Source organism: Physcomitrium patens, chromosome 6, assembly GCF_059467195.1.
Source record: "Physcomitrium patens ecotype Gransden chromosome 6, ASM5946719v1, whole genome shotgun sequence".
NCBI classification, from domain to species: Eukaryota; Viridiplantae; Streptophyta; class Bryopsida; order Funariales; family Funariaceae; genus Physcomitrium; species Physcomitrium patens.
The window spans coordinates 17,858,846-17,915,000 of NC_143415.1; the positions used below are offsets into that span (position 1 = coordinate 17,858,846).

At 33.8% G+C, this 56,155-nt stretch overlaps 2 protein-coding genes and 1 pseudogene across 13 annotated transcripts; 2 read left to right on the top strand and 1 right to left on the bottom strand.

Annotated features, from left to right (window-relative positions):
- The first annotated feature begins 22,000 nt into the window (after positions 1-22,000).
- On the top strand, positions 22,001-27,654 carry LOC112283895 (uncharacterized). 11 transcript variants are annotated; one of them, XM_073534613.2, is made up of 13 exons: positions 22,001-22,302; positions 22,727-22,801; positions 23,531-23,837; positions 24,079-24,629; positions 24,862-25,041; positions 25,137-25,217; positions 25,350-25,652; positions 25,815-25,991; positions 26,207-26,248; positions 26,394-26,474; positions 26,766-26,885; positions 27,160-27,255; positions 27,376-27,654. In XM_073534613.2, exons 1-13 carry the CDS (start codon positions 22,030-22,032, stop codon positions 27,466-27,468), a joined length of 2,379 nt encoding a protein of 792 aa, XP_073390714.1. In that variant the 5' UTR covers positions 22,001-22,029; the 3' UTR covers positions 27,469-27,654. The 11 variants fall into 11 exon arrangements, with proteins under 11 accessions (XP_073390714.1, XP_024378986.1, XP_073390715.1 ...); XM_024523218.3 differs by having other exon boundaries at positions 22,002-22,302; positions 24,862-25,023; XM_090251453.1 differs by having other exon boundaries at positions 22,032-22,302; positions 22,773-22,931; positions 24,862-25,023.
- Positions 27,486-28,542, bottom strand: LOC141045501 (uncharacterized). Its single transcript, XM_073534618.2, has 2 exons — positions 28,108-28,542; positions 27,486-27,988 (listed from the first exon to the last, which is right to left on the bottom strand). The coding sequence occupies exons 1-2, from the start codon at positions 28,403-28,405 to the stop codon at positions 27,702-27,704; spliced, it is 585 nt and encodes a 194-aa protein (XP_073390719.1). The 5' UTR covers positions 28,406-28,542; the 3' UTR covers positions 27,486-27,701.
- A 1,279-nt stretch (positions 28,543-29,821) lies between these two features.
- Positions 29,822-36,490, top strand: LOC112283853 (coatomer subunit gamma-2-like; annotated as a pseudogene). The gene is made up of 16 exons (XR_016503490.1): positions 29,822-29,987; positions 30,153-30,250; positions 30,448-30,498; positions 30,747-30,860; positions 31,260-31,460; positions 31,777-31,878; positions 32,120-32,227; positions 32,406-32,656; positions 33,155-33,350; positions 33,881-34,015; positions 34,252-34,470; positions 34,717-34,848; positions 35,067-35,240; positions 35,352-35,420; positions 35,688-35,858; positions 35,978-36,490. The product of XR_016503490.1 is annotated as a coatomer subunit gamma-2-like (transcript).
- Positions 36,491-56,155: the final 19,665 nt, after the last annotated feature.

The window sequence follows — 56,155 nt, forward strand, 5'->3', positions numbered from 1 at the left end:
GATAAAAACAAATATAAGAAGTTGAAGTCAGCATTTGCAATCTAAAAGCAATAAGTGATCCAATTTACTAATAGTTATAATTTGAACTATATCTTGAGCAATTTGACAAGGTTTTAGCTAAGAATTTCCAAGAATGTGTATTATTATATTACTAAATTTTATATCCAAATTTTGTGGCATATGAAGTTTGGATTTTTGAGTTATAAAAAAATAGTATTTGGATGCTTATAAATTAGGATTTAGAGCACCTACTATGGTTTTTTAGATGCTAAATAATTAAGAGTAGATTTATTGTTTATTTTTTTGTGGTAAAACTTAAAGATAAAGTCTATATTATCTAAAAAAATTTAAAAAATTGAATGGTATCATATTATAATTACTATAGTATATAAAAATTAATTAAAAATATAATATATTTATAAATTTTGATGTATATTAGAATGATTATTAGATTAATTTAAAGAAATTTGATGTAAGAAAGTAAATTTATTTTAAGATTTACTTATTTTGATTATAGTGTTTAAATTATATAAGATTTAGATATTTAGTATAAAATTTAAAGAAATGATTGGGATTCAAAGATGAAGATCCAAACCTCTAAGAAACTTATTTGGAAGAATGAAAGTAAGGTGTGGATGGATGAAAGTAAGGAATGAAGATCTTCATTTCTATTAATCAAAAGCCATGTTCAAGAGGTTGTCTGCAACCATAATAAAGATTTTGGCAACTTCAAAAGAGACATTTAAAAATTAAAGCCAAAGATTGTAAGATTTAGGATTTGAGTTACAATTTTTGTCAAAAATTTAAAGGATTTGGAGTTAGGGTGATAAAGTTATAGTCATTTGAAGTTAAGATGTCTTTTTAAGATATATTGTTGATCTTTTGAGGATTTAAGGAGTTTTACAATTGCTTTTGGAGATCAAGAGGTGCAACCGCAAGGACAATTTTAAGATCTACATCTTTTGTGGAAGAATTTTTATATTCAAATTTTGTATAAAGGAGTTATAGAGGGTTGAAGATAGTACATGTAATTCAATGATAGTAAATAAATTATTTTGTTGGTAGTAATGATTTGAGCCATATCATGAGTTTTTGAATGAATTTTTAACTTAATTTTTTTAAAAGTGTATATTATTAGGTTAAGAATTATACATCAAAATTCAATGGTATTTGAATACTTAATTTGTGAGATATAAAGAAAATTACACATGGATATATGTGAGAAAGGATTTGAAGCTATTGTTAGGATTTTGGCAATATCTTGAGATCTATAATGAATTTGTAATTAAAATTTGTTGTAATAGTTTTTAAAAGTATATCAATACTTTATATAATATTTTGGTTTGTTTGAATAGTTTGATTATGAGATATGAGCTATTGAAGTTTTAAAGAAATTCACCTTAAGGATAGTAGGGATTGTATATAAAATAAGGATTCAAATCAAAAAACGAAACTAGATCAACATTAGAAAAATAAGTGGATATAAGACAAGAAGATCTTCGCTAGACGACAAGAAGTAAGTTGTTAAGATTGAGGATCCCCTCAGCCTCAACTCCTACATATATTAGGTCCTAGGAAGCTTCTTGAGAAGTTTTCATGAGGCTTAGAAACCAATCAAGCCTAAGATCCTTCTTTGGCAACTTCTTAAATCATCTAAAGCCTCTTAGTGTCATGGCCATAATCATGTAAGCTAATAATTACATATAGAAATAGGTAGAAGTAAGTAAAATTAGATAAAAATAAGTTAATTCTATAATATTTAATATGGAAGCTTCTTAGAAACTTCCTAGATGCTACTTTGACTTCATAGATGTCTTTAATGACTTTTTGGATTAAAAACGTGGTCAACAAGTTGGCCATGTACCACACATGTTGTTAGCTTGAAGATCAAGCTAACTATGTGGCTCACACGTAGAAAAAACTTGCCTTGTAAGTCAAGGCATGTGTCCTACAAAGTCAACACATATTGGAGGTCCTATAGAACGTCGCCACGTAGCCCATAGTTAGATAGTATATATAGAGACAAGAGTGAAGGCTTCTTCACTCTTGTCAACTTCTTTCTTGCTTCTAGTCTAGTTTCAAGGATCTCTAGTTTTCTTGTTTTTTGGCAATAGCCATTCCAGTTTCTCTTTCAATACATATACTTGTTTATATATATTTTGTTACCTCTCTTTGAGTGAAGGCTCACTTGTCTGAATTGTTTTTTCATCAAGTTCTTATCCTTGACATATTGACAAGAGTACACCTACAATATCAGAGCTTTGTCTAATCTTGATTAAGAGTGGATTATCCCTTTTTCTTGATAAGATAAAAGCATATTAGAAGTTGCAGATTACCCTCTTCTAAACTGATATTGTCTTTAGTATTTTCTTTATCCGCAAGTCCTCTCTTCTATTTATCTTGAGCGATATTAGACATCTTCCCTCTTCTAAGTGTTATCATGGCAGAACTTCTTGAAATGAAGAGTGCAATGGCACAAATGCAAGAGCAATTGAGGGAGTTAATGCTTGCAATGCATCAACTCAGTTTACCACCACGAGGAGCAACAAGATTGGCAGGAAGTGAAGATATAGAAATGGTTGGAACTGCTTCAACATCTGTACAAAACCATGTCTTTTTTCCTATGGTGGAACACCCTTCAAATGTTAGAAAACCAAGAATTTCCCTACCCGAGAATTTTGATGGCACCAGATCCAAGTTTCGAGGATTTATCAATCAAGTGCAACTTGTGATTGAACTTCAACCACAAAGCTATCCAATGTCAGGGACAAGAACTCGATGAAAGCTAAAGAGTAAGTGAGACTTTTCTCAAAAAGAAATAGGACAAAATAGAAATATGTATATTAAGAAAGAAACTGGAATGGCTATTGCCAAAATACAAGAAAACTAGAGACCCTTGAAACTAGACTAGAAGCAAGAAAGGAGTTGACAAGAGTGAAGAGGGCTTCACTCTTGCCTCTATATATACTATCTAACTAGAAGCCACGTGGCGATGTTCTATAAGACCTCCAATATATGTTGACTTTCTAGGCCACATGCCTTTGCTTGCAAGGCAAGTTTTCTATGGATGGACCACGTAGTTAGCTTGTTCTTTAAGCTTCCAACATGCGTGGCACATGGCTAACTTGTTGACCAAGTTTCTAACCTAAAAGTCAACTATAGACTCCTATAAAGTCAAAGCAACGTCTATGAAGCTTCTAAGAAGCTATTCTAGAAGATATTACACAATTAACCTACTTTTACATACTTTTATCTATTCATATAGGTAATTATATGTATGTCCGTGACATTACCCCCCCTTCTAGGGACGAGTTCCATGAGGAGCGGTGATTATATATTGAGAAAATCTAATATGCGGCGAATTGTATTTGCTACATACTCTGATCTTTGTTCTCTTCGAAGATAGTTGATGGGTCCTCTTAGCCATCGATAGTGTCCCATTCCAGGGCAAGAAGACCACCCTGTTATTTGATCACTGTTGAGGCCTTCATAACTTCCTTCAAATAATACATTTGAAACACCATCAGGAGTCGTTCCTATCTTCAATAATATCACCAAACATCGAGAATCTCTTCCAAGGTCGTGATACCAAACGCGTTGTATCTCACCATCTATTCGAGGAAGAACATGTCGTTCTTGAGGATCTTCATTTCGGTTGCGTCGTCTTGAAGGTTGTGACAATCGCAATGTCTCATCCGGTAAGTCAGCAAACGAAGGTTCTTGAGTTGAATCCGCTGGTTGTTGGCTCTCCATCTAATTAGCGTCACAAAATGCAAAGAAGTTACAAACAAGGATAGGAAATTGAATGTTATCTTGCCTCAATCTTGTCTCTTTTATAAGAGAGGTTTTCATCTTGGTTTTGATGGATGTCGTTGATGAAAAACTTTGACTTTAGCTGATGCATTTGCTAGATTCCTGGATGGCTCCCATGTGCGCTCACTAATATCATATCCGCACCAATGAACAAGATATTCCAGCTTATTTCGGCGCCGCCTTGAGTCTAATATCTCTTCCACCTCAAATTCTTCATTATTATCTACTTCTATAGGAGGCGGTGGCATTTGTCTTCTTCTTTGTATATCCACTGTCTTATATGGTTCAAGAAGAGACACGTGGAATACAGGATGGATCTTCATTGACTCCGGTAGATGTAACCGATATGCAACTGGGTTGATCTGTTCAGAAACAGAAAAGGGGCCAAGCCTACAATAGTCCAATTTGTCACAAGGTCGAGTGGTCTTGATATTGCGACGAAGTAGCCATACCTTATCACCCACGTTGAGTTGTGGTTGCTCTTTACGATATACATCTGCATTTATCTTTTGTCGTTCTTGAGCTTTCTTCAACTGCGCCTTCATTATTGCATGTAACTCTGACAACCGATTTGCCATATCTTCTGCTGCAGGATTATCAACTTTTGAAAAATCAAAAGTATCAAGTCGTGGATGATAGCCATAATTGGCAAAGAAAGGTGTTTGTTGCGTGGAGGAATGTACCATATTATTATAAGCAAACTCTGCCAATGGCAGAAGGTTTGTCCAATCATCTTGTTGGTAGTTGATGGTACACCTTAAATACTGTTCCAAGACTTGGTTTACGCGCTCTGTTTGTCCATCAGTTTGAGGATGGAAAGCTGAAGATAGTTTTATGTCCACTTTTAAAATCTTGAAAAGAGTCCTCCAGAATCTCGACACAAATTGAGTTCCCCTATCCGATATGATATCTTTAGGTAATCCATGATAGCGATAGATATTATCAATGAAAAGCTTAGCTGTTTCTTCACCTGTAATAGATTTTGTACATGGCATAAAATGTGCCATCTTGGTGAAACGATCTACTATCACAAATATAGAATCATAAGATCTTGAGTTTGGAAGATCTGTGATGAAATCCATAGAAACAGAAGACCATGGTTGTTCTGGTATAGGCAATGGCTGAAGAAGTCCGTAAGGTCGATGTCGAGGAATTTTTGATCTTGAACAAATATCACATGATTGTACAAAGTCTTTGACTGACTTCCACATTTGTGGCCACCAAAAATCTCTTGATATGAGTTCCAGAGTCTTATTATATCCAAAGTGCCCTGCTGCTGGAAAGTCATGACGTGCTTGAAGAACACGCAAACGTGCTTTTCCTTCTGGAACATATAGGCGTCCTTCAAAATATAATAGATTATTCTTGAACTCGAACTTAGAAGAATCATGAGACTTATAAGAATTATTCTCGATATCATGAACAAGAGGGTCTGAGGACATACTGGACTGGATTTGCTTGAGAAAAGTTGAATCAACAGTCAATGTTGATTTCATTGCTTGGAGATGAAATTGCTCCGGTTTCAAGAGGACCGTTCTTTGTTGCTCAAAAGCTGCATCTCCTTCTTTTGGTGCAAAATAAGAACGTCTAGACAGGGCATCGGACAAACCTTGTTATTTTCCTGGCCGATAAGTGATAATGAAGTCGAATCTTGACAAAGACATACTCCAACGAGCTTGACGACGATTCAACACGCGTGCTGACATGAAATACTCGAGGTTCTTGTGATCTGTATACACAGTGACTGGACTAGAAGCACCTTCTAGATAATGACGCCATTCTTGAAAGGAATCCACGATTGCAAGAAGTTCTTTATCGTGGATCTCATAATTGATCTCGGCTGCTGAGAATTTTCTTGAATGAAAAGCTATCGGATGAAGTTTGTCATCTGTTCCCATTTGTGATAAAACTGCACCCAAGGCAAAATCCGATGCGTCTGTTTCCATAAAAAATGCCTTGGAAAAATCAACACGATATAAGACTGGTGCAGAGACAAACGATGTCTTCAAGGCTTCAAATGCTGCTTCCGCTTCTTGATTCCATTGGAATTTATCTTTACTAGTCAAGCGTGTAAGTGGAGCTGCAACTCGTGAGAAGTCTTTGATGAAGATCCGATAGTAATTGGCAAATCCCAAGAAACATTGGACATCTCTCACAGTCTTTGGAATCTTCCAATCCATGATTGTTTGGACTTTCTTAGAATCCATCATAAGACCATCATTTGAAATGATGTATCCTAAAAAGTCAACTTGAGTAGTGTGAAATACACACTTTTCCATCTTGGCGTACAATCCTGCATCTCTGAGTTTTTGTAATACTTGACGAACATGTATTTCATGTTCTTCAACATTCTTAGAATAAATCAGGATATCGTCTAGGTAGCAGACGACAAAATTGTCTAAGAATTCACGAAATACATCATTCATGAGATGTTGAAAAGCAGCTGGTGCATTCGTGAGTCCAAAAGGCATGACATTATATTCAAAATGCCCGTACCTGGTTCGAAACGCAGTCTTCCATTCATCTCCTTCTTTGATCCGTACTAGATTATATGCTCCTCTTAGATCTATTTTTGTATAGATCTTAGCTTGATTTAACTGGTCAAGGAGTCCTGATATCAAAGGTAATGGATACCTGTTCTTGATTGTGATCTTGTTGAGTCCTCGATAGTCAACACACATTCGTAAAGATCCATCTTTTTTCTTTACGAATAAAATTGGAGCTCCTGCTGGAGATTTTGAATGGCGTATGAAATTCTTCGCTAAATTCTCGTCAATATATGTCTTGAGTTCAGCCAACTCATCTTGCGATAAACTGTAAATTGGTCCAAATGGTGGCTGAGTTCCTTCCTTGAGATCGATTGAACAATCGTATGGGCGATGCTCAGGAAGAATATCTGCATTCTTTTTCTCAAAAACGTCTTGATAATCCTGATATTGACTTGGAATGCCACTTGAAGTCTTTACGCTTTCAGAAATAGGTGCAGCATAAATAGCAAAAGTTGATCCTTCTTTTGCTGCGTGTATAAATGCTTTTGCACCTATAGGTGTGAGTTTTACTATACTAGACTCATGGTTTTTTACTTGGTTAATAGAACTGTTACTAATGCTCTGAGGAAAATCAAGTTTATGAGAAATCCAATCTATTCGGGGATTATACTTTTCTAACCATGATAAGCCTAAAATTACTGGATTAGAGGGAGATCTAATTATATTAAAAATTACGCAACTACTATGACCATTTATTACTACATCTACAGGAAGTGTTTCGTGAGTTACATCTCCAGAAGACAACGGACGACCATCTATGACTTCTACGTGTACAGGTTTAGTTTTTTGTATTAATGATATTCTATGACATCTAGCAAATTCTTCATCTAAAAAACAAGATGAGGCTCCTGAATCTACCAAGGCAGAGGCTTTGTAATTATTAGGTCCTAAACGCACATCTATTATAAAACAAGGAGATGGTTTTGAGGAGAGGATAGGACCTTTATTAGAAGTTGTACAAGATTCCAGCCGCACGGTCCCTATTGTAGCTGGACGTACTCGTTTTCCGACATACTGTCTTCTTTGACAGCCGTACTCCTCATTTTGTAGTTACGTCGCTTCTTTGGACAATGTTGAGCAGTGTGCTTAGGTTCTCCACAATATAAGCACAATCCTTCTTGTCGACGACGAGACTTTTCTTGCTCAGTAAGAGGTTTGAAACGTACCGCATCAATTTGCATATCCTCTACTTCCGAAGGTATGTGTTGAGGAGACGTCGGTGTTGCCATTGAATTGTAGCAACGTTGAGGCCCACTTGTGCGACTCTCGGATCGAAATTCAAAAAGTCGATTGTCGCACTTCACAGCAAAGTCAATTGCTTGACTCAATGTTTGAGGATCAGGTAAATTAAGCATCAATTTCTTTACCTCATATTGTAATCCGTAGAGAAATTGACTCACAAGTGCGGCATCATCCCACTTGATATCAGTTGCAAGTTGTCGAAATTGCGAAGCATATAATGTTACTGATCGATTGCCTTGTCGCAAAATACGGATCTTATTGGTTGCAACACGAATTACATCATGTTCTCCAAACATGGATCGAAACTCCGCCAAAAAAGCCTCCAGATTATCCAATATTGGATCTCGTCGTTCAAGAAAAGATGAAAACCATGACAATGCTGAACCTGAAAGAAGTGTACCAATGAATCTTACTTGTGACCCTGGAGTTGGATAGCTCTAGGGTTGAAGTTCAATCACTAGTTGGACCTGATTGATGAATCCTCGAAACTTGGATCTGGTACCATCAAACTTCTCGGGCAAGGCAACTCTCGGTTCTCTAACACTCGAAGGGTGTTCCATTCTGGGAGAAGGGACATGGTTTGGTGCAGATGTTGAAGCAGCCCCAATCATCTCTATATCTTCACTTCCTACCATTCTTGCTGCTCCTTGCGGCGGTAAATTGAGTTGATGCATCGCAAGCATTAACTCCCTCAATTGTTCTTGCATCTGTGCCATTGCACTCTTCATTTCAACAAGCTCTGCCATAGTAGCACTTAGAAAAGAGAAGATGTCTAACAACGCTCAAAACAAATAGAAGAGAGGAATTGATAACAAAGAAAATACTAAGAACAATATGAGTTTAAAAGAGGGTAATCCGCAACTTCTAATGCGCTTATGTCTTATCAAGAAAAAGGGGTAATCCACTCTTAATCAAGAAAAGACAAAGCTCTGATATTGTAAGTGTACTCTTGTCAATCTGTCAGGGACAAGAACTCGATGAAAGCTAAAGAGTAAGTGAGACTTTTCTCAAAAAGAAATAGGACAAAATAGAAATATGTATATTAAGAAAGAAACTGGAATGGCTATTGCCAAAATACAAGAAAACTAGAGACCCTTGAAACTAGACTAGAAGCAAGAAAGGAGTTGACAAGAGTGAAGAGGGCTTCACTCTTGCCTCTATATATACTATCTAACTAGAAGCCACGTGGCGATGTTCTATAAGACCTCCAATATATGTTGACTTTCTAGGCCACATGCCTTTGCTTGCAAGGCAAGTTTTCTATGGATGGACCACGTAGTTAGCTTGTTCTTTAAGCTTCCAACATGCGTGGCACATGGCTAACTTGTTGACCAAGTTTCTAACCTAAAAGTCAACTATAGACTCCTATAAAGTCAAAGCAGTGTCTATGAAGCTTCTAAGAAGCTATTCTAGAAGATATTACACAATTAACCTACTTTTACATACTTTTATCTATTCATATAGATAATTATATGTATGTCCGTGACATCCAACTCCAGGATCACAAGTTAGATTCATTGGTACGCTTCTTTTAGGTTCAGCACTATCGTGGTTTTCATCTTTTTTTGAATGACGAGATCCAATATTGGATAATCTAGAGGCTTTTTGGGTTGAGTTTCGATCCATGTATGGAGAACATGATGCAATTCGTGTTGCAACCAATAAGATCCGTATTTTACAACAAGGCAATCGATCAGTAACGTTATATGCTTCATAATTTTGACAACTTGCAACTGATATCAAGTGGGATGATGCTGCACTTATTAGCCAATTTCTCTACGGATTACAATATGAGGTAAAAAAAGTAATGCTCAACTTACCTGATCCTCAAACATTGAGTCAAGCAATTGACTTTGCTGTGAAGTGCGACAATCGCCTTTTTGAATTTTGATCTGAGAACCGTACAAGTGGACCTCAACGTTACTATAATTCAATGGCAACACCAACACCTCTTCAACACATACATTCGGAAGTAGAGGATATGTAAATTGATGCAGTACGTTTCAAACCTCTTACTGAGCAAGAAAAGACTCGTCGTCGTCAAGAAGGATTATGTTTATATTGTGGAGAACCAAAGCACACTACTCAATATTGTCCAAAGAAACGACGTAATCACAAAATGAGGAGTATGGCTGTGAAAGAAGATAATATGTCGGAAAACGAGTTTGTCCAGCTACAATAGGGACCGTGTGGCTGGAACCTTGTACAACTTCTAGTAAAGGTCCTATTCTCTCCTCAGAGCCCTCTCCTTGTTTTACATTAAATGTTATTTTAGGACCAAAATATTACAAAGTCTCTGCCTTGTTAGATTCAGGAGCCTTGGAGTGTTTTTTAGATTAAGAATTTACTAAAAGACATATCATATCTTTAGTAAAGAAAACTAAACATGTTCATGTAGAAGTCATAGATGGTCGTCCATTGTCTTCTGGAGATATTACTCAAGAAACCCTTCCTATAGAAGTAATAATCAATGGTCATAATAGTTTTGTAGTATTTAATATCATTAGATCTCCCTCTAATCCAGTCATTTTAGGTTTATCGTGGTTAGAAAAATACAACCCTCAAATAGACTGGATTTTCTGAACTATCACTTTCTCTAAAAGTATAACTAACAGTGTAGTTAAGCAAGTAGAGAGTCATCAGTCCAGTTCAATTAAACCCGTATTTATAGGTGCAAAAGCTTTCTTGCATGCTGATATGAAAGAATCACCATATATTATTTATACCACACTTGTTTCTACTGGTGAAAAGACTTCAAGTGGCATTCCAAGCCAATATCAAGAATTTCAAGATGTATTTGAAAAAAAGAATGCGGATACACTCTCGGAACATCATCCCTATGATTGCTCAATTGACCTTCAAGAAGGAGCACAACTGCCATTCGGACCAATCTATAGTTTATCACAAAATAAGTTGGCTGAACTCAAGGAGTATATTGAAGAAAATCTAGTCAAGAATTTCATACGCCATTCTAAATCTCCAGCAGGAGCTCCAATTCTATTTGTGAAGAAAAAAGATGGATCATTGCGGATGTGTGTTGATTATCGAGGACTCAACAAGATTACCATCAAAAACAGGTATCCACTACTTTTAATATCCGGACTTCTTGATCAGTTGAATCAAGCTAAGATCTATACAAAAATAGATCTTCGGGGAGCATATAATCTAGTACGCATCAAAGAAGGAGATGAATGGAAGACTGCGTTTCGAACTAGGTATGGACATTTTGAATACAACGTCATGCCTTTTGGACTTACAAATGCACCAGCAGCTTTTCAACATCTAATGAATGATGTTTTTTGAGAGTTTTTGGACGATTTTGTGGTATGTTATCTAAACGACATCTTGATCTATTCTAAGAATCCAAAAGAACATGAACTTCATGTTCGTCGTGTATTACAAAAATTAAGAGATGTAGGACTCTATGCCAAAATAGAAAAGTGTGTATTCCATACTACTTAAGTCGATTTCTTAGGTTACATCATTTCAAATGATGGACTTGTGATGGATCCTAAGAAAGTTCAAACTATTATAGATTGGAAGATCTCAAAAACGGTAAGAGATGTCCAATGTTTTTTGGGATTTGCCAACTACTATCGGATCTTCATCAAAGACTTCTTTCGAGTTGCAGCTCCACTTACACGTTTGACTTGTAAAGACAAACTCCAATGGAATCAAGAAGCGGAAGTTCCTTTTGAATCTTTGAAGACAGCGTTTGTTTCTCCACCAATCTTGTATCGTGTTGATTTTTCCAAAGCATTCTTTATGGAAACATATGCATCGGACTTTGCTCTGGGTGCGATTTTATCACAAATGGGAACAGATGACAAACTTCATCCAATAGCCTTTCATTCAAGAAAATTCTCAGCAGCAGAAATCAATTATGAGATGCATGACAAAGAACTTCTTGCAATTGTGGATTCTTTTCAAGAATGGTGTCATTATCTAGAAGGTGCTTGTAGTCCAGTCACCGTATATACTTATCACAAGAACCTCGAATATTTTATATCAGCACTCGTATTAAATCGTCGCCAAGCTCGTTGGAGCATGTCTTTATTAAGATTCGACTTCATCATCACTTATCGGCCAGAAAAACAACAAGGTTTATCCGATGCCTTGTTTAGACGTTCTTATCTTGCACCAAAAGAAAGAAATGCAGCTTTTGAGCAACAAAGAATGGTTCTCTTGAAGCCGGAACAATTTCATCTTCGAGCAATAAAATCAACATTGACTGTTGATTTAACTTTCTTTAAGCAAGTCCAGTTAAATATGTCTTCAGATCCTTTTGTTCATGATATCAAGAACAATTCTTCTAAATCTCATGATCCATCTAAATTTGAATTCAAGAACAACCTACTCTATTTCGAAGGACGCCTATATGTTCCAGAAGGAAAAGCACGTTTACGTGTTCTTCAAGCTCGTCATGACTTCCCAGCAGCAGGACATTTTGGATATAATAAGACTTTAGAGCTGATATCTAGGGATTTTTGGTGGCCTCAAATGTGAAAGGCAGTTAAAGATTTTGTACAATCATGTGATGTTTGCTCAAGATCGAAAACTCCTCGTCATCGACCTTTTGGACTTCTTCAGCCATTACCTATTCCAAAACAACTATGGTCTTCTGTTTCTATGGACTTCATCACGGATCTTCCAACCTCAGGTTCTTATGACTCTATATTCGTGATAGTAGATCGTTTTACCAAGATGGCACATTTTGTACCATATACAAAATCTATCACAGGTGAAGAAACAGCTAAGCTCTTTCTTGATAATATCTATCGCTATCATAGATTACCCAAGGATATTATATCAGATAGGGGAACTCAATTTGTATCAAGATTTTGGCGAACTCTTTTCAAGATTCTTAAAATAGATATAAAACTATCTTCGGCATTCCATCCTCAAACTGATGGACAAACGGAGCGTGTTAATCAAGTTTTGGAGGAATATTTAAGATGTACCATTAATTACCAACAAGATGATTGGACAACTCTTTTGCCATTGGCAGAGTTTGCTTACAATAACACGGTACACTCTTCTACAAAACAAACACCTTTCTTTGCTAATTATGGTTATCATCCACGACTTGATACTTTTGATTTTTCAAAAGTTGATAATCTTGCTGCGAAAGATTTGGCAATTCATTTATCAGAGCTACATGCAACGATGAATGCACAGTTAAAAGAGGCTCAAGAACAACAAAAGGCCAATGCGGATGTCTATCGAAAGGAACAACCATCATTCGTCTTGGGTGATAAGGTATAGCTACTTCGTCACAATATCAAGACCACTCGTCCTTGTGACAAGTTGAACTATCGTAGGCTGGGACCATTTTCTATTTCTGCACAAATCAATCCAGTTACATATCGTTTACATCTATCAGAGTCAATGAGAATCCATCCAGTATTCCACATATCTCTTCTTGAACCATACAAGACAGTGGACATACCAAGAAGACGACAAACTCCACCTCTTGCTATAGAAGTGGATAATAATGAAGAGTTTGAAGTAGAAGAAGTCTTAGATTCAAGGCGACGCCAAAATAAATTAGAATATCTTGTCCATTGGCGTGGATATGATATTAGTAAACGCACATGGGAGCCAATAAAGAATCTTGCAAATGTAGCAAAGGCGGTGGAGGCTTTTCATTGATAACATCCATCAAAATGAAGATGAAAACCTTCTTTATAAAAGAAACAATATCTAGGTAAGATAACATTCTACTCTCAATTCTTGTTCATAGCTTCGTTATAGTAGTGGCACTCAGGAGATGGAGAACCAACAACCAGCGGATTCAACTCAAGAGCCTTTATTTGCTGACTTGCTGGATGAAACATTACGATTGTGACAACCTTCAAGACGACGCAATCGAAATGAAGATCTTCAAGAACGACATGTTCTTCCTCGAATAGATGGTGAGATACAACGCGTTTGGTATCACGATTTGGGAAGAGAGACTCCAGATGTTTGGTGATTGTGCTAGAGGTAGGAACAACTCCTGATGGTGTTCCAAATATTCTATTCGAAAGAAGTTACGAAGGCCTCAACAATGATCAAATAATTGGGTGGTCTTCCCGCCCTGGTATGGGACACTACCGATGGTTGAGAGGCCCTATCAATCATCTTCGAAGAGAACAAAGATCAGAGTATGTGGCAAATACAATTCATCGCATCATAGATTTCTTCAACATATGATGACCGCTCCTCGTCGAATTCGTCCCTAGAAGGGGGGGTAATGTCACGGCCATAATCATGTAAGCTAATAATTACATATAGAAATAGGTAGAAGTAAGTAAAAGTAGATAAAAGTAAGTTAATTCTATAATATTTAATATAGAAGCTTCTTAGAAACTTTTTAGATGCTGCTTTGACTTCATAGGTGTCTTTAATTGATTTTTTGGATTAGAAACGTGGTCAACAAGTTGGCCATGTGCCACACATGTTGTTAGCTTGAAGATCAAGCTAACTATGTGATTCACACGTAGAAAAAACTTGCCTTGTAAGTCAAGGCATGTGTCCTACAAAGTCAACACATATTGGAGGTCCTATAGAACGTTGCCACGTAGCCCCTAGTTAGATAGTATATATAGAGACAAGAGTGAAGGCTTCTTCACTCTTGTCAACTTCTTTCTTGATTCTAGTCTAGTTTCAAGGGTCTCTAGTTTTCTTGTTTTTTGGCAATAGCCATTCCAGTTTCTCTTTCAATATATATACTTATTTATATATATTTTGTTACTTCTCTTTGAGTGAAGGCTCACTTGTCTGAATTATTTTTTTATCGAGTTCTTGTCCTTGACACTTAGTACCTTCCAAGACCTCGTATGACTTTCTAAAACTTTCTTAGAATCTATTGAAATCTTTTAGAACCTTCTTAGAATCTATTAGAACCTTCTAAGATCTATAAGAATCTTCTTAAAATCTTCTAAAACCTTCTCCACTTGTATGTCTATGACATCACCTCTTCTTCTAGCTTCAAGGTCTTTAAGAAGCAATGTCATTGCAAGTCAGTGTATGCACAAGAAGTTGAAGATCTATCGCATTGTATCTGCTATATATTCAAATTTTTTTTCACAAGATAAATAATTTGTAGGCTCCTATAGTCATTGATAGTGCCCCAAACCTTCTACTTATGACCAAACATGAATTTTGGTATCTTCGTTATGTAATTTTCCTGCAAATATTTCTTCTGGATATCCTTCATAAATAGGTTTTATCTCAAATACAATTACCAGCAATGTATTACTAAATATCTTTTGATGTCTTTGTAATTTAGGCAACTCTTCATTTTGAGGTTGTCTCTATGAGCTACTTGGTTGAGATGATATGATCGGCAGGGTGTCTATCTCTTGAGTATCCATATCATATAAAATAAACAAGACCAAAAGAATATAAACAAGCTATGGTCGTGAACTCAAACTATTGATTTATATTATTTTAAACATTTGAAAAAACTACCTCTTTAGAGGTTGTCTCCTCCTCTTCTTTATGAAGCCAAGAACTAAGAATCTTCATGACGAAGTCATCTTATAAAGCTATTGTTCCTCATTTTATCACTTTTAATCTAGATAGATGTTGTTGATGGAACTTTTGAACCTTCATTTGTGTATTTATAAGGTTGCCACTTGATTTCCACATGCAATCATTGATATCATATCTGCGCAAATAGACCAGATATTCAAGTTTTCTATGTCTTATTCTTGAATCTAATACCTCTTCTATCTAAAATTCATCATGATTATTGATTTCAACTATAGGAGGTGGTGGTTGTCTTTGATTTGATATATTCGATTCTTTATATCTTTTTAAAAGTGAAACATAAAAGATTTGATGAATCTTCATGGATGAAGGTAATTCCAAGCAATAAATTATGTTATTGATTTGTTTCTAAATTACAAATGGTCCCAACCTTTGATAGTTTAACTTATTATATAGCCTGTTGGTTTTTATATTGTACTAAAGAAGCCATACTTTGTTACCAACTTGGAATGGAAGATGTTCCTTCCTCAATTCATTTGCCACTAGCTTATAATATTGTTGAATCCTTTCTAGGTGAGTTTTCATGGTCGCTTGAGATTTAGCCATCTTTGTAGCAAACTCTAATGCTACTAGATTTGTTGACTTTGAAGGCTCTATCATATCCAACTTTAGATAATGATTATATTTTGAGTAGAATGGGGTTTGTTACATAGATGTATGGATTGTGTTGTTATATGTAAACTCTATCAACGACAAGTAGGAAGTTCAGTCGTATTCTTGATAGTTGATAGTATACTTCAAATATTACTTAAGAATTTGGTTGACCCACTCCGTTTAGCCATCAATTTGTCTGTGGAAGATAGAAGAAAGGTTGATATCAACTTTAAGAATCTTGAAGGGTGCCTTCCAAAATCTTGATACAAATTATGGCCTACGATTTGACACAATATTATTTGGCAATCCATAATAATGATAGACATTGTCAATAAATAGTCTTGCGATCTCTTTATCAATAATTGACTTCTTGCAAGGTATAAAATATGCCATCTTGGTCAATCGATCAGCAATTATGAAGATAGTATCAAATGAGCTTGATGGTAGAAGATCTGAAGTAAAATCTATGGAGATAGATGACCATGGTTGTTTTAGAATAGGAAGGGATTGAAGAAGTTCATATGAGTAGTATCGAGGGTTCTTTGACTTTAAACAAGTATTACATGATAATATGAATTCTTTAATGTCCTTCGACATTTTAGACTAATAAAAGTCTCTAGATAGAAGTTCCAAGGTCTTATTGAATCCAAAATATTTGACTGCAAGGAAATCATAGCATGTTTGAAGAATGCACTAGTAATTTGGTTATTTAAGAATGAACAAACATTCTTCAAAGAATAAGAGGTTGTCTTCAATCTTGAATTTATAAGACTCTTCAAGAAGATTGTTAGTAAGACTCTTGATATTAAGAACAAGAAGGTCCATAGTTGATGCTTTACAAACCTAATCAAGAAATGGTAAATCCACAGGCATTAATACATTTATTGCTTGAAGATGAAATTGCTTAGGTTTTAACAAGATTGTCTATTCTTGATCATATGCTGTCTCTCTTTCTTTTGGTTCAAGATAGGAATGTCTTGATAATACATTTGATAATCTTTGTTAACTCCTAGATCGATACGTGATAAAAAAATCAAATCATGATAAAGATATATTTCAATGCACTTGGCGACGGGTTCAAGACTAGGGCTAATATGAAGTATTTAAGATTCTTGTGATCTATATATACAATCACTTAATAAGAAGAGCCTTCAAGAAAGTGGTGCCATTCTTTGAAAAAATCCACAATATCAAATAGCTCTTTATTATGGATTACGTAGTTGATTTTTGTCGCTAAGAATTTTCTAGAATGGAATGCAATTGGATGAATTTTTTCATCTTTTCTATATTATAATAAGACTACTCTCAATACAAAGTCTAAGGCATCGATCTCCATGAAATAAAGCTTGTTGAAATCTAAATGTATCAAAATTGGAGACATTGTGAAAGCATCTTCTAAGCTTTGAAAAGCTTTCTCTACTTTGGAACTCAAATCAAGCTTATTTTTGCATGTCAACCATATAAGTGGAGTAGTGATTTTAGAATAATTTCGAACAAAAATCCTATAGAAGTTTACAAATCCAAGAAAGTATTAGATTTTTTATACAATTTTTGGCTATCTTCCATTCATCTCCTTTCTTAATACATACAAAGTTATAAGCACCTCATAGATCAATCTTTGTAAAGATCTTTGCTTGGCTAAGTTGATCGAGAAGTCTTGATATCAATAGAAATGGATATTGATTCTTTACCATGATTTTATTAAGACCACAATAATTGACATACATCTATAAAGATCCATCATTCTTCTTCACAAATAATATCAAAGGACTACTTGGCAACTTGGAATGTCAAATATAAATCTTAGCAAGATTTTCATCATTATACTCCTTTAAAGTCGCAAGCTCATTCTGAAATAAATTGTAAATGGGTCCAAATGGTGGTTGAGCATCTTCTTGAAGGTCAATTGCACAATTGTAAGGACAATACTTCAGCAAGATGTCTGCATTTTTTTTTTTTTTTTTTTTTTTCAAATATATCTGCAAAATCCTTATATGCTTCTAGAATTGTTAGCTATTAGAAGCTTTTTCATAGATCTGTAATTTTTATGTTCTACTAAAAAAAATTTTAACTTTCAGGATATCTAATCAATATGTGGATTGTATTTTTCAAGCCATGAGAGTTCTAAAATAGTTGGACTTGATGGTGATCTAATGATGTTGAATACTACTTGATTGCTATATTTGTCAAATATTATTTCTAATGGAATCATCTCATAATTGATATCTCCAAAGGATAAAGGTCGACCATCTATTACTTCTACATGTACGGCTTTGGATTTTTTGATTGCACAAATTTTGTATGATCTAAAAAATTCTTTGTCAATAAAACATATAGAAGCTTTTGAATCAAATAATGCATGAAATTCTAGTTTTATGACTTCTAATTGTATAGGTATAATAAAACAATAGAAAGGGCTGACAAAGAATATATGACCTTTTTTAATTTGTCATAATGAAGAATCCAATCCCACGATATCTATTGTAGTTGAACACCTTTGTTTTCTTGCAAAGCTTTTGATGATGTGGCCGCACTCTTCATTCGATATGTACACTAATATTTCTTTGAACAATTATTAACCTTATAGTTAAGTTTTTTACAATATAAGCATAGGCCAAGTTTCCTTTAATATTTCTTTTTTGCTTAGAAAGAGGATTATAAAAAATTGCATCAATCTATATATCTTTTGCTTCTAAATACTCATTAAAATTAGATGGTGAAGAAGCTGTAGAATAATTGGTATATACATATGGCATAATTGAAGAATGTTTATCTTATTGTCATTGAAATAAATGGTTATCGCACTTCATACCTTGACTAATGGCTACATTGAGTCTTTGAGGATGTGACAAAAAAAAAAATAAGTCCTTGACATCATTTCTTAATCTCTAATGAAATTGGCTCATCAAAGCATCTTCTTTTCAATTTATATCATATATTAATTGTCAAAAATCTGAGGCATATATTGATGTAAAACATGTTCTTTGTCAAAGGCTTTGAATTTTAATTATTGAAGAATAAACCTTATCATGTTCACCAAATACTTCTGCAAATGCTACCAAGAATACTTCAAAATTGTGCAATATAGGAAAATTCTTTTCAAATAATAGAGTGAACCAAGATAAAGCTTGACTTGAAAGCAAGGTTCCTACCAAACCAATACAAGATGCTTCAATAGAATATCATTGAGGTTGAAGTAAGGCAATTAGTCATACTTGGTTTACAAAGCTACAAAATTTTGAGCATGTGCCATCAAACTTTTTTGGAAGGCTGATGCTTGGTTCTTTTACTGTTATTGTTGTCAGATTATTACCTTAAATGAATGCACCTCCCATGTTTGTTGAAATAGATATAGTCATTTGAGAATTTGGAATCTCAATTGCCATTTGATGTGGTGGTTGAGGCACTTTGGCTCCTTGACCATTATGTATGGTCATATATCGTTGTAGAATAAATAAATAAACTTTGTGGTAAGTTACTAGTTGATTATTGATAACCTTGAGAATTAGATTGATGGTTAGATAGTTTAATTGGTAACAGTAGGTTGTTAGTGGAATAAATGGTTAAGAATTCAAAGCGTTATAACCTTTGGAATCTGTTGGCTGACGGATCATCTTTTTGATAGGATAAAGAAGTTGAGGAAAGTAAGCCAAGGGCCAGACTTTGAGACTCATAAGCCGGGACAAGCTTGGTGCTACCTCTTTTTGTTTCTTTGTTGTTGAGGAGTAATGGATAGTTTTTGAATATTGAGAAGTTAGTCTCGAGAGCCAAACTGTGAAAGTCGTAAGCCGAGATATTAAATTCTGTGTGATGAATTGAAAAATTGAATACAATAGGTAAACTAGAGATCAATAATTGAATATCTATAAACTACAAAGAGAGTAAGTGGGAGATGAACGGATAAGAATATGAAAGTATTGTTGAATTGATAGTCATAGAATGGATTATGGATTGAATTAAGATGGAAGTAATAAGCCTTGGTGTTTTATAGTTTGATAATTGATTTCACATAGCTAGAGTATAGTCAATTGTAACACTAATAGATCCAGTTTATATGACCAATCTTTCCCTATATTCGAACCCACCTCTATTAGTTCAATTGCTTTGGTATATTGGAAGATATTATTTCTTAATGCTTGTCTTTTAGCTTTATAAATTCAATAATTAGAAAAAAGACCTAATGATATTGAAGCAGCAATGGAGAAGTTGAAAGAAGCAAGAAAAAAGAATAAAGAAAGATTTGATAAAAAAACATTGACTACGACCTAAGGCAATTAAAGATGGTAATTAGGTATTAATTTGTGATAGTAGCTTAGATAATCAACATAATACAAAATAGAAGTTTACAAAGAGATGGTTTGGGCCTTATGTTGTCAAACAAGTATATGATAATGGAATACACTTATTATGAGAACTTGATGATGCAAAATTGAAGATACCTATAGCAGGTAAGCGAATCAAGTTATTTAAACAAAGAGGTGAAGAAATTTGTTTTAATAAAAAATAAAATATATTATAAGACATTGAAATGGAGGTAGAAGAGTAAATTTAGGATCAAAAATTAGGCCAAGCTGAAAAAAATTGAATATCAATGTAATGAAGAAAACTTTGCACATGTTAGAAGATGCACAGATTCAAAGGAGGTAGATGTTGTGATATAAGATGGCTAATAAATAAAAGAAAGAAGAAAATATTATATTTTAGAAGATCTTATTTTAAAGTATTATAACAAATTATCTTAGAAAATAAATAATAGTCAAAAAGATAGTAAAACTAAAAAGTAATATTATTGTGTTTTTACAAAATAGGCTTCTATTTACTTTGTAGGGCCATAAATTAGGCAAAATAAAATAGATTAAAAAATAAAATAATATAGGCATATATAAGAGGAAGTTAAAAGTAGATTTTAGTAAAATTTATTTCAAAAAGCCAAGAATTGATACCTAAAGAGGACCAATTGTCAACATAGATAGAAATCAGATCTTGAGGCACTAAACCACACACCTACGGTGACTTTGAGGATCTTTTGTAGATTAAAGAAAAAGATTTAGAAGAAAACTTGCAAAAAGATTTTTGGACATTGGTTTTATATCAATTGAGTTAATATTTAATTTTGGAAGGATTTTCAAAGTTAGTGATGTTCTTAATTGATTTAGATTTTGAGAAATAAAACTATGTTTATACATTTGAAGCTTTCTTGAGTTTTATGGTATATATATAGGTAAAATTTGGATAGAGTATTGGTATATTAGTTATAAATGTGTATGCAAATTTTAGGTCAATCGAACGATTAGATTGAAGTGTGTAAAGGTTTTTGTGGTTTGAGGTCTCAATAATTGGAGTTTGAGAGTTAGTGAGTATTTTTAAGATCTTTAACAATTTTTTTATTGGATTGAAGTGAATTTTTTTATATGGAGACTAGATTTGATTTTCAACAATTTAAGTAAATTTTGGAAGAAATTTATTAGTTCAAAAAAGAGATATTGGCATTGGAAGTTCAACATTTAGTTTGGAATATGAGGTTGGCCAACATCTAAGTAGATTTTAGGATTTTTCTTCTATTTAGTACATATGATTATCTTCAAATTTTTTGTACTTGTTTTTAACCAAGAGGTTGAAAGGTATATAAATTTTTAAGCAAGATCAATAATTTAAAATTCTTAAATTGAGTTTCATTTCTTCAAACAAATCTTTTCTATCTAATGAAATCTCGACCTCATCTATGCATAATCACCAATCAAGATTTTTCTACTAGAAAAAACCAAAACTATATCAATTATGACAATTACAATTACAATAGTGATGTTGTATTTTGACATATTTATTATAAAAGAAGTATAATGAGAGATAGAAAAAATAATAATAATAATAATAATAATACACAAAAGATATAAGAAAAATCAAACTCAAATTTTTAAAGAATTAGAATAGTTATTTAAAGTGGTGATTGTTGTTATATATGTAAATTGTGTAACCAATTCAACAACTTATGCCAAGGCATTGTTGTAGAATCCCAACTTACTTCAAATTGATTTGGACTCTACCAAAACCTCTCAAAACCTAAACCAACCCTCTAATTTATGTGTGAGTTCTTTTTTCTTTTTTCCTTTTTTTTTTTTTTTTTTTTTTTTTTCTCTCTCTCAAAATATTCAATTGGAACCAAACATACCATTTAGACTCATTGTGGATGATATTCATCCCACACGACGGACAGAAGCGCGGAGGTAGGGGCTGCTTCCTCTCTCTCTCTCCTTGCTTTTGTGTGTGCTTTTGCTGGTGTTAGTTTGTGTGAGCGATGCGAGCGAGAGCGATGCGAGCGAGAGCGATGGCGGGCCCCGGCTTTGCGATGCTTGCTTGCGAGATCGCGAGGAGAGGGGCGTCGGAAACCAAGCAGCGCCTGCTCCAATCCCGGCGCTCTCCATCTCTGTGGCCACCCACGCTCGAAATCGACTACCTAGCAATGCTCCTCATTGTCCCGACTTCTCCAATGACGATTTTTCTCGCTCTCATGCTCTCGTGGCCTTCGACGTGGAACTATAGATTTTGGTGCAGTCTCCAGTCAGTGCAGGTGAGAATAAGCTCCACCCTCTGTCTATCACCACAGGTGTAATTGATCCCTGGTTCAAGGTCGGGTGTCCATTGATGCCGACACTGAATTTAGAAGCACCTTCGCGTTGTTGAATTTGTTTGCTGAATTTGGAAGTGGGTGGTTATCATAGAGCCATTCAGGGAGGAAGGTTGTTTTGCATTGAGGGGAATTGTCACAGTTTTGAGGTTTGTGTTCAGTGGAATGAAAACCTTTGCTCCTTCTCTCTGTCTCTGTCTCTCCCTCTGTTATCCGTGTTCTTTGTAAGAATTGAATTCTGCAGCGGGTGTTAGATTTCTGATTTTTGTAGTTTGGAATTGGTCACCTCACATCAAGATTTCCGGTTTAGAGTGCTTATTACAAATCCATTTACTCGTTTTTCAATATTTGGTGATGCCATCTACAGGATACTGATCGCCGAGTTTTTTTCTTTCTCTTTTTCTTTCCCTCAGCTGCTGCAGTGTTCTTCTCAGCTGGATGGGTAAGGTTGAGGCTCTGCCGTCGGTCATCTGCCCTCGCTGCTAGCAAATTGTTGTTTGTCAAGTCCAATTTTTGGCGGAGGGAATTTGGAGAAAATCATCATGATGTGCGCAAGGATGTTTGTGCGTGCTGTAAGCATCTCTTGTATTCTTCAGCGTGATTATTGTGTGTGTGAGAGAGAGAGAGAGAGAGAGAGAGAGAGAGAGAGAGATGAATGAATTAGTGAATGAATGAGGGAGACGGAGAGGGAGATTGCATTGAGAACACTACATAGCTTTAACCGAATGGTGCTGCTACGAGATCGTACAAATTTTGTGATTACTAATTTTTATTTAATTTTTGGTTTTTATAAGTCTAGCACCCATGACTCTCTGCCACAAAAATAATGTTACCCAACCAAGGTTATTCTCATTGTGGGTTCGGCATCTCAATTAGTCCAAATTAACTCCTTCGAATTATTTCTGGGGGCGACGGACATTTTGGAGACACAGATACTAATTCTGTATTTGAATTCGCGATATGTGGCTTGAATCCTTGGTCTAAGTAAAACCCAAATCTATTGTGTTACCTCGCAGGCAAATCTAATGTGTCACCTGTAACGATTACTTAATGAGCTTTAGAGTGGCGTTTTTATTTGCTTCAATTCTATATTGATTCGATGGAATTATTCCAATTTACCATGTAATTGAGAGAAAGAGCTGATGTTTTTCTTGTGCGTTGATTATTTCAGAGCGACATTCCCGGTTCCACAGGAGTTCAACAGATATGTTACAATTCTTTGTCCTCTTTGAGATCTTTTCATGGGATATCTACGCATAGGTTTTCTCGGTTAATTGAAACTGGAAACATAACCAGCTCGATATCAGTAAAGCACACAGCTGGGAGCAACCAAGCACCTCTGCTCGCCAAAGTTGTAGGGTCTGCCGGGACAGAAAGCTTAGTTGGAAATGGAGTTGATGTGGAAGACTTTGATGTTGATTCCTTGTCCCTTAACCAAGTATCCAGCCAGAAAAATGGGTCCACATCTGCTCAAAATGGTATGTGAACTCATCTCATGCAAGTGTTTGAATTATAGACTAGGATGTTGGCTGAAATCAACTGAGGTTTAGTAATTCGTCCCCTAGCTAACTCATACAGAGTAACTCACACGAAAATGGACAGAATGTGTTATTTCGCATGACTGTTGAAGTCTATGATTTGGCAATAATTGATTATATTGAATGACTTCTCTAGGTACACAAGTTCTTAAGAATTGCTTTTGAAATGGATATTTTGTAGGAGATTTGATACTGGCAGCCGTGGACATGGGAACCAACTCCTTTCACATGGTGGTTGTTCGAGCCGACAAGCAAGGCCGGTTCCAGCTTATGGACACAGAAAAAGAAGACGTCCGACTTGGTAGTGGCAGTTCTGATTTAAGTGTTATTACTCCAGATGCTGAGATCCGCGCCTTGGCTGCATTAAAGCGCTTCAAAACCCTCGCACAAATCCGGAAAGCCGAAATGCGAGTTGTTGCCACCTCCGCGGTTCGAGAAGCCAGGAATCGCCGTACGTTTGTGCAAAGAGTCCGTGATGCTGTGGGACTAGATGTTGAGGTTCTTTCAGGCACAGAGGAGGCATGCTTAATTTACCAAGGAGTCCTGCAGGCTCTTCCCGTTTTCGAAAAGACAGTGTTAGTGGTGGATATTGGAGGCGGTTCAACCGAGTTTGTCCTTGGAAATCGAGGAAAGCCTACCTACGCAACCTCGCTCAAGCTCGGCCATATTCGGCTCTCGCAGCAATTCCTTTCAGATGGTCCGAATAAAAAGGAGGAGCTGAAGAAGGAGCAGGTTTGTGTTTGCTTCCCTGGTGGATAGCATTCACAATTTTAAAGTGCTAGCTTTGCTGTTGCCTTTGCCACATCCAGAGAAATACCTGTGAGCTTAATCTGGCTCTGTGTCGTGCTTTCAAGTTCTTTATTTTCATTTTGAACGTGATCGTGGTATTATTTCTTAACCTAGCATAGCTGTGGTAATGTTTTTCACCCCTGGTCATATTTTCTTGACATGCGTTGCGTTGTAGGTCGAGGAGCTAAGACGGCATATTCGAGTGATCTTGGCTGATTCTGGTGTGATCGACCAAGTTCAAGCTAACGAGTTTGAAGTGGCCATTGGGAGCTCTGGTACTATTGAAAGCATTGAACAGATGATTCACTACACTGTCACAACAACAAGTGCTCCACAGGTGCGTGTTGGTTATCAGGTGCGGGAAGGTTCTCATGGAACTGTTACTTCTAGTATTTCCTATTGAAGCTTGGGTTCCCATCTCATTGATCATAGTCAGGTTTGTATCACCAGGTTGTGGACGGCCAACAAAACAAGGGTTCACTACGTGATCGAGAGTTTACTGCAGACGAACTCAATCAGGCAGTTAAGAAGGTACTACAGCCTTAGATCCCATTTCACTTCCTATACACGTTAGAGTAAAAGAAGGTCCTTTCTCTGGGCAAATTGATGGTTTTGGCAACCTAATACCGATTTACAAGTCAATCAACCTGGCTTCCTGATCAGATATGTAAAGTGAAGACTGTGGAGCAGCGGGCTAAGATACCAGGACTACCTGAGAAGCGTGCTGATGTCATCGTTGCGGGCGCTGTGCTCTTGGAAGAAATTTTTCTGGCCTTGGGGATAACGAAGATGAAGGTGTCACCATATGCACTTCGAGAGGGAGTTGTTGTGGATACTTTAGCTGAAACCTTGGCGAATTATAAACCTGGAGTTAACATCCGGAAAACCTCCATTCTTAATCTTGCATTGAAGTTCAAGACAGATCAACGCATGGAATCGGCTCAACACTCAGCTGGTCTAGCCAAGGTTAGTCGTTTGTGATACTAAATGTGCCAAGTTTAGTCTGACGATATCAAAAAAAAAATTGTTTTCCTTGCTTACATCCGTCACTGATATCTTGGTTAGTTCTTCCAAGGGTGTCCAATGATAATTGATCTATATAAACAAACAGCTAATTGTCTTGTGCAGGAAATTCTTTCTGGACTGCAGACATGCCGCACTGGCACCAATGAATGTGTCTCAGACGTGGCTCTGTTATTGAATGATGGCGATGCTGACCTGCTGGAGGCTGCAACTAGTTTGCACTATGTGGGGATGTTCATCAATCACAAGTCATATCACAAACATTCTTACTACTTAATAAAGGTAGACCTGACGAAGTTATGTAACGCATTCGATGATGTTGCCCATCTGTGTGATGTGTGCCCATCTGTGTGATGTGTGCCCATCTGTGTGTTCGTTTCCAATTTTAGGCGAACGTTTTGATGAGGATAACTTACAGGCAAATTGTCACATGTATATTTTATATCAGTATAAAATTGAGAAGGGAATAGACTGATTGTGCAATGTTTTGGACCCAGAATAACGAGCATCTTCTCGGTTATAGTCCTTTGGAGATTGAGGTATTCTATTCCTTTTGTATCTTTCCTTTTCTTTGCTTTACGAATTCAACTTGTTGCTCTTCATTCGATCCCCTGTGGTAAATTAGTTAATGCCGAAAGAAATCTGAAGTTGGGAATTATGTCGGATCACTATTTGATGTTACAGATACTTGCACTTCTAGCGCGATATCATCGAAAGAAGGTTCCTAGCCAAAAGGATGAAGACTTTGCTAAACTGCCTGAAGAAGTGAGTTTACGCACTTCTGAACTTCGGAGACCCTGTTATGTTCATGTTTTGTCGAATACAAGAAAATTTAAGAGTGAAGAATTCTAACCTGTCTTTCTTGGGAGTGATGATATTTCTGTTAAGGATCGATATTTCCAACTCTTGGGCTATGGTGTGGATGTACAGCGCATTTTAATGGTGCTTCAGAAATCATTTGTGGACTGTATGTCGCCACCGCCATTAGGTCGTCAGGGTTTTATTAGTGGACCTCTGCCGAATATTGTATGTTGAGAGAATGTCACTGTGGTCCAGGTACAAAAGAAAGTGCGGGCAATGTGTGCAGTCATGCGTGTGGCAGTTGCTTTAGACCGGTGTGACTCGAGTGCCATTGACGATGTACATGTCTTCCAGCAAACGGAAAGCATCCTTCTTGTAAGCACAAAATCCGCAATCAATATATATGGAGTTCAAAAAAGAATCTTGTGTGCTTGTGCTTTTCTACCCAAAGGTGAATGCGATACTGACCAATGGAGTACCTGATGATAGAATTCGTCCTGTGACTAGACGTGTGCGTCTGGAAGACGTTAAATATTGGCTGAAGCTATAGATTGGTGACTCTAGAGATACAGGGGTAAAGTAGTAGTTCTTGCCGCGTGTTACACATTTAACGGCCGCACTCATATTTTTCCCCCTTTGTGCAATGAAGGCTGTAGTGCCTGCCATCGATCCAACGACAGGCAAAGCTCGTGATGTATCCCTCGAAGTCTGGGCGGCCCAACACGAGCTACCCTATTTTGAGAAAGTAAGATCTTTGGACCCAGTTCATCTCCATTTCTGAATTCAGCAACCATGAACCTGGGTACGTGAGCAGGACTCTGGTCACCAACATGCTCATACAAGCACACTTTGGTATTTGATGCAGATATTCAAGCGACGATCATCGATCATAGTCGCTGATGAGCACGACTTGGAGGCATTGGACACGGATGCCCCGTCTGTCAGTCTCAGTTCCTAGAGGTGTTAACGCCATACTGATCAACTATCAAGAGGGCGTTGAATTACTTTTTTTTGAGACCCACAGTTAATGCATAGCTACTAAGTGTGATATTGTATAGTAATTCATCCAAACACAGTGTGCATTGAAAGAATGTCAACTTGAATCCTATTGCGATCGAAATGTTTTCACCATATTTACCACTAAGATCCAGTACATACCACTTCATCTTTACACGCCTTTCATGACCTAAGTCATAGCCTCGCCCTCGCTGGCGGAGGAGGCTGTGCTATCCCGAAAGAAAAGTCGTGGAACTTGTATTTCGTGTAGAGTCTACTGGGACGGAGGAACACTACAAGAGGAGGTGCGCCGGTCAGCCACCGCAGAAAGGTGACCTCGGCATAGACAGCCCTCTGGGGTCTGGTCAATGGATCGACCACTCGGATCGTAGCTGACGTCGGAAGCAACCGAGTAGCCGAATAGAACTGGAAATCGTCAACGACACTATTTTTGGGGGGAGGCGGTGGATCTTTGTTCCAACCTACCACACAATTTTCGAAGCAACGGCCTCAGCTATTTTAGCCAGTTACTCAAAAAAAGCAGAAAATCCTATGCATTAGAATCTGTGCCGCACGAGCTGTGTAAGATACCGAGGATTACCGTATTTCTTCTTAAGAGGTGGAGCTTTCTGGACAGGAGGTGCGTCGTCTCCTGCCTTCGATTCTGGAGCATTTTCGGCGAGTTCGCCCCCTGGTTTGCGGGGTTTGTCCTCCTCCTCCTTCAAAGGCGGAGGCTCTAGACTACACCAAGCAGCATGTTGATCTACCTCCGAAATACAGATACAATACCTGAATTGGTGCCACTTGCAATCAAGATATACCCCTAACGTGAAATTTATATGCCCAAACCAGGCGTTCGCACGAGGCACGTCTTCAATCAGCCCTTCATACATCGCCATACCATCAAGGTGACACCCGGCTTAGGGTTTCGGAGCTCTCGATCGTGGCCCCCCCGAACTCAAACGAAAATCGTGGTTCCCGACGGAGAATCGACGCTTCAGTGCGCGCTCCCTTCGATCCTCCGGTGCACAGTCCTCCTAGCGATTGGACCATTTCTAGGGTTTCGTCCAGGAGCGTGCTGCTGTTGTGCCATGTGCTACGAGATCCCCGTGGTCCTTTCTTGGGCGTGTATGAACAGTCACGCCCTTTAGAGTTTCGAAACCCTAATGTATTACAATAATATGTTTGTAACATAAGCAAGTATTACATATTAAAAAAACGTATGAACCTATTGGTTGTTCTTTTTCATCTCAAACTTATAATTCTCAACTTACATGCAAAAATTATTAAATGATATATATAATTCTTTTTAAATGTCACAAACAATTTGTCTTATATAATATCAATACATGATTTTTGAGATAATCAATTAGTCTTTTTGGTTGAAAAATAAAAGTAAAAGAAACAAAGTTAAATAAAAAATTGTAAAAATATATAAAATTACTATAACTCGTACATTCACATACAATTATATGTTTGTACTTATTTTTTTCATTTTCACATTCTATTTTATTATAGCATGTAATTCATTAACTGTGATTGCTAAACAATATTTTTATACTTATGAGAATTGTTGTTACACAGGGAAATAATTATTTTGGTACACAATGATGATTTTAATTTACTCAGTTGGCACAATTGCCTATTTCACTTTCTTTTTCTTTTTCTTTTTCAACATGATAAATTATTCGCACAAGCTCAATATTTCTACCTCATATCTGCATAACGTATTCAAAAAAATTACCAGAATAATCTAACAAATTCATGATTTTTTTTCCGATTCGGTAGAAGCGAATTAAATCAGCATCACGATTGAAAAAATAAAAAAATAAAAACCTGTTTGTATATATATATATATATATATATATATTTATATATGTGTGTGTGTGTTCAACATTTAAAATAGAACAGGACAAATTAATAAAATTCTAAGTTGGGCATCAAGATGGTAATTTTTTTATTTGAATTGTAATTTTTTTTTTGGTACTTGTAATGAATTATACAACCCTTCACAATTGTACATTCATCTACACATAAGACAAAAATTATTAACTCAATTCATAAAAAATCCTATCAATCGAGGCCGTCCATCTTCTCTTACGAACTAACCAGGCAAGTTACAAGATTCGGTCATGTGTTTTCGTTATGACACGTTTTCTCAATTCTCACATGGCCAGAAATCCATGCGCAATACTCATCTGTTCAGCTGAGGTGGCGCTCCGACAGGGTGGAGATGAAAAATGTACGAGGGTGACAGATTCATCCAAACATATAGTCATCCACCCAGATTGCGCACGCATGGGTGACCTACAAAAAACCAAGAGCCTCGTCCCATGAAAGCATGACCCTGTACTCTTTGCTCGTTTGCTTGTTTTCAGCCTGGCATTTGCTTTGCCATAGAATTCCAAGTTCAAACCTCTGAAATTGGCATGACGCTCGTCCAGCCACCTCTTAAGAAGGACGACGACGTTGAGGACGACTGTGAGTTTCGATCGCCTTTTGTATGTGCTAGATCTGTTGCAAAATATGCAAGATCTGGGGAAGTAGAGCTCAGGGGAGCAATCTAGTGATGAGAATTGCGGGGTTCGTTGGAGCGATTTTCTAATTTTATTTTTTCTTTTCTGTTTCTTTGTGCGGATCTTACAGCTGAGTATTCGCCGTTTTATGGAATTGAGAGGAGCGCCGTGCTGCAGGAAGCACGCGTGTTCAATGATCGGGAGCTAGATGCTCGCCGATGTACGCAGGTAAGGGGTTGAATAGGGGTTAGGAACTGCGTGGTTGCGATTTTGTTGTACGGTTTTTAGTGAATTGAAATGCACTAGCTAAGTTTTAGTGAGATGATGGCCAAGGAGCTCGTTGGATCATGTTTTGATGTGAAGTTATCATGCTTATGAATTTTGAATGTGCGCAAACTTTGCGTTTGCATTTGGATCTTGATCAGGTTATCACAAAGGTTCTGTATTTTATTAACCAGGGCGTGAGTTTTACACAGGTACGAGCGATGCGTGACTGTTAATTTTTTAGGTTTTTCCAGTGGTTACATCGTAATTAATCGGGGCAACTTAGTGTAATTCTGTTGAAATGTAGCTCAATTGGGTTAATTCTTTGTTAATGATTATTGGATTGTTGTGCTGAAAGTTTGCATGGTATTGTTCCAGAGTATTGCAGGGTGTGAATCGATCTTGTGTTAAAGTATACTTCCAGTATTTTTTGGTTGACCCGGATGTTGCTTGGAACCAGAAAGAAGTGACAGACGTTTTCTTCGCAACTACTAAACTGTTCCAGTCAAACGATATCGGTTTGCGACGCATGGTCTACCTCATAATTAAAGAAATTTCTCCATCCAATGATGAAGTAGTCCGCTCTCCCTACTTCATGTTTTGTTTTATGTTGGTAACCTGCTTTATTAGCTGTTCAAATTGAAGAGAGTGGAGATGGTGCTGCAGGCGTCCTTGACGTCTTCTTTACACATCATGAGAACAGAGGACGTGTACTTCTTTGTTGACCTTGGCTCAAAAGCCCATAATGTTCCAGTTTTTGTATGAAATATACACATTCCATACTTACTATTTAACTTTCGAGCATAGTTTCTCTGATGAAGATCTGTAATCGGCACATCACAGCAATTCTTCTCGTGTTCACAATCTTTGACCACGGCACGCTTTGTTCATGTCATTCCGATATGTCAATAACAGTTTTCTGTTCGTTTAGTTAGGATTCAGTACTTTATTGAAGGGCACAACTCTGATGTAGGTAATAATCGTAACAAGCTCCTTAATGAAGGATATGAACAGCAAGACAAACCTTTATCGTGCAAACGCCATACGGGTGCTCTGCAGAATCACAGACGGTGGTTTATTAGGCCAGATCGAACTGCATCTCAAGCAAGCTGTTGTGGACAAGAGTCCTGTTGTTTCGAGTGCTGCACTTGTCAGCGGTATCCATTTACTTCAGGTAATTTGTGTACGATATGTTCCCTTTTTCAGAAACTTACCAACTGATTTCATTCCTAGAGCCCCTTACTAGGTTTCTAAGTTCACCTCTCTCTCCCTCTCTCTCCCTCGGTCTTACACACCCTCATCCTCTGAGGCTTGATTCCATTCTAACTTCCATTAACAGCTCTCTCCATTTGCTCATACTAGGATTAAATATTAATTCTGAGCATTGTTTCATTAAGACATTCGTTTTTGGCGTTCACGATTCAAGCAATGACTGTTCAAGGACCTGATTATGTCCTTTGCACTACCACTTTTACTATGTGTTAATTTAGAGCTATCCCGAAATCGTAAAGGGTTGGAGCAATGAAGTTTATGAAGCTGTCCATTCTAAGGCATCACTCGTTCAGTTTCACCGTTTGTCATTGCTTCATCAGGTCAGACTTCTTCCATGCACATCCCTCTCGATGGATCATTCTTTGATTTCCTTTTGGATTGATGCATTTTGGATGAAGATAGTCTGGTGGGCTTTTGAGGTATGAATTAGGAAGTTTCTTGAATGTGCATGTGCAAATGTGCAGGGAAAATATATATTTTTTTCATTTGTGGAATAGTCGTTCACATGGAGGTATGCTCATTTCCGTATTAACTTATTTACGATTTTTTGTCTGCTCGCAGATCCGTCGAAACGATCGACTGGCTCTGAGCAAATTGGTGAGTGGCCTAACCAAGGGAGGTGTACAGTCCCCTTTGGCTAAATGCCTGCTCATCCGCTACACAACCCAGGTACACTAGTGCTATCTCTTTGAGAATGAACATTAACAATGATTGAAAAGTGTGGATTTATGCATTTACAATCTTTTGATATAGTATTCACTTGAATATTCGTTATGAAGGAATATCTCACAACTTTTCTGTCAATTCCTTCCAAAAAGCTTGTGGTATCTTGGGGTTGTCTTTGCAGATTGCACAATTCCATCCACTAGCAGTCGCCAGCTGCAACGTTGACTTAGAAAGTTTTATTTCCGATCAAAACCGCAGTGCTGCTACTCTTGCTATCACCACCTTACTGAAGACTGGCAATGAATCAAGTGTTGAGCGGCTAATGAGGCAGATCACGAATTTTGTATCGGACATAGGTGATGAGTTCAAGATTATGGTGGTGGATGCCATCCGCTCTTTGTGCCTCAAGTTCCCTCAAAAGTGTCGTTCATTGTAAGTTCGACGTCTCTTTTATTGTGCACTAACTTCTACACCGTGTCGGTTCTGAAAACACTTGGAGTGGTTGATGACACCAGTTCTTGCGTTGTAGCATGAAGACCGTGCGTGCTCTTTTTGCAGGATGAACTTCCTGAGCAGTATCTAGAGGGAGGAAGGCGGATTTGATTACAAAAAAGCAGTTGTTGATTCCATCCTCATCCTTATTCGTGAGATTCCTGACGCTAAGGAAATTGGGCTGTCTCATCTCTGCGAGTTTGTAGAAGACTGCGAATTCTCCTACCTATCTATTCAGGTTAGTAGTGATTGAATATTGCGATATCTTGTGCATATCATGGAAAAGTTTACAGTTAATTGAGATTTCGAGAATTTGCTTTATTTTAAACTCAGTTATTAATTCCACGAACATATACTTTCTTTTCTTTTCTTTTTTGCATCACTGATTGATTTCTTGTTAGCGTTTGACTTGACTAAACTCCTGTGATTCTGCACCTCTTGGGGAAACGAAGGACCCAAAACAGCAGATTCTACCAAGTATATCCGCTAAGTATACAACCGTGTTATATTGGAGAACGCAACAGTGCGTGCAAGTGCTGTCAGTGTTTTGGCAAAATTTGGAATATTAATGAAGGATTTAAAGCCACGAATTCTCGTCTTGTTACGGAGATGTTCGTACGATAATGATGACGAGGTACCTACATTACTCTGTGTTGCGGCATGGAGTCTAAAAATAACTATCGAAACTTGTTAAAGATAATGGCAGTTTCCCACATGCTACTGCAAAGATGCGAAGCATTTGGAGCTAACACATGCATTGTCATTAGTATTCATACTAGAGGTGTACTAAAAGTTAATTAGACGATGAGCAGTCGCCATACTTCAAGTATTTGTGGATGCATTTTCAGCTAGATCTTTCCTTACTACTCAGATATCATGTTGTGTACTGTACGGATGTGTTTATTAGACCACGGAAAGTTGACAATTTGGTGATGCAGAGAATGGGGATATTGTGAATGGAATGTACTAGTTGTGTTCACCGTAAAGTGATCATTGCGACTTCGGGTACATTTACCTGACGATATTTTACTAAAACCTCGCTCGAAGCACAATTTAGGTTGGAATTATATCATAATGAATTTATTCAATTCTACACCGATCCCAAGTCAACATCAGTGCATATGAAGGTTAGTAATCTCAGGAGTGCAATCGAATTTGTGGCAGGTTCGAGATAGAGCAACTCTTTACTTGAGCCTACTCACAGATGGATTGCAAAATGATCAAGAAGATGCCCAGTCAATTTTGCTTCAGAGTTTGGACATGCCTCTGGAGAACTTAGAAGCAGGTTTACGGTCATATGTCAGTGATCCCATCATACACAATCATCTAATTTCACCAGCGATTTCTTAATAGAATTTAGTCCAGCTCATATGCTTGGATCTAGCTATTTGTTTTTCCAGATACTTGTCGGTGACCTCTGAATATTTCTTCACTTTAGTGATTGTCAGATTTGACGCATGTTTCTCCAGTAGTGTTATCACAGTTGGAAACGAATATGAGTACCTTTACTTGCAAGCTTGTGAGGGGTTTTACAGAAGCCAAGTGAAGGGTCTTTTCTCTTAGCAGCAGTTCCGATGAATGTGAAACCAAATAAACTGGTGGAGAAGAAGGCCTCTACAAGAAATCTGAGGAAAGCTGCAAAAGATGCAAGCCAAAAGGCAACAGCCAATGGTGAAACTTCAAAATTATTTCCGGCTTACGAGAAACTACTAAATTCATTTCCACAGTTTGCTGGCTTTGGGAAACTCTTTAAGGTATCATACCTGCGCATTTTGTGGTTTCAGTGTGTTAGATGGCAACACTCTCCTTACATATGAATTTCAGTTCGAATTTCAGGACACAATTTGTTAAAATCATGTATTTAGCCATAACGGGTCTTTCAAAACAACTCGTTACGTTGTATTAAAAGGTGTGTAGGATTTTTGTTTAATAGCAGGAATTTATTCTGTTCCGTCACCATGAATGTCTTGAAGCTGACTCCATCTTTAAATCTTGTATAGTCTTGTGCTCCTGTAGAGTTAACGGAGGCAGAAACGGAATATGCTGTGAATGTGGTGAAGCACATTTACCCTAGTTATATTGTCTTCAAATTCAACTGTTCCAACACCATCTCAGAGCAGCTTCTTGAAAATGTAAGTTGGTACTGGAAAGCTTGACGTCAAGTATCTTTTCAAGGTGAAAAAGTTGAAGAAACAGATTCGGGTCTTGATGTGCTGTACTTGTGAAACTACAAAACTTCCAATTTGTATTTGGTTTGAAAGTTACAACGACAGCGTTGCACAGAATCATGTGTTTTTAAAGATAGAGTCTCGGGTTGTTGACAAGAACTAATTTGTCTTTTTTCATCCAGGTCATTGCGGTCATGGAGGGCATAGAGGGGGAGGACTTCAAGCATGTGGCAACGACGACTTTAGCATCTTTGCCATGCGGGATACCTGGTCAAACTTTTGTCGCTTTTGAGAAACCAGTGGGAGCTTGCACATTCGGGAAGTTTTCCAATACATTACGATTTTTTGTTAAGGAGGTATGTTTTTTGCCGGTAGCAATTTCTTGATGTGTGATGATTCAAGTAGGTTTTTGTGCTTCAGATCTACAGGATGTAACCTAGTGTTAGCGGTAAATGTGTGCATTTCAGGTGGAACTCAGCACTGGTGACGCAGATGAAGACAGATATGAGGATGAATATCAATTGGAAGCTTTGAAGGTGGGGTTCAGCTTAATATTTTTTTCTTTCCCTTCTCTCTCTGGCTCTCTCTTATATGTATGGTAGTTTTTTTCTTTTTAGGTAACTCATTATTGTTGCCATACATTGTACATTTCAGATTAGGCCATTTATCCAAGCACTGATTACTTTTGACATTCATTATGGCTATTGGACTTAATTTGACTCGTCACAGAACATAGAAGCAGTGATTTTTAGTTTAAGCAATTGGTTTACCATGTTTCATCCTTATTCAATATTTTTGTTCAGGTAACAGCAGCCGATTATATGTTGAAGATGGGAGTTTCAAACTTCAGAAATGCTTGAGAATCTTTGAACTCGGAGTTAGAGCGCGTAGATGAGTACAGTCTTGACGTGAGAGAGAATTTGGCAGATGCCTTACAGGCTGCGACTACAATCCTTGGGATGCAAACCTGTGAGGTAAATGTACTGAATTGAACCAAGGTGCACTGCTAGGGTTGTGAAGATTATTTTACACATTGCTAACCTACAGTTATTATACAAATGGTGATTGATATTACAAATTACTTGATATGCAGGGAACGGATGTTGTACCAAGCAATGCAAGGTCCCATACGTGCTTGTTGGCTGGTATATTTCTAGGTGACATACAAGTATTGGTTTGTCTATCAGTCGGCATAGACTCTCAAAAGCAGGTTGCAATGAAACTTGAAGTTCGCTCTGAAGATCCAGCAGTCAGCGATATTATTCATGAGATTATCAATTCTTAGATAAGCAATAGTTTTTTTCATTCATTTCTCCCTATTAATGTCAAACCAAGTGTCGATATCCAACTGCACACAGGTTCTGACAAGACTGCGTCCTCTTTGTGTACCACCGTGTACAGATTATGATTACCAAGTTGACATGTATTGAGGATTCCTCTAGATGTAGATCGGGTCTTTTAGTAATCACCATCCTTAACATCTACTTTGAGGATGAGAAACGCAATTCCTTACGTCTAAATTCTTGCAAAAGGCTGGAAAAGCAGATCTCATGTGCAATTTCAATGCTCTGCATGTCTGAATTGTATTTGAGCTCATGAACCATTACTCTACGGTGTAAGTTCCAAGCTTCCATTTACAAAATTTTACATTATCTGAAGTCTACCATGGCTGTCATGGAGAAAACTTGTGATGGTGAGGTTTGAGATGTTCTGACCCTTGCATGTACAATTCGTGCTTTGATGTGGGCAGCTTCAGATGGTGTAAAAGTCTGTGCGGTTGTTTTAAGTGAAGCACACCCAACAACCCATATAAGCGAATTCTCCTCTGCTAATGAAGAAATTAACACAGAGTTCCTCAGTTTAGGATGCTCAATGAAGGTCCGCACTCTGAACAAACTTGGACATTAGCGAAGGTCTGATTTTTTTAGACTCCTTAAATGACACTCCTCTAGCTCGCATTAGCAATTTTTTAACAGAATGATTTGTCAAGGGAGGGAGCTGAATGTGCTTGAATAGCATTGCTGCTGAGTCCCACACAGAGGTTGTATCCATACTGGCGGCCACCTTATTTAGAACTCACTAACCTCAACATATGTGGATCATGGAATGCTAATTAATCGGCAAAATATAAATTAGTCGCAACAGAATTTAGAAGATGGCTCTCATTATTAGAGATAAATTCCCATGTGCTAATCAAGCAGTTTAATGACTCAAAAGTTTCTTAACGATGTAGAAATCGATTATATCGTAATTAAGGGTTAACTGAAACAGCTATGTGTTTACTATGCTACTCAGTCATTAGTGGTTAGTTATTGTTGTTATAATGATTATGCATTCCTAATCAAAGATCATAATCATGAAGAATATTTTAGAGTTTCTGCGAAAGTTAAAATTAACCCTAAAGAAGATCCACACACGTTCATTAATCATGCAATTGCTTCTCATTCAAACTTGGTTTTGTTGACAATGGCTTCTTTCATTTGAATCTGCAAGCAAATACCATAGCCTCTCATGTATCAATGTGGTAAGTATGCATTGGTTTTTTCCCTTCAGAACATCATTTAACAGATTTTCACGCAGAAAATAAATCGATGAACATTGAAAAGAATCAGGTACGACTTTGCTTTGTCATTGTTGCATTGAAATTCCAAAAATGCCTATTAGATTTGAGGCTTATATCAATGCAGATATTTGGGCATTCTTTAGTGTTTAATTGAATAGCTACATTAGCAAATACTTTTAATTTAGCTAACAGCTTATGATTCTACACGCAAAAGTCATATTGTATGAACAACCTCTGAATTGCAATATCTAATACATAATTTATTTGATAACATACATTACAATCATTTGTTAATATACTTTACAATCATTTGTTGGAAAAGTTCAAGAAACTATTATAATATATTGAAAAACTTCAACACTATTGAAAAGTTTATTTCTTAACTGTGGAAAACCTTCAATGAAATCGACAGGAAGATCTTTTTTTATTATGAATGATTGACTTTTGGATTTGCAAAAAGTCAAGGGCTATGACCTCATTGAGGTTGTTGGGTAGTGTGTATAGTACCCATCTTCTAACACTAGGATAAAAAATAATCATGTCATGTATTTTTTTTTTTTTATCCTCACCAAAGTTAAAAGAATCATATATTAAATATTCAAATCCTCGTTGGTCTTACATGCAAATAAAAATAAAAAAGTAATATAAAATAAATTCTTTGGTCTTACATACAAATAAAAATAAAATAAGTAATAAAAAATAAATTGATGGTTGAGCTTGCTAATTGTGCTTAAAGATGTTAATTATTTCTATGGCCAAAGTAGACCATGAAATGATTCAAGCTATAAGATCATAGTCGAAAATGATTGCATTTATATATATAAGTTAAATTCAAATTTTCCTTTTATATAATAAGATATGTACTACAAGTTTAGAACCTTAACTAAATGTGCATGTTTATATATAGAGAGAGAAAAAAAAAAGAAGCAAGGAGAGATGACTCAAATGAATTTTTGTTAATACTTTGAGAAGTCCATATAAGTTCTAATATATGTTAAAATATATTTGTATATTCATTGTGTTCTACAAAACTCTTGTATCAAATTGCATATATTTTAGAAATATAGTTCAGCATGTAAAATTTAAATTTCGCTTTCTAAATATTTAACAAAATAGTGATTAGTCCAAGAAAATAAATAAAATAGAAGACATTTCTTTTGGCAAAGATTAATTTTCATAAATAATATTTATTCAATATTTAAAAGATTTTTTGTTGCATGGTTTTTTCTTACAAGAGTTTGTTTATAGATTATATAGATACAAAATAATGTACTATTTTTTAAAGGTAATAAGGCATTAAAAATTATTATACAGTTAGGTGAAAAAAAAAGAAAAGAAAAGAAAATTAATATTAAAAAATTAAAAAATAATTACAATAATCCAAATATATATATATATATATATATATATAGAGAGAGAGAGAGAGAGAGAGAGAGAGATGTAAGAATTTTAAAGAAAATTAAGAATACATAGAAACACTAAAGTTTTTGTTTAGAGATTTTCAATTATACAAATGCCAATCTAAATAAGCAAGTTAGATATACGGGAATGTCAAATAGATCCAAGTTTTTATTGAATCAATCCATCCATCCGAACCATCATGAAAAGTAAAAATGACCTCTAGATTCATTTTTCTTCTATTGGATTTGCAACCAATAGAAACCAACCACATTCATCACAATTACCATATTCTTCATCAAGAGTAGGGCTATTTAGTAAAAAATTGGTTCTATTTAATGTTCCCCTAGATATATATTATAATACGGTTAGTTGTTCTTTGCCCACCAACAGAAAGATATCATAACTCTCAAAAAAATCACTTTCAATTTTTTTTGTTTTTTTAATTAATTAATTAATTAATTAATTAATTTTTTTGTTTATTTTTTGTTTTTTGTTTTTTTGTAGTTCCTACCATCCATCGCCGGAATTCTGCATCATCATCATCTTCTTCTTCGATCTTGTGTGTGGAACGGGTGCGACTCTCCCGTGCTTCTGCAGACCTGGCTTCAGGGAAGAAACTAAAAACATGACCCAGCCTCGCCTCATGGATAAGGGGTCTGATCCTGCCCATGTCCTCCCTCCCTCTAGCAGTGTTCCCATTCTCCCCATCGCCACCACACCATTCATCATGCCCCATTTGCTGGAGTCCTGTTCCCCTCCATCTGTGCTGTCTCCTTCCCTACTTGTTTTATCACCATCGGGATTGTTCAGTTTTCCTAAACACCACTAACGTCGAAACACCTTGAACCGTGTACTTGAGGTTTTTCAGCTATCTCCGGGGGGTTAAATTTTGGATTTTTTTTTGTTTTTTGTTTTTTGTTTTTTGTTTTGTTTTTTTTTTTTTGGAGAAATAAGGTTCTGATGTATTGCAGAAGAAAAAAATTGAATCGGCGCAGTGGTTGAATTGATAAAAATGTTCAAAGCAGATTTTGCAATGTAGTCCTAAACCAGGTCGTAGACTTGAGCAAAACCGTGTGTCGAGAAACCAAAAGTTGGGGTCATGCGAGTTGGAATTCCGCGCACAATACAGGCACTGATCCACTCGCATGTTGGACAGAAGCCCGCGCCCGGGTACGACCAGAAACCACGGAAAGGAAGTTTAGATAGTGTGCGGCCATGCTCTGAAACCGTGCCTGGCTTCCTCGTGAACCGTCATGTCCATGTTCGATTTCTTAGGGTTTGCACTCACAGGAGGCCTCGTCCTCGCCGGGATCGCTCCTCCGCAGACACACGATTGCGCGACGACGAGGGGCTTGGGTACATTAGATATATCCTTACATTCTCATTCGATTTCTGAGCATACAACAACATGCACTCGCTGTTCCAGCATTGCGTCTAGTTTTAGATCCTTCTTTTACTGTGACTTTGATATTATCCTGAATATGGATTCTGCTTGTAATAATGTGATGAATCTGATAGTGTTGGTCATTGTATTTCTCTGCGTATCAACTTTCGACGTTTTGATCTCAGGATTGTGTTTTTGGGTTGTGAAAAATATTAGGTCGTTGAAGCTTTGATCCCAAGATTTATTATTCTTATTTTTTTATTTTTATTTTTATTTTTGTTTCCTCATGCTCTGATGTTCCAGAGTTAAATAATTCAAGGCATGTTCTGAGATTTTATTTTATTTTATTTTATTTTTTAAAATTTAAGAAATGAAAATTTTAACATCGCAACCGTTGGAAAGCACTGACTTGATACATAATGGGTTGGTTGCTCTAGTGAAAAGACAAACGAAAAAAATCATTCAAATTCATTCTATCATTTTAAAATCCACTTGAAAGAGATTTTATCAACGCTTCAATGCGAAAATTAAAGTAAAAATAAATACAAATCGTTTGTCTACTCATCAGATCAATAGCAGTTAGGTTTTTATTAATACGAAAGCGCATTGTAGTTCGAAAATAAATCATAGTTGGAAAATACAGAACCACAATTCAAAATTTTCCATCACAGTTCGAAAATCAGTCGCGCCAAGATTTCGAGCTGACCTCGAAACTGTGTGTGTGACAAGAGGCAGAAACTGTGTGCGGCAGTGTTAAACCGTGCCTGGCTTCCTCGTGAGCTGCTGCCTTTTTTTTTTTTCTTTTATTTCTGTCCATTGTCTGGTCGCTCCACCGCACACAAGTGCTTCGTGGTCCCGCACCCTCCCAGTGGCATTCCGCGGTGAAAAGATCTTCCCACGCCGTTTCTCCTTCAGCCTAGTTAGTGGTTCAGGGGTAGTCACGGTTTAAGGTGCTTCGAAGTTACTATCGTATTGCTGTCGCTGCTTGCTCCTGTTCTCTACAGCCTAGCAGTATGGGTGTTGTCGCCGTAGAGTTCGGACCTCCCTTGCAGCAGACCAGGAGTACCGAGGCTCGAGGGAGGTGGGGGCAAGTTGGGGAGCTGGACGGGAACGAGGCGTACAAAGAAACCAACACAGGCACGCTAGAAACTTCGGAGCTGTGCTAAAAATGGCGATGGATGGGCGTGATGAGGGCGGCATGGGTCCTCCACTTCCAGGAGCCGAGCTCGCTTGCGACGGAACCCTGTTCGACAAACAGGGGAGTGGGCTTGTCTCTCCTTCATCAAAGCCTGACATGCAGTGGCGTCTTAAATACAGGCTCTTAAATAGCACCCCACGGAAGCATCCCATTCAATCGCCTCACGTCGGAGGCTCAGTATCTGGGGCCCCTTGGAATCGGCAAAACGTTCATCAATGACAGGGGCCTAAAAACGAGATCCCCTGTTGAGAAATAGAATGCAAAATCATCCCATCCAAGATTCCTGCATCGCAGCGTCACCCCACCTCGGCGAGAGAGTTATTGATGCATGGATGGATGAGCGGTCCGGCTCCGATGCTGTTCCATGTGAGCAGTCATTTAGTTATCTATCTGTTTTATTTGAGAATGAGGGAGAAATATCTTCTTTAGGTGTGAGTTAGCACCATTTATTGGCTCCATTATTCTCCTTCTTCTTCTATTTCGTCTTCTTCGCTAACCCATTTTCGTGAATGAATGAGTGCAAACTGGGCATTGAATTCGCGGTTTCCATTTCTCGCTACAACCATTTCAATGCACAGGTTTCTAGGCCTATTCCTATTCCACGAATGAAGCTTGAATTTATTGATATTGTAGTTCATGTTGGGAGCACATGGGAACAGGGGACTGGGTGGCTTCCAGTGGTGCCTAAAGAGAGAGATCCCTCAATAACTATGTAGGATGCTCCAGCTAGTAGAAAAGTTGTTCTTGGAAAGCCCTCCCATTTGCCTCTCCCCCTCCTCTTCGAGTCTCACAATTTCGTATGGTTTTTAAATCCAAAACGAGAATTGAAATAATCCGCTGATAATATCGAGTCAAAGACTGTTTGTTTGCATGTTTTGTTTTATTTTGTTTTATTTTTTTTAATATACAAATAGAGTTATTGCTCTATTGTAGGTACGTAGAAGGTACATACCGCCAACCAGGTCTGATTAGGTACTTTAGTTTCCATACATTAGCTAGGTTACTACATTGTTCCAAGGCCACGATAATTTCCACTCAGGTTTGTTTACTTGCCATGTTGCTAACACCTGATTCATACACCACAACTGCCGAAATTGCTGTTGCTTGGAGTGGTCTATGCTTTGTATTTTCTTGTGTTTTGAACCAATCGTTCTTGCCATAGTCTACCAACTACAACCAGATGCAGTGAAATACTTATTCTTCTGACCAAAAGACACCGTTGAACACAACATTGTTCCTATTAATCCAAATCACCTACACGACTATTCTTCGAATTAACAGCCATAAGCGACTTGCCTTTTTGAAACACCTAGATATCTTAAATGCACACATGCAATAAATCCAAGATAGTGTGAATTGCGTAAGTTTGGTTCCTTAATTGTTACTATCTTATATGATATCTTGTGTAATCATTGCCTGTCTCTTCTATAGGCCACATTAAATGTTATTTTATAGTAACATAGTCATTAGGTGAAAGAAGAAAAGAAATAATTTATTAAAGAGCAGCTTAAATGAAAATATTGTAAAAAATTATTTTAAAATATAGATAATAGACAAGAATGTAGTAAAAATTAATAAGTGCTAATATACCTTCTTATAGAAGAGACTTTTATTTTCTTTTTAGAGGCATAAATGAGCCAAATAAAAATACATAATATAATTAATTAATATAAGAATCTTTAGAAGAAAGTTAAAAATAGGTTTTAGCAAAAATTACCTCAAAATATCAAGAATTAATACCTAAAGAGGATTGGTTGTAAACTAAGGTCAAAATCAAATATAAGGCACAAAACCATGCACCTACATCAACTCTAAGGTTCTTTGATTGATTAGAGAGTGGATTTGAGAGCAAAACTTGGAAGAGGATTTTTAAAAGCTGATTTTATATAATTTTAAGAGATATTAAGGTTTTGAAGGCTTTTCAAAGTGAGAAATATATATTTAATGGATTTGGATTTTAAAAAATATAAAGTAATTTATAATTTTGAGGATTTTGTGAGTGTCATAGTATATTTATGGATGAAATTTTGTTAGTTTGTCATTATATTTGTCTTGAATGTGATTGTAAAATTTAATATTAATTAAATAGTTAGATTGATGGTTATGAGAGTTTTTGTGGATTATGATCTCAAATAATTGAAATTTAAGGTTAATGAGGGTTTTTGCAAACTTGAAATATTTGCCAATTTAATTACAAAAATATTTTATGATAGATGCTTGGACTTAGAATTCTACAAATTAACTAAATTTTAAAGAAATTAAATGGCTTAATGAGGAGAAATTACTATTGGAATATCAATATCTAGATTGGAAAAGGAGAGCAATTGACATCAAAGCAATTTAGAGATTTTTTTGTTTAAAATTGGTGAATCTATTTTCTTCAAAATTTGTATACTTGTTAATTTCTTGTGAATTGAGATATGAGTAAAATTTTAGTTAAGATCAATGGTTCAATTAATATTTATTGAGGTTTTAAAATAGCTATAGTAATTGATTAAGATTTATTTAGGATTTAATTATGATTTAGAATTTGATTAGAATTTAATTAGGATTTAAGATTTGATTAGGATTTAATTAGGATTAAGGAGTTTAATTAGGATTTAGGATTTAAACAAATTTTTTTTTAGGATTCAGTTAGGCTTTGAGTGAGCTTTAGTCTGAGATTTAGATAGGATTTTATTAAAATTTGATTTATGACTTGATTTAAGATTTGGTTAGATTTTGATTTAATATTTGATTAAGATTTGATTAAGATTTGGTTTTGGATTTAGTATTTTATTAGGATTTAATAAAGATTTCATTAGAATTAAAATAAGACTATATTAAGTTTTGATTAAGATTTACCTAGGATTTATTTAAGATTTATTAAGGATTTTTATTTTAAATATTTTTTTAAGGTTATTATTACTTATTTAATATTTTATTTATATTTTTTAAAGATTTTTTTGTTATTTTAAAAAAAATTAATTTATGATTTTTATTTATTTATTTATTTATTTTTTAAATTTCTTTTGAGTTGATTAAAATTTGATCAAGATTATTAAAGACTACTTAGAGTTTATTTAAGATTTTTTTATTGTTGCATTTTCTATTTACCTTCCACAACTAGGTGCCTAGTGTATTCTTAAGCAAGAATTCATGTTAAATAATATATTTGGTGAATCTAACATAAAAAGTGTGAAGTAGAAAATTGAATTTTTTGGTTTATTCAAATTATGAAAAATAAAGGCAAGGACATGGATGGAGGAGCTACAAAAAGATGACAAGGTATATATTTTGATCTTAATTGTGCAAGCATGTTTGATGATTTTGCTTTATTTATTCAACAACAACATATTAAAGATTGCAAAGAGAGTATGACAAACAAGGCTTTACAAGTAGTTATTGATAAATTTGATTAATTCAAAGGAAAAGATATTATAAGGTATTTAAGATATTATGCTAAAAAAATAGAATTGAAGCATTTTTTTGAAAAAGAAATATTTTAATTATTTGAATAAGCTCTTGCTTTAAAAATAAGAAATCATGTAAAAACTATTATAAGATATTTTACAAGTTCATGGGAGAAATATTTTCAAGCATTCAAGGGTGAATTTTTTTTACAAGCTTGTAATTATGTTACAGAAAAGTCAATTTTTGAGTGGATTCAAAGACCTAAAAAGAATCATTAAGCAATAGAATTATTGAAAGAATTTAAAAGATAATAGTTTCATTTATCAATGAAAGAAAGATAGTAACTAGATTCAAGCAAAAATGAGTCTTTTCTTCAAGCGGCTAATAGAGAATAATAAGAATAGTTAAAAAAAATTCTTAAAGATAAAGAAAAGGAAAGATTGATAATAAATTGAAAAGAAGTAAAAGAGACAATAGAGTTACTTGTAAAAAAACATAAAAAATAAAAAATAAAAAATAAAAATGATAAGATAGATATACAAAGACCATTGCAAACATCTCAAGTAAAAATGCTTAGTAACCATTTCACATCTATAATTCAACCTTCAATAGCTACATCAAAGAAAGAAGAAATGAATATTGATAAAATTATATATGGGATGAAAGATTTATAAATAAAAATTGTAAAACTTAAAGAAAAGGATCAGACATCAAGTATATCAATAAGTCAAAAATCAAGACCAATAGAAGATGTAATATATTGGTGCATATGGTGTAATAATGTGGATCATTTAAGAAGGGAGTCTAATAATTTTCCAAAGGCATTACATAAAGGAGTTGTTTTTTTCAAAGATAGTATCATACACTTAAAAGAGAGTAAAAAAAAAAAAAAAAAAAAATTAAAGAAAAATTTTGATAAAGAAAGAATGAAAGTGCTTAAAAAGAAAGCATTTAAAGTTTCAAATAATGAAGCATCAACATATTAAGTAGAAAAAAATCCAAGAAAACTTTTAAACACAAATCTTGAAATTTTAGAAGAATTTAGTTCTTTGTAGTCATGTACTATGAATTATTTAAAAAAAATAAAATTTACAATAAATGATTTAGATCATTTTGGAGATAATATTTAGAAAATCATTTGGTAGGATGATTTAGTAGATAATTTATCTGTTCGTGCACATATTGCAAGAACTCATCATGAAGCACTAATAGAAGAGAAATAAATGAAAGATAAAAATTATGAAGGGCCATGAAAAAGAATTATAAGGAAAGAGAAAGCATGACAACAAAAAAATTCTATACATTGAAAGACAATGGAGAATGTTTCTTCAAAAAAAAGAGATTTTGTGAAAGAAAAAGAAAAGGCCCTTGCTTATAAATGACGATCAGATATTGAGGCTACTACAATTTTAAAGAAGATATTAGAAGAATAGATTTTAAATAGAAAGATTGAATTTATAATTAGTAAAATCCTAAAGATTGCAAAGTGTGAATTTTATGAATTTATTATTAACACAATAAAGAAAAAAAGACAATCTATAGGAGATACCATAACATCAAATGTAGAAGAAATAAAGACCATAAACAATATAGATGAAGAAGTTGATATGCAGTTTTTTGGAGATGTTGTACAAGTTAGATTTACAAAAGAAAAAGATGTAATTCAAACCTCTAGTCATTATTCTCAAAATCATTGAGCAAAGGCTATTATAGAAACTTTAATAAAATTAAGAAAGTTATAAGAACCAATTGTAGCATTATTGCCATACAAATGGAGATAAAGGTTATGGATGATGGTTCAATCTATGCAAGAATAAGAAGTAAAAATGAAAAGAAAGTAATTTAATTTTGAATTATTTATGCCAATTATGAAAAAAATCATAATAAGTTGAGAAAGAAGCCATTATTGAATGAGAGTTTTGAAAAATTTGAGGGTTTTTATCACACACTATTATAATGTAGGATTTAAATGGCTTTAAAAAATACTTTTACCTAGTTTAAAAGAAAAAATATTAATTATTGAACTTATTCAATTAACAAAAGATTATTTATTATCATTTAAGAATATTGACAAGATGAAAAGGATGGATAAAAATTATTTTAAAAGTATTGAAAAAAACTTTGAAAAAAAAATAGAAAATTGATCAAGAATGGATTCATTTTAAAAGCATTTGAACAAGTAAGATTAATAGATACTATAAGAGAATCAAATTATTTATTATAATATCAATTATAAAGAAAAAATAGACTTATTAATATGTGTTCTAAAGAATTTTATGATAAAATTTAAATATTTATAAAAAATTTAAGTTGCCCAGAGGTACAGGTTGAAAATAAGTATAAATTAGTAATAAAAAAGATTAAAACAATGCTTTTGCTACTACCATCAAATTTTAAAGAGAAGGTGAGTGTAGTATCTATGCAACCAAATTTAAGGGATCTTAGGAAGATAGGGCAAAATTTTATAGATGCTACATTAGATAGATCAAAGATAAGATGTGATGGTATCAAAGACAAGAATTCAATAAAAGCAAATAAACAAATGAGACTTTTTTCAAAAAAAGATGATAATTTAGAAATAAGAAAATATGAATGTTAAAAAGAAACTAGAATAGCTATTGCCAAAAGACAAGAAAATTAGAGATCTTTGAAATTAGACTAAATAAATAAATAAATAAATAAAAAGAGTGAAGAAAACTTTATTCTTGCTTTTATTTATGTACTATTTATCTAAGAGCTTTGTCACAATGTGCTATAGGATCTCTAACATATGTTTAATTTGTGAAACACATACCTTAACTTCTAAAGTAAGTTTCTTATATGTATACAATATTATTAGCTTGTATTATAAACTACTAATATGTGCAATATGTAGCTAGCTTGTTGACCAAGTTTCTAATCTATCAATAACCTATAGACATGTATAAAAGTGAAATCATATCTACAAATCTTTTAAAAAGCTTTTCTAAAAGATATTAGGAAATTAATTTTTTTTGTATATTTCTATCTATTCATATTATTTAAGTAATTATTAAAATATATATATATATATATATATATTCATGATATTATCTTCCTTTTTAGAAATGAATTCTATGAAGAACAGTGATTACATATTAATGAAGTCCAAGATGCGATGAATTGTATTTGTCACATACTTTGATCATTATTTTCTTTGAAGGCAGTTGATAGATCTTTATATCCATTTATAATGATCCATTTCAGAGTGAAAAGATCACCTTATTATTTGATTATTTATTGAGGCCTTTATAACTTTTTTAAAATAAAATATTTGTTACATAATTAAGAATAGTTTTTATCTTCAATAAAATCACCAATCATCAAGAGTCTCTTCCAAGATCATGATACCAAGTTCATTGTATCTTGCCATATATTCAAGGAAGAACATGTTATTTTTAAGGGTCTTCATTTTGATTACATCATTTTGAAAGTTGTGACAATTAATAAGTCAACAAGTAATGGCTCTTAAGTTGAATGTACTAGTTATAAATTCTTCATCTCATTAGTGTTATAAAATATAAACAATTTATAATAAAAGATAAAAAATAGAATAAAATTTCTATTAAATATCTTTTATTTTATAGCAAAAAATTATTTGATTCTTCATCTTGGTTTTGATGGATGTTATTGATGAAAAATTTTAACCTTCTTTATTACATTTATAAGATTCTTTGCAAGCTCGCATGTATGTTGACTAATATCATATCCACATCAATGAACAAGATATTTTAATCTATTTTGGTGTCTCCTTAAATCTAAGACTTCTTCTACCTCAAATTCTTGATTATTATCATCTTCTATAAGAGACAAAGCCATTTGTCTTCTTTTCAAAATATTCACTATCTCATATGGTTCAAAAAGATACACATAAAATATATGATGGATCTTCATAGATATTGATAGATGTAATTGATAAGAAACTAGAATAATTTGCTTATATATAGAAAAATATTGAAGTCAACATTAATTCAACTTATTACAAAGACAAATAGTCTTGATATTATGACAAAGTAGCCATATTTTTTTGCCAATATAGAATTGAGGTTGTTCTTTGTGATAGGCATCTGTGTTGATCTTTTGTCAATCTTGAACTTCTTTTAGATGTATCTTTATTATTGTATATAGTTCAAATAAATGGTTTTTTAAATCTTTAGTTGTAAGATTATTAGCTTTTGAAGTCAAAAGCATCAAATTATAGATGATAATCATAATTAGCAAAAAAAAAAAAGAATAAAAAATATATTATATAATTATAAATAAATATCCATTAATAGTAAAAAAATCCAATCATCTTATTAATAGTTGATGGTACACCTCAAAATTTCATTTACATATTTTTTTTATCCATCAATTTGAAGATAAAAAGATGAAGATAGTTTTATGTCCATTTTTAGAATCTTGAAAAGAATTCTTCAAAATCTTGATATAAATTAAATCCTCTTATCCTATATGATATCTTTAGGTAATCTATGATAGCAATAGATATTGTTAAGAAAAAATTTACCTGTTTCTTAACCTATGAAATAATCTATTATTACAAATATAGAGAAATAAGAACTTGAGACTCAAAAATCTATGATAAAATCCATAGAAACAAAAAGTATAGATGTTTTGGAGTAGATAATGGTTGAAAAAGTCTATAGAGTTGATGATGAGGAGTTTTTGATCTTAAACAAACATCCTATGACTGTACAAATTTTTTGACTACCTTCCATATTTGAAACCACTAAAAATATTTAGATATTAATTTCAAAGTCTTGTTGTATCCAAAATATCTTACTATTAGGAATTTTTGATGAACTTAGGAGACAAATAATCATGTTTTACCTTTTAGAATACTTAAGCAACCCTCAAAATAAAATATATATTTTTTGAATTCAAATTTAGAAATATGGTGAGATTTTAAAGATTTTTTTAATATTATAAAAAAGAGGATCAAAAGACATATTTGATTAATCTTGTTTAAGAAAAATTTAATCAATAATTAGTATTGATTCTATTGTTTGAAGATGAAATTATTTTAAATTTAAGAAAATTATCAGTTGTTGATTAAAAGCTGCATATTTTCTTTTTTGATACATGATAAGATTTTTTAAAAAGAATATCTAATATACTTTGTTGTTTTTAGTTGATAAGTGATTTTGAATTGAAATCTTGACAAAGACATGCTCCAATGGATTTGGCAACAATTCAAAATACGTGTTGACATAAAATATTTAAGCTTCTTGTGATCCATATATACAATAATTAGATTAAAAATCCTTTCTAGATAATGGAACCATTCTTGAAACAAAGCCACAATTGTAAGAAGTATTTTTTTTATCATAGATCTTATAACTGATCTTGACTATTGAAATATTTTTTGAATAAAAGGCTACTAGATGAATTTTTTCTTTTTCTCTCATTTGTGACAATATAATACTTTTAGCAAAGTCCAATACATTTGTTTCTATAAAAAATAGCTTAAAAAAGTTGACGTGATATAAGATTAGTATAGAAATAAATGTTATCTTTAAAACTTCATATAATGCATCTACTTCTTGATTCCACTAAAGTTTGTCTTTACAAGTCAAATATGTAAGTAGAGCTACAACTTACAAGAAATTCTTGATAAAGATTCAATAATGCTTAGCAAAGTTTAGAAAATAATAGAAATCTATTATTATTTTTGAGATCTTTCAATCTATAATGGTTTGAACTTTCTTAAGATCCATCATGAGTCCATCATTTGAAATGATATATCCTAAAAATTTGAATTGAATAGTTTAAAATATATATTTTTTTATCTTGGCATTAAGCCATGTATATCTTAATTTTTATAATAAACAATAAACATGAAGTTTTTATTTTTTTTATATTTTTAGTATAGATTAAGATATCATTTAGATGAAAAATATTAAAATTATCTAAAAAATCTCAAAGACATTATTCATTAGATGTTGAAAAGTTATTGATACATTTTTAAATCCAAAAGGCATGACATTGTATTCAAAATGTCCATACTTGATTTAGAATGTTGTTGTGATGTAATACAACTAATGTATGAAAGAGAGAAGAATTTTTTTATTATATAGGATCTTATTTTAAAATATTATAAAAAATTATCTTAAAAATATAGATAATATTCTAAAAGATAGTAAAACAAAAAAATGCTAATGCTACTTTTTTACAAAGTAAACTTCTACTTAATTTGTAGGACCATAAATGAGGCAAAATAAAGTAGATTGGAAAAATTAAATAATATATTCATATATAGAAAGGAATTAAAAGTAGATTTTAGTAAAATTTATCTAAAAAAGTCAAGAATTGATATCTAAAGAGGACTGATGTCGTATTACGTGTTGTCATGCTTAGGAATGTACCAAGCACCTAGCTGTGGAAGGTGAGGTTGTGTTTTACAAATATTCAAAAAATCTTAATAGATTTCATCTATATGAGAAGAATTTAATTGAAATTCTAATTTAAAAGTGCTAAAAAACACTCTTCTTAGTAGCCTCAATCACACATAAACCTCAATTACCTTGTTACTTTCATATTTAAGCAATTTAGATTTTTCTTATAAGCTCCAATACTAATTAGTGAGTTTTAATAAGCTGTAACTTCTAATCTGACCGTCCACTTGATGTAAAATTTTGCATGAAATTGTCAATGTAAGTCTTCTATATACTCAAGAATTTTCAGCCCAATCCAACTTAAAGATTGTAAGAAAACCTCCAAAAATTGCATTGATGTCACTTAGCCGCCAATTTCGAAAGTGAAGTAAAAATCCCAACAATGATTTCTCCTTCTTTAATTATTAACTTTTAGTCAAAATTGGTTTGTAGCTTGATCTTTAAGTCCTTCAACACCATGCTAAATTTCACCTTAATCCAACTAGTCGATCTCTAGATATCACAGAAATCTTACCCAATTTCAAACTGCCAACTTTTGAAACCCTCTTCTGCTAAAAACCAGATATCTCTAAAACACACCGTTAGATTATCAAAAAATTTTGTATACACTTAGCACACCTAATAATTCAAATATCTTTAAATTTTTAACCATAGATTTTACACTAATTGCATGAATTAGCCTAAATTGCTAGCCCTAGTTATATTATATAAAATCCAAATCACCAATACAAATCCTGACTTTGAATAATAATTTTTTAGACTTCAAAAACCTTAAAAAAAAAACCCTTATGCCTTTGGAAAGAGCTTCATGCTAGCTCTCAAATCCTAATCTTCGATCTTCAAATAAATCACTAATTTACCCTAGGCAATCGTTTTAGTGACTAGAAGTCTGATTTTGATCCTATCTCCTAAATAGTCAACCCCCATGTATCAATCTAATCTTTCCTAAGGATTTTTCAGCCTTATCCTACCTTCAACTTGACCCTAGTATCAACCATACCAACCATTTATCTCTTCTATCTTAATTTTATCAATTTATGGCCTTTATAAGGTAATAAAAGAGTTTCTATATCCTAGAAGGTAAAAATGCTAACTAATTTTTATCTACTTGCTATTAAGACAAAAAAATAGGCTAAGAGGCTTTCATAAAAGCCTTATTAAAATATTTTGAATTAATATTGAACTAATATAATAGAATATTAATTAAAAAATCATTTTTAGTCATATTTTCACCATATAATCGTATCACAACTCAACACTAGTAATCAACCTTAATCATAATCAGACCTTGAGGTACAAAACCATGCACCTATTGTGATTCTAAGCTTGATTTGGAGATTGAAGAGTGGAATTTGAAAGCAAGCTTATGAGAAGATTTTTAGACATTGGTTTTATGTTATTTGAATCAATATTGAGGTTTTTTAAGGATTTTCAAAGTTAGTGATGTTTTTGGTAGGATTAAGGTTTAAAAAACAAAAATATGTTTACAAAGTTGAGATTTTCTTTAGTTTTGTGGTATGTGTACAAGTGAAATTTGATGAGTGTATTGATGTGCTAGTTGTAAATATTTATGAAAATTTTGAGATTAGTCAAACAATTAGATTGAAGTATATGAAGGTTTTTATGGATTGAGGTTTTAGAAATTGGAGTTTCAAGGTTAGTGAGTGTTTCTAAGATCTTTAGCAATTTATCGATTGGATTGATATAATTTTTTTGTGTCAATATTAGACTTGATTTTTAATATTTAAATAAAATTTGAAAGCAATTTAACAATTCAAGAAGGAGATATTGGTACAAAAAGTTTAGCATTCAAGTTAGAGTAGGAGACCATTCAATACCCAATTGAATTAACTTGCATTTCTCTCAATTAATAAGTGTAATTAATTTCATCTTTTTTGTACTTATTTCTAATTAAGACATTAAAAATTATGAAAATTTTGAGTTGATATCAATGATTTAATAATTAATTATTGAGATTCTATTTTACCATAGGATTTATTAAGAATTTATTTAAAAACTAGGATTTGATTAGGATTTGATTAGGATTAAGATTTCATAGGATTTGATTTAAAACTTGTGTAGGATTTGTTTATAATTTAAGATTTTATTAGAATTTAACCTAAGATTTGATTAAGATTTAATTAGAATTTTAATTGAGATTATAATAGGATTTTTATTTTAGACATTTCATTAGGATTTGTTTGTTTGTTTGTTTGTTTGTTTTTTTTTTTTTTTGGGACTTCTTTTAAATTTATTTTGATAGGTTAAAGTTTAATTGGATTATTAGGAATTATATGAAGTTTATTTAAGATTCTATTAGACTTGATAGAATTGCTGTTGCATTGTTACTTATCTTCAACAACTAGGTACTTGGTACATTTTCAAGAAAGTATGTACATAATACAACAACACTATCTTCTACTCATTTTTTTTTGATATGTACCATATTATATATTCTTCATAGATCTATTTTTTATAGATCTTATCTTAATTCATTTAATCAAGAAGTCTAAATATCAAAAGTAGATGGTACTTATTCTTGATGATGATCTTATTGAGTCCTTGATAATCAATATATATTTGCAATGACTTTTTATTTTATTTTTATAAATAAGTTTGAAACTTCTACTAAAGATTTGGAATAGCATATGAAATTCTTTAAAAGATTCTCATCAATATACTCCTTAAGTTCAATCAAGTCATTTTATGATAAATTGAAGATTGGTTCAAATGACAATTGATCTCTTTCTTGAAGATCGATTGAATAATCATAGGAACAATGTTTCAAAAGAATATTTATATTTTTTCTTTCAAAAATATCTCTAAAATCTTAATATTGAGTTAAAATATTACTTGAATTTTTTTTATTATTAAAAATATCTATAGCATAAATAACACAAGGTGATCTTTTTTTTTAGTATGTAAAAAAACTCTTATATCTACAACCACGGATTTGATTGTTCTAGACTTATGACTTTTTACTTGATTAATAATATTTTTAGTTATATTCTTAGAAAATCAAGCCTATAAGAAATTCAATCTACTCTAAGATTATATTTTTTTAGCCATGATTAATCTTAAATGATTAAATTAGAAATTTTTTTAATTATATTAAATATTATAAAGCTACTATGATTATTAGTTTTTATTTTTATAGAAAAAGATTTTATAAATAATATATCCAAAAGATAATGGATGACCATCTATGACTTCTACATGAACAAATTTAGTTTTCTTCATTAAATATATATTATATCTTTTGACAAACTCTTTATCTAAGAAATAAGTTGAGGCTCTTGAATTTGATAAAGTAGAGGCTTTATGATATTTGGATCCTAAACTGATATTTAATGTAAAACAAAGAAAAGATTCTAAGAAGAAAATAAGACCTTCACTAGTTATTGTATAAAGTTCCAACCACACAATTTATATTATATTTAGACAAACTTTTCTAATATACTTATTTCTTTGATAGCCACACTCATAATTTTGTAGTTGCATCACTTCTTTGGACAATGTTGATTAATGTGCTTAGGTACACCATAATATAAGCACAATCTTTCATAACAACAATGAGTCTTTTTTTGCTCAGTGAAAGGTTTGAAACATATTACATTAATTTGCATATTCTTTATTTTCAAATGTATGTATTGAAAATACATTGATATTGAGATTGAATTGAAATAATGTTGAGTCTTATTTGTGCAACTCTCAAATTAAAATTCAAAAAATCAATTGTCATATTTCAAAGCAAAGTCAATTGCTAATCTTAATATTTGAAAGTTAGATAAATTAAGCATCAATATTTTCATTTCATATTATAATTCGTAAAAAAATTGGCTAATAAGTGCATCATCTCACTTGATAATAGTTATAAGTTGTTAAATTTATAAAGCATATAATATTACAAATTCATTACCTTATTACAAAATATGGATCTTATTTGTTGCAATACAAATTGTATCATGTTCTTTATGCATGGATCAAAAGTTTATCAAAATATATCTAAATTATTTAATATTAGATTATATTATTTAAAAAAAGATAAAACCATGATAATATAGAATTTGAAAGGAATGTATTAATAAACTTGACTTGTGATCTTGTAATTGAATAGCTTTAGGATTGAAGTTCAATTGCTTCTTGTACTCAATTAATGAATCTTTAAAATTTTGATCTTGTGCCATTAAACTTCTTAGGTAAGAGAATTCTTAGTTTTCTAATATTTTTATGGTGTTTTACTATAGAAAGAGTAGTATGATTTGGTATAAATGTTGTAACATATCTAGTAATTTCTATATCTTTACTACTTATCAATTTTATTGCTCCTTGTAGTAGTAAATTAAATTGAAGCATAGCAAGCATTGATTCATTTAATTTTTCATGCATTTGTGCTATTACATTCTTCATTTTAGCATGCTTTATCTTTATTATATATATATATATATATATATATATATATATATATATATATATAATACCTCTTAAGATAAATAGACAAGAAGAACAAAAGAGATTCTAAGAACAATATCAATTTAGAAGTGAATAATCTACAACTTCTAATATACTTATGTCTTATCAAGAAAAAAAGTAACTCACTCTTAATCAAGAAAAGAAAAAGCTTTAATATTGTAAGTGTACTCTTGTCAATATGTGAAAGACAAGAACTTGATAAAGAAAAATAAATAAGTGAGACTTTTTTCAAAGAAAGATGACAAATAAAAAATAAAAAATACATATATTAAAAAGAAATTAGAATTACTATTTCTAAAAGACAAGAAAATTAGAGATCCATGAAACTAGACTAAAAATAAGAAAGAAATTTACAAGAGTGAAGAAGGCTTTACTCTTGTTTCTATATATATTATTTAGCTAAGAGTAATGTGACAACATTCTATACAATCTCCAATATGTGTTCA

What these genes read in the sequence shown, in the direction of transcription:
- LOC112283895 (XM_073534613.2), top strand. Translation starts at nt 22,030, where the DNA reads ATGCGAGCGAGAGCGATGCGAGCGAGAGCGATGGCGGGCCCCGGCTTT. An exon ending in TCAATCAGGCAGTTAAGAAG is followed by an intron (nt 25,218 to 25,349) that starts GTACTACAGCCT and finishes CTTCCTGATCAG; the next exon opens with ATATGTAAAGTGAAGACTGT. An exon ending in ATTCTTACTACTTAATAAAG is followed by an intron (nt 25,992 to 26,206) that starts GTAGACCTGACG and finishes TTTTGGACCCAG; the next exon opens with AATAACGAGCATCTTCTCGG.
- LOC141045501 (XM_073534618.2), bottom strand. Translation starts at nt 28,405, where the DNA reads ATGGCGATGTATGAAGGGCTGATTGAAGACGTGCCTCGTGCGAACGCC. An exon ending in ACCTCTTAAGAAGAAATACG is followed by an intron (nt 27,989 to 28,107) that starts GTAATCCTCGGT and finishes ATTGTGTGGTAG; the next exon opens with GTTGGAACAAAGATCCACCG.